The sequence below is a fragment of the Schistocerca americana genome, chromosome 11 (genome assembly GCF_021461395.2).
Source record: "Schistocerca americana isolate TAMUIC-IGC-003095 chromosome 11, iqSchAmer2.1, whole genome shotgun sequence".
In the NCBI taxonomy this organism is placed as follows: Eukaryota; Metazoa; Arthropoda; class Insecta; order Orthoptera; family Acrididae; genus Schistocerca; species Schistocerca americana.
In genome coordinates, this window is record NC_060129.1 from 48131129 (window position 1) to 48203217 (window position 72089).

At 42.7% G+C, this 72089-nt stretch overlaps 2 protein-coding genes and 1 non-coding gene across 12 annotated transcripts; 1 reads left to right on the forward strand and 2 right to left on the reverse strand.

The window, feature by feature from the left end:
- Positions 1–2411: 2411 nt before the first annotated feature.
- Positions 2412–2486, reverse strand: Trnas-cga. Its single transcript has one exon. It is a non-coding gene; the product is annotated as a tRNA-Ser (tRNA).
- A 19489-nt stretch (positions 2487–21975) lies between these two features.
- LOC124554130 (E3 SUMO-protein ligase ZBED1-like) lies at positions 21976–28849 on the reverse strand. Of its 10 annotated transcripts, none has more exons than XM_047128194.1 (9): positions 28336–28849; positions 26386–27395; positions 25607–26275; positions 25215–25285; positions 24661–24725; positions 24479–24547; positions 24294–24357; positions 24128–24198; positions 21976–23920 (listed from the first exon to the last, which is right to left on the reverse strand). In XM_047128194.1, the coding sequence occupies exons 1-3, from the start codon at positions 28520–28522 to the stop codon at positions 25622–25624; spliced, it is 1851 nt and encodes a 616-aa protein (XP_046984150.1). In that variant the 5' UTR covers positions 28523–28849; the 3' UTR covers positions 21976–23920; positions 24128–24198; positions 24294–24357; positions 24479–24547; positions 24661–24725; positions 25215–25285; positions 25607–25621. The 10 variants fall into 10 exon arrangements, with proteins under 10 accessions (XP_046984150.1, XP_046984148.1, XP_046984149.1 ...); XM_047128192.1 differs by having other exon boundaries at positions 21976–23923; XM_047128193.1 differs by having other exon boundaries at positions 21976–23979.
- Positions 28850–58224: 29375 nt separating this feature from the next.
- Positions 58225–69082, forward strand: LOC124553224 (speckle-type POZ protein-like). Its single transcript, XM_047127115.1, has 2 exons — positions 58225–58769; positions 68935–69082. The coding sequence occupies exons 1-2, from the start codon at positions 58225–58227 to the stop codon at positions 69080–69082; spliced, it is 693 nt and encodes a 230-aa protein (XP_046983071.1).
- Positions 69083–72089: the final 3007 nt, after the last annotated feature.

Sequence of the window (72089 nt, forward strand, 5' to 3'; positions counted from 1 at the left end):
CATAGTGCTCAGAGCCATTGTCCACTAAGGTTTTCATGACACCTCTTTTTGGCCTTCGATGATGGTTAGATTCCTTGTGGAGGTATAGATCCGTGTGAGTGTTGTTTCTATATACCTTGTGGCCCAGCGTCCCATCCACCCGTTTAATTACCGACCCATCCAGGACATTGAGTTGACCGTTGATCTCTTTCTCCATTGTAAACTGTATCTTCGGGTTAACACTGTTCTGATGCACCAAGAAGACATCCAACTCTTCTTCACCATGAGTCCACACTACCAATGTGTCATCAACATAGCGGTACCATTTAGCAGGCTTTTTCGGAATCTTTTTCTTCATTTGTTGCTAGTTTCTCCGCTGCACTGGTCGTAACGATAAATACATCAACACTACCACGTCATTCCATTCCATACTATTGAAACCATACTATACTCTCCGTTTTACAAGCTTTCTGAAACAGTGTTGGGCAAAATTCTGTGTGCAACAACCCTACACGATTTGAATTCCATCGTTTCATTTCGTTCATTTTACACATATCTCAGCATTCGGATGTGTCCACTGAAAACGACGACCACGACGAGACCCAGTTAGCTCCCCACATGTTCCATGAGAGGACGAATCCACTGTTGGAGGTAAATAACAAATCGTTTATGCTGGCGTTTCGCTTGGACAAAAACACTACAAAGCAGTTGCAACTAAGGTTCAGAGGCTATCTGATGAAACCAACCAAAAGAAACCAGCCATTGACTGCAATGCGCATGTTGCTCTTAACTTTAAGATTTCACGCCACAGGAACCTTTCAAATGGTAGTTGGTTACCTGTATAAATTAAACATAGCAACAGCTTGCAGAGCTGAAATGATAATTAAATCAAGACCCTAAGCTGTCGACACGCGTTGATATACATCAACGGGGCCAGCTGAAAATGTGTGCCCCGACCAGGACTCGAACCGTGATCTCCTACCTACATGGCCGCCGAGGGCTCAGAGGATACTGCGACTGCAGAGATTTATCCCTCGCACTCTCCCCGTGAGACCCACATTTCCAAATTAATGCCCACACACTACATTCGCAGTGTCTCTGCCAACTGCACTCATTACTCGCCGCAGACAATCTTACCGAGTCCCGTAAGAGTTCGGGTAATGCGTGTGCATCCAGCACAGACGAAGATGGTCAATGGCCGGTTAGCCTTAACTATATGAAGATGGTATCTGTTCTTTCGGACATGTCCGAAAGAACAGATACCATCGGTGACCATGCAACTCACGTAGAATGAAATGATAATTAAATGAAGACCCTAAGCTGTCGACAGGCAGAGTTGTCCACAAGGTATTAATCAAACTGATTATGGGTAAGAAATGGCGCTACGAACACCCAACATCGATTTGTTGTAGACACGTAGAACATATTCTGAGATCAAACTTGATGTGGTATCTAGAACAGAATGACCTTCTCAAAGCCAACAAGCATGTATTTCGAAAACATCGATGATGTGAAACCTTACTCACACTTTTCTCATATGACATATTGAAAGCTTTAGATCAAGGCAAGCTGGAAAATGCAGTATTTGTTGATTTCCGAAAAGCATTTGACTCAGTACCACACTTACACTTATTGTCAAAAGTATATTCGTATGGTGTAACAAGTGAAATTTGTGACGGGAAAGAGGACGTTTTGGTTGGGACGACACACCATGTTATCTTCGATGGAGAGTAATTGTCAGATATGGAAGTAACTTCAAGTGCGCCACAGGGAAGTTTGTTGGAACCCTTGGTGTTGATACTGTATATTAATGACCTTGCACACAGTGTTAATAGCAAAATCAGGCTTTGTGCTCATAATGCAGTTATCTATAATGAGGTACTATCTCAAAGAAGCTACACTGCTAATATTTCAACATGGTGCAAGGATTGGCAAATTGCTCTAAATGTTCAGAAATGTAAAATTTCAGACCACAAAATAAAGAACCGTACTGTCCTATTACTCTAATATAATGAGTCACTGTTGAAGTCGGCCTACTCATATAAAAACCTGGGCGTAACATTTCGTACAGATATGAAATCGAGTGATCAGATAGGTTCAGTCGTGGATAAGGCAGGTGGTAGACTTCGGTTTACTGGTAGAATACTGGGGAAGTGCAGTCAGTCTACAAAGGAGATCGCTTACGAATCACTTGTGTGACCAGTTCTAGAATACTGCTCAAGTGTGTGTGCGAACCGTACAGAGAAGGGCAGCATGAATGGTCACAGGTCTGTTTCATCCGTAGGAGAGTGTAACAGGGGTACTGAACGTTCTGAATTGCAAGGCTTTTGATGACTATCCTGAGAAAGTGTATCAACAAAGTTTCAAGAATGAGATTTTCACTCTGCAGCGGAGTGTGCGCTGATATGAAACTTCCTGGCAGATTAAAACTGTGTGCCCGACCGAGACTCGAACTCGGGACCTTTGCCTTTCGCGGGCAAGTGCTCTACCAACTGAGCTACCGAACCACGACTCACGCCCGGTACTCGCAGCTTTACTTCTGCCAGTACCTCGTCTCCTACCTTCCAAACTTTACAGAAGCTCTCCTGCGAACCTTGCAGAATTAGCACTCCTGAAAGAAAGGATATTGCGGAGACATGGCTTAGCCACAGCCTGGGGGATGTTTCCAGAATGAGATATTCACTCTGCAGTGGAGTGTGCGCTGATATGAAACTTCCTGGCAGATTAAAACTGTGTGCCCGACCGAGTCTCTAACTCGGGACCTTTGCCTTTTTTGCCCGCGAAAGGCAAAGATCCCGAGTTCGAGTCTCGGTCGGGCACACAGTTTTAATCTGCCAGGAAGTTTCAAAGTTTCAAGAACCGGCTTTAAATGATTACTCTAGGAATATACTACAACCCCCTACGTATAGTTCATATGGGGATCGTGTGGATAAGTTTAGAATAATTACAGCACGCCCACAGGCATCCAAACAATCATTCCTCCCGTGTTCCAAACGTGAATGGAGCGGGAAGAAATCCTAATAACTGGTAGAATGGGACGTAACCTCTGCCAAGCACCTCATGGTGGTTTGCAGAGTATATACGAGGGTTATTCCAAAAGTAAGGTCCGATTGATTGCCAAGTTGAAACCACAGTGAACATCAGAAATGTTTTACTTGTATCAATTAGCTACACCTTTCAGCTACTTCTCTACGTAGTCGCCGTTCTGACTTAGACTTTTGTCATAGCGTTGTAGCAACTTTTCAATAGCCTCATCATAGAAAGCAGCCGCCAGTGCTTTCCGCCAATTCTCCACGCTGGCCTACACCTCGTTGTCTGTGTCAAAATGTTGTCTTCAAAGACAGCGGTTCATGCGACTAGAGATGAAACTCAGGGGGAGACAATTGCGGACTGTATTGTGGGTAATCTAACATTTCCATTTGAAAACGATGCAAGAGCATCTTCATTGCCCCTGCAGAATGCGGCTGAGAATTGTCGTGAAGACGAAACAGCACGACAGTTATGTAATGTTGGCTGCATAGTTTCAGGCGAAATTTCTCACCAGGCCCTCGTACTTGGCGGCAGACACTATTTTCTAGACATCTTTACGCACTCACTTCGAGCTCAGAAATGAGAAGAGCGACGTGATGCTAACTGGGGTTATCCTAGAGACACTACCCAACACATCTGTGCAAAGCTTTATCGGATTTTCATAGTCGTTTCCATTTCGCGACCGATCGGACCTTACTTTTGGAATAACCCTCGTATGTAGATGTAGAAGGAGATTTTTGCCAAATACAGCATTTTCCTGGCGTTTCAGGTGCTCTTGACTGCACTCACATCCCCATCAATCGCTTGGTGGTGACAGTGGCCGCACGGTATCGCCGAGCGGTCTCAGGCGCCTTACCACGGTTCATGCGGCTCCCCCTCGTCGGAGGTTCGAATCCTCCCTCGAGCATGGGTGTGAGTGATGTCCTTAGCGTAAGTTAGTTTAAGTTAGGTTAAGTAGTGTGTAAGCCTAGGGACCGATGACCTCAGCAAAAAAAAAAATGGTTCAAATGGCTCTGAGCACTATGGGACTCAACTGCTGAGGTCATTAGTCCCCTAGAACTTAGAACTAGTTAAACCTAACTAACCTAAGGACATCACAAACATCCATGCCCGAAGCAGGATTCGAACCTGCGACCGTAGCGGTCTTGCGGTTTCAGACTGCAGCGCCTTTAACCGCACGGCCACTTCGGCCGGCTGACCTCAGCAGTTTGGTCCCATAGGACCTTACCAAAAATTTGCAAAAAAGCTTTGGCGACAGTGCTGAGATATTTAGAAATCGTCACGGGTGATTTCATGTGCAAGCGATCTCAGACCCTCAGCGGCGATGTTTAAATATCGTGGCTAGATGACCAGGATCTGCTCATGACAGCAAGATTTACGGAAACTCACATGTACATGTTCAGTTAGGAGCAAGAGAAATCACAGGAGGCATACTTCTGGGAGACAGTGACTGTCAGTGAAGGAGGTATTCGCTGATGCCTGTACTTCGCACAGAAACAGCGAATCCGTAATCGTGCCCACGTGAAGACCAGGTCAGTAGTTGAAAGAATGTTTGGAGTGGCGAAAAGGCGATTTCCCTGTTTAAGTTTAGGACTCAGGATGAAAGTAAATCGTGCAGTAGTTATAATAGTTGCAATATTTGTCTTCCACAGTATGGCTGCCAATGCCTCAGAGCGGCTACTGAAATGATGACAAGCAGAAGGGAGAAGGGTGTACCCAGAAATTCCAGCATCTGCAGAACGCGAAGACAGCAGAGGTAATTATGGCGTGAGAGCGGCGTTTATTAACAATATATTTATTTAAAAAGTTTTTGAATTAATTGAATAAATGTCAAAAGTCTCTGTTTGAAAGGGAGATTTTCTTTTCCTTTCTTTTACGTCTTCTTACTTCCCTTTCTCGTGGTTATTTAATTCCGCATCAGGAGAAGAACACCACGAATAATATTAAAAGCTACCTTTTACACAACAAATTGGTCTCAGAAAATTGATTACATTGTATTAAGATATATACAACACCCCACATATAATTTCAGGATGACAATCTGTCTATAAAGAAATTAGGACAGACTACATACCCCAAGGAAATGAAGGTAACAGCAGTCACAATGCAATGCGTGCGAAATTTATTGAAAAGGTATGTACCGGAAATTAGAAGACTGGAAGATATTTACAATGTGTCAGTTTAAAAGTCTGATAATCTTTTAATTTCTTTATTGATTTTGAGGGTTTCCATTCTTATTTCACGTTCTGCAAGAGAGCACTGTACTTTGATTTTATGTTCACGCTCGAGGCGTGCTAATCTTTGATTCCCAAACTGTCATATCTTATCGAGAATATTTTCTGTTCTTTCGTTCTTGCAACGAGAGTCTGACACCACGAGGGTGGTTTGAAAAGTTCTCGGAGTCACCACGAGAGGTCAGCGCTAGCGCAACGAGTTGTTCACGCGATATTCGTTGGGCTGTTGATGTCGTGTTGAATTTCTAAGTCTTAAGCGTCGAAGTATCAGGTATTTGGTAACGTTCAATATTACGGTTTAATTAATATTCCTTACGGTAAATATAGTTCTAGTTCGAACAGAACTGACAATTTGGTTGTGAAACCTACTAACGAGGCTGGCGCACATTGCCTTTTCTTTCTACCCACAGGCATTAAGCCTTATGCCCACCTTTAATTCTAGCTGGCCAATAATATTTGATGAGATCTTGACGCCAATTTAAGCTAAGTTTAGTATTTATGCAATATGGTTTAAATTATTCTTCCATAGGCAGATAACTTTGACCTTGTTGCTCTAAAGAGCAAATCTTTTTTAATGAAAACTATAGCGTTTTCCGCGTGGTCACGCTGTATACAATGTAACCTTTGAGATATCAAAGGTTAGGTAGCAGACTATATTTTGTAAATGCTTGACCTATGTCGGTCAATAGTATATAAGTAGTGGCGTTGCTCGCCCTGACAACACCCTACTTTAAATATTAGGTCCTTATTTCTCGGTAGTCTATGTCAGAATTTCACCACCCTCACAATAATCCTCATCCTAAATAGTTAATAGCCTTACAGGCATTATCCTAAGTAGGTAATATGTGACACACTAGTGTGTATATTTCGACAATTAGGGTAGCATAACCCATGTAAATGCATAGGGGTCTTCAACCCGCTACTAACTAATAATTAAACTTTTCCCTTAAGAGTTTTGTTCCACGTCACCCTTGTGACTACAAATAGTGAGAGGTCGTATATATTATATTTATAGTTGGTGTATGTTTTGTTAAGTTACTACAGGTTTCCTAAACACGACGTTGACTATCTGTGCATAAAGTTATAAATGATGCCCTAAGCTTTACACACCCAGTCAGTTATAAATGCGTAGCAATGTAGTGCCATAACATAACAACGTCAGTCAAATTTCGCGTTAACAAATTGACGTATTGCTCCCTGTATAATGGAAATTATTTCATTTCCACCTTGTCCCAACCCTGAGAAGTTCTCGCGTTATGGACATATAATCTTGTTCATCCCCCGCATAAGATCGTGCGGAACCATAGAACATAGCGGTGATCATATGTGGTTTTTAACGTAACAAGCTGAACTTAACGTCTAAGTAAATTTCTTATCAGTTAATAAGGAGTCGGGTTACAGTTAACGCTCATCGGGATTCTATATACTTAGTGCCTTGTTCTCTCACAAATTTACGGTTTAACATTATAGGTAAATTCCCAGTATGTAACATAAAAGACAGCCAATGGCAGGCCCCTCTGACTTTTCATGCGCGCATGCGCGTGGTCCGCCGTCTCAGTACATATCCACGTGCCGCAGTCAGTTCCGACGTAGCGTCCGCGGCTAACCGACTGCTCTCCACGAAGTGGGGCATAGGGCAGTTCCTCAGCTAAGTGACGTAGCATGACGTGGTACCACGGTACTGTAGTTTTTTACGTTTGACCGTGCCTTGTTGTGGCATGTGTTAGTTTATTTTATGCTTCTGAAGAAGGCTACATTGTTCTAGCTGAAACCTAGGTAAAGACCAGTAACATTTCGCAACTGAGGCGGATTTTTGACGTGCTATTTTATCACAGTTGCTGACAGGTCTGCAACGCGTTAAGAGTTCTTAAGACTGGACTGTCGCCTGTACACACGTGCCACGTCAGCGCTCTCAGAAGAGAGCTGTTGTTGTTCCGGCGCAATGATTTGCGAAGATGGAAAAAAATCGAGATTCGAGCAGTGATTAAAGAAAGGTGTGAAAGCAAAGGATTTTCGTGCCGATTTCCAGAATACACTGAGGCACTCTGCTGCTGCATATTCAACTGTTGCCAAGTGGACAACTGAATTTAAATTTGGTCGGGAGAGCTTAGATGATGACCCGTGCAGTGGACGGCCAAACTGTGTCACTGCTCCAGAAATCATTGCAAAAGGCGGAGGCGGAGGCGTGTTTGTTGCTGTCAGAAGTAGTTCAACTTGACACGAAATTGAAGTGGATACTTCCTGTGAGTTAGTATGGACAGAGGTCATTGTTGGAAACCGGAATAAAATAATAATAGGATCCTGTTACCGACCTCCCAGTTCCGATGATACAGTTCCTGAAAGGTTCGTACAAAACTTGAGTTTCATTTCAAACACGTACCCGACTCATGCGATAATAGTTGGTGGTGACTTTAATTTCCCCTCGATATGTTGGCGAAAATACATGTTTAATTCCGTAGATATGCATAAAATATCCGAAATTGTGCTAAACGCATTCTCTGGAAATTATTTCGAGCAGTTAGTTCATCAGCCCACACGAATAGTAAACGGTTGTGAAAACACACTTGACCTCTTAACAACAAATAATCCTGAGTTAATAATCAGCATCAAAACCGATATAGGGATTAGTGAAAGTTTTGTCGTAGGGAGATTGAATATTATATTCCCGTAATCCTAGAAAAATAAGAGAAAAATATACCTATTCAAAAAAGCAGATAAAAATTCACTTGACGCCTTCCTGAGAGACAATCTCCACTTATTTCAAATTAATAATATAAGTATAGACCAAATGTGGCTTAAATTCAAAGAAATAGTATCGGCAGCAAATGAGAGATTTATACCAAATAAACTAACAAACGACGGAGCTGATCCTCCTTGCTACACAAAAAGGGTTAGATCACTGTTGCAGAAACAACGAAACAAACATGCTAAATTTAAACAGACGCAAAATCCCCAAGATTGGCGATCCTTTACAGAAGCTCGAAAAGTAGCGCGGAGTTCAATGCGAGACGCCTATAACAGTTTCCACAACGACTCTTTGTCCCGAAACCTGGCAGAAAATCCAAAGAGATTCTGGTCATATGTGAACCATGTTAGCGGCAAGACATAATCAGTGCCTTCTCTGGGCGATATCAATGAAGATACTATCGAAGACAGTGCTGGCAAAGGAGATTTACTAAACACAGCCTTCCGAAATGCCTTCACAAAAGAAGATGAAGTAAATATTCCAGAATTCGAATCGAGAACAGTTGCCAACATGAGTAACGTAGAAGTACATATCCTCGGAGTAGTGAAGCAACTCATTTCACTCAATAAAAGCAAGTCTTCTGGTCCAGACTGTACACCAATTAGGTTCTTTTCGGAGTATGCTGATGCATTAGCTCCATACCTAAAAATCATATGCAACCATTCGCTCGACGAAAGATCCGTACGCAAAGACTGGAAAGTTGCACAGATTGAAAGATTCACGTTTACAGTCCTAGCCTAGGGACGCCAGATGAAAGTTGATGTCGTCAAGCCCTGAATGAAAATTGCGCAACGGATGACTGTGGATGGGAACTTGAGAGCGCTACCTAGAGAGTGTGCCCTTTCTGTACGATACTAGGCAAGGGGCTGGAGGGCTCACACGCTGATGTGTGGCTCCCTGCATTCTATATCTTTTATTTTAAATGAATTCCTTTAACTTGACTTCTTTGTGGTTTTTAAGGTATGTTAAAGATTGATGACAATTGATTACCTATTTAATTTAATCATTATCACTCGATTTTACAGCGATTGCAGCAAATGTTCCAGTTTACAGATATTACAATTTTACAACTTTTAGCTTGTATGTTAAAGATTGATGACAATTGATTACCTATTCATTTTAATCATTATCACTCGATTTTACAGTGATTGCAGCAAATGTTCCAGTTTACAGATATTACAATTTTACAACTTTTAGCTCGGGTATATTATATACTAACCTGCACGCAAATTTCTACGGGCAAAGTCTCCCAATATTTTACATAGGACATCCACTATGTGAGGAGGATAATGGGCTAACTGGGGACCAGAAACATTAACACAGGGAGGCAAATTCCCCAAATTAAACAAGAACATTCATTGCCTTACACAATCCGAAGCTGGAAATAAAAGAATTGGTGCAAATATTCAAATACCTCTCTTCCATGCTTGAACATTGAGACAGAGGGCACGTCTGCTCACTTACCCGTCTTCTTTAACACTCCACGAAAATGGCGGGCACATGGAGGTCTTCCTGGGCCCCGGTGGAGGGGATGGTCGAACCACTTCCCCATGACCAACCTCTCCACCTCAAATCTTGTGACACTGGAAAGTCTTTGAATTTTACCTGCCTGTGCTGTCTCTCTTATCCCCCAACCAGGAGTAAGATTGGCACTACTATACTACAGAACCACTTCCCAACTAAGATTTGGCCACGCTTTAGGGAAAGGTGTGAGGAGGATTAGGAAAGTTCATGTGCAGATTCAAATTCACGTACAAGAAATGCATAATACGCGACACATATAAATACGTATTATGAAGCCTGACACATTTCATTCCACCCGTCCACATGGGTCTGTTGCACCCCCAGCCGGCCGCGTCGTGCAATAAAATTGGCGGAGGAGCCGCCTCTGTTTGTATTTCTCGGTGCGAGCGAGCAGCGAAACCTGCTGCTTATAGAGCGGAAACTACTGTACCGTTTCAAGGTCACACCTATATTCAAGAAGGGTAGTAGGAGTAATCCACTAAATTACAGGCTCATATCGTTAACGTCGATATGCAGCAGGATTTTAGAACATATATTGTGTTCGAACATTATGAAATACCAAGAAGGAAACGGTCTATTGACACACAGTCAACGTAGGTTTAGAAAACATCGTTCCTGTGGTACCCAACTAGCTCTTTATTCACATGAAGTGCTGAGTGCTATTGACAAAGGATTTCTGATCGATTCCGTATTCCTGGATTTCCAGAAGGCTTTTGACACTGTACCACACAAGCGGCTCGTAGTAGAATTGCATGCTTATGGAATATCGTCTTAGTTATGTGATTGTATTTGCGATTTTCTGTCAGAGAGGTCACAGTTCGTACTAATTGACGGAAAGTCATAGAGTAAAACAGTAAGTGATTTCAGGCGTTCCCCAAGGTAGTGTTATAGGCCCGCCGCGCTGGATTAGCCGAGCGGTCTCGGGCGCTGCAGTCATGGACTGTGCGGCTGGTCCCGGCGGAAGTTCGAGTCCTCCCTCGGGCATGGCTGTGTGTGCTTGTCCTTAGGATAAGCTTGTGTAAGCTTAGGGACTGATGACCTTAGCAGTTAAGTCCCACAAGATTTCACACAAATTTGAACATTTTAGTTATAGGCCCTTTGCTGTTCCTTAATTATGTGAACGATTTGGGAGACAATCTGAGCAGCCGTCTTTGGTTGTTTGCAGATGACGCTGTCGTTTATCGACTAATAAAGTAATCAGAAGATCAAAACAAAATGCAAAACGTTTTAGAAAAAATATCTGAAAGGTGTGAAAAGTGGCAGTTGACCCTAAATAACGATAAGTGTGAGGTCATCCACATGAGAGATAAAAGGAACTCGTTAAACTTGGGTTGCACGGTAAATCAGTCTAATCCTAAAACCGTAAAGTCAACCAAATACCTAGCTATTGCAGTTACGTACAACTTAAATTGGAAAGAACACATAGAAAGTGTTCTGCGAAAGGCTAACGAAAGGCTGCGTTTTATTGGCAGAACACTTAGAAAATGTAACAGACCTACTAAGGAGACTGCCTACACTACGCTTGTCCATCCTCTTTTACAATACTGCTGCGCGGTATGAGATCCTTACCAGGTGGGACTGACGGAGTACATCGAAAAAGTTCAAAGAAAGGCAGCACGTTTTGAATTATCGCGAAATATGGGAGTGAGTGACACAGAAATGATACAGGATTTGGTCTGGAAATCATTAAAAGATGGGTGTTTTTCGTTCTTCTCACGAAATTCCAGTCATCAACTTTCTCCTCCGAATGCGAAAATATTTTGTTGACACTGACCTACATAGGGCGGAACGATCAGCACGATAAAATAAGGGAAATCAGAGCTCGTACGGAAAGATATAGGTGTTCATTCTTTCCGCACGCTATATGAGATTGGAATAATAGAGAATTGTGAAGGAGGTTCGATGAACCCTCTGCGAGGCACTTAAATGTGATTTGCAGAGTATCCATGTAGATGTAGATGTAGATGTAGAAAAGTGCACAAAATGGTCACGGAGGACTGGCTATTGAAAGTCCGTGAAATTGCTCACGCTTGCCAGATGTCATCTGAAAGGGTACATCACATTTTAACTGAAGAATTAGAAATGAAAAAATATCTGCAAGATGGGTGCGGCGGCTCTTGACGCTGAGTCGAAAACGCACGAGAATGGACATATTGGAACAATGTTTGGCCCGTTTTAGAAGAAACGAACAAGATTTTTAGCGCCGTTCTATGACCACAGACAAAACATCCGTCAGAGCAGTGGAAACATGCTGATTCTCTGCCACCAAAGAAAGCAAAGACAATTCCTTCGGCAGGAAAGGTTATGGCATCCGTGTTCTGGGATGCGAAGGAGATTCTGTTTGTAGATAACCTCCCTACTGGGGAAACAATTACTGTAGAATACTATGCTAACCTCCTGGTCAAACTGCAACAAAAGCTACGCCAAAAAAGGCCAGTTTTAGGAAGGAAGGAAATCATCTTCCATCAAGACAATGCACGCCCTCTCACATGTGCCGTCGCAATGGCAAAATCACACGAACTAATTCACCTGATATGCTTCCGTCAGACTTCCATCTCTTCCGAAAACTGAAAATTTGTCTCAGTGGACGAAGATTCACTTCAAACGAAGAACTGTTAGCCAGAGTTGACAACTATTGTGCAGGCCTGGAAGAAACTTATTTTCGAGATGTGATCAAGACAATGGAACATCGTAGGACCAAGTGCATTAATCTACAAGGAGACTACACTGAAAAATAAAAAAAAGTTTCAGTGATGAAAGTACTTTTTCCTATTCCGTTCCGAGAACTTTTTAAACCACCCTCCTATAACAGAAAACTGGCTTGCTCATCTACATTCAACTAGATGTTAGTTTCAGTGCAAAATGGGCAGCATTGTGCTGTTACGGTAAAGTTTGTACATTATTTTAGTACCACTGTTACCGGCTCAAGTCGCGGTGGTCTAGCGGTTCTAGGCGCTCAGTCCAGAACCGCGCGACTGCTACAGTCGCAGGTTCGAATCCTGCCTCGGGCAAGGATGTGTGTGATGTCCTTAGGTTAGTTAGGTTTAAGTAGTTCTAAGTTCTAAGGGACTGATGACCACAGATGTTAAGTCCCATAGTGCTTGGAGCCATTTGAACCATTTTGAACCGGCTCAAGTAAACATCCTCTCCTTCGTTTTCATTTTCATTGTCATCCACGAGAGCAATACTTTCACGTGAAGATACAGCTGTCTCCTCGTTTACTGTTGAAGCGAATGAACTGCAGCCTGTGATATCCGAATCTGTGTCAGAAAAAGAGCGTAACGAATAGCATCATAAAATATCTTCTACACAGCAAAATTGCTTCAGAAAAACTTACAGAGCAGTGCACAAAAAATTGTTGCTTCAGGAGTTCCACGTTCCATTACAGCCTGAGGAAATTACCGCCTCCTGTTTTACGCATTTCAGCCTTGAAGAGTTTCGCCGCCGTTTCTGCTCTAGTTTACGTATCATATACATAATTAGACCTCGTCATGCGAGAATGTTTTGTTGATCCCTTTCTTAACTTTTTCGTAACACAATTTCAGGCTCTTCCTGTCACGATCTGCCGCGATGTTACGAGAATTAAAGTCAACAGCAACTTCTTTCCATGCCTTTCTCTTTTTTGGCCGCAGTGACTTTAATCTGAGTTTTCTTCTTTTTCCACTTGTATCTTTGTACTGGTCTAACACAATTTCCGGCAGCAAATCATGCATGTACACTCCTGGAAATTGAAATAAGAACACCGTGAATTCATTGTCCCAGCAAGGGGAAACTTTATTGACACATTCCTGGGGTCAGATACATCACATGATCACACTGACAGAACCACAAGCACATAGACACAGGCAACAGAGCATGCACAATGTCGGCACTAGTACAGTGTATATCCACCTTTCGCAGCAATGCAGGCTGCTATTCTCCCATGGAGACGATCGTAGAGATGCTGGATGTAGTCCTGTGGAACGGCTTGCCATGCCATTTCCACCTGGCGCCTCAGTTGGACCAGCGTTCGTGCTGGACGTGCAGACCGCGTGAGACGACGCTTCATCCAGTCCCAAACATGCTCAATGGGGGACAGATCCGGAGATCTTGCTGGCCAGGGTAGTTGACTTACACCTTCTAGAGCACGTTGGGTGGCACGGGATACATGCGGACGTGCATTGTGCAGTTGGAACAGCAAGTTCCCTTGCCGGTCTAGGAATAGTAGAACGATGGGTTCGATGACGGTTTGGATGTACCGTGCACTATTCAGTGTCCCCTCGACGATCACCAGTGGTGTACGGCCAGTGTAGGAGATCGCTCCCCACACCATGATGCCGGGTGTTGGCCCTGTGTGCTACGGTCGTATGCAGTCCTGATTGTGGCGCTCACCTGCACGGCACCAAACACGCATACGACCATCATTGGCACCAAGGCAGAAGCGACTCTCATCGCTGAAGACGACACGTCTCCATTCGTCCCTCCATTCACGCCTGTCGCGACACCACTGGAGGCGGCCTGCACGATGTTGGGGCGTGAGCGGAAGACGGCCTAACGGTGTGCGGGACCGTAGCCCAGCTTCATGGAGACGGTTGCGAATGGTCCTCGCCGATACCCCAGGAGCAACAGTGTCCCTAATTTGCTGGGAAGTGGCGGTGCGGTCCCCTACGGCACTGCGTAGGATCCTACGGTCTTGGCGTGCATCCGTGCGTCGCTGCGGTCCGGTCCCAGGGCGACGGGCACGTGCACCTTCCGCCGACCACTGGCGACAACATCGATGTACTGTGGAGACCTCACGCCCCACGTGTTGAGCAATTCGGCGGTACGTCCACCCGGCCTCCCGCATACCCACTATACGCCCTCGCTCAAAGTCCGTCAACTGCACATACGGTTCACGTCCACGGTGTCGCGGCATGCTACCAGTGTTAAAGACTGCGATGGAGCTCCGTATGCCACGGCAAACTGGCTGACACTGACGGCGGCGGTGCACAAATACTGCGCAGCTAGCGCCATTCGACGGCCAACACCGCGGTTCCTGGTGTGTCCGCTGTGCCGTGCGTGTGATCATTGCTTGTACAGCCCTCTCGCAGTGTCCGGAGCAAGTATGGTGGGTCTGACACACCGGTGTCAATGTGTTCTTTTTTCCATTTCCAGGAGCGTATTTAGGAAAAGTTTGAGGATCTCTTCCTTTTCCTTTTGCTTGTCTCCACGGTTATAGCTCGACATCTTCTGTGTATCTAGGATGTACGATAAATACAGGGTGTTTCAAAAAGAATATACATATTACAAAGTATTATTTTGTCCAAACTATCTATTGCTGCGTCTCGGCTCGGCTATTGGAGAAACGAATACGTAATCTAGTTTTTATTAATAGCCACTAGATGTCAGATGTCTTCTGTTTTTCGTCGTAACCGACATATGTTTAAAATGGCTACTCTGCAGCAGAAATCATATTATGTTCTCGAGTTTGCGTGACGTGCAGTTCCGTGATTACAGTGCAAAGACGTTTCAGCTTGAGGTACCAAATTGATGTATCCGAATGGGCGGAACATTCGCAGATGTTGTCGACAGTTTCTAGATACAGGATTTGTATGTAGAGGAAACAGTCCTGGCCACCGTCATGTTCCCGAAGAAGAAGTTACACGAATTCCAACTAATTTCCAGTGTACTCCTTCAAAATCAACTCGTCGTGCCACTCGGGAGTTACAACTGCCAACAACAACAATTTGGCGTGTTTTGAAACGTCGGTTTGTTATGTCGCCGTACAAGTTACAGCCGTTGCAAGCTCTGCGTCCTGATGACAAACCCAAAAGTGTGACATTGTGTAAACGGATTCTTTATGCTGTTGACAATGATAACACTTTCGCACAACGTACCGTGTTCAATAATGAAACATTTTTGACGGTGTTAGTGGTCAGGTAAACAAGCACAATGTTCGAATTTGGGGCCTACAGAGCCCACATGCTGCCATTCAACATGTACGAGATTCGCCAAAAGTCAATGTGTCTTGTGCAATATCCCGAGCATCTGTTTACGGCCCATTCTATTCCATATGAACTTTCCAGCACGTCCTCATACAATGAAGACTTGCATAGGATATGCAAACTTTTAGGGTAAAAGCTTTCTCAGAGATCGAAGTTACGAATTTATAATCCAAATAAATAATATACCCCTGAGTCTTATGTCAGTGCTAGTGGCTTGCGATACTGGTGGGTTTAGTGTTGGGTTTAATAGATAACTGTTACTTATTTGACATGAGCACTTTAGTGCATATGTTCTATTATCTCTCTATCCAATGCGAGTGTACATAACTGTAACTTATTTTTGAACTGGAAAAGAATATGCATTATCCACAGTTAACGGTCAGCAGTATGTCGCTATGTTACAAAACTGCTTGCTTTCGAGGCTGCACGAAGACAACTTCATTTTCCAACGAGAGAGGGCACCCCGTCACTGGAGTCGTCAAGTTCGTGGATATCTGAATGAGACTCTACCGAACCGTTGGATTGGTCGTCAAAGAGCTGGCGAGTTAGCATGTGTCACCTGGTCTCCAAGGTCACCAGATTTGACACCCTCTGACTTCTTCCTGTGGGGTTTCGTTCAAGACAAAGTTTATGTATGAAGAGTCCCACAGAATCTGGAAGAGTTGAAGAACCGGATTCGTACTGCTATAACATCAGTGACAAACGACATACCCGAGTGTGGAAGGAATTTGAGTATCAATACAATATTGTTCATGTCGCTGATGGAGGGCATATTGAACATCTTTGATCTGAACTTCAAAGGTTCGTAAATATGTGTGTAAAGGTTCATATTCGTATGTCTTAAGGTTTACTAAATATATGCATTCGAAATACGTATATTACGAGGGCAGTTCAATAAGTAATGCAACACATTTTTTTTCTCGGCCAATTTTGGTTGAAAAAACCGTAAATTTCTGGTGGAATATTTTCAAACATTCCCGCTTCGTCTCGTATAGTTTCATTGACTTCCGACAGGTGGCAGCGCTGTACGGAGCTGTTAAAATGGCGTCTGTAACGGATGTGCGTTGCAAACAACGGGCAGTGATCGAGTTTCTTTTGGCGGAAAACCAGGGCATCTCAGATATTCATAGGCGCTTGCAGAATGTCTACGGTGATCTGGCAGAGGACAAATGCATGGTGAGTCGTTGGGCAAAGCGTGTGTCATCATCGCCGCAAGGTCAAGCAAGACTGTCTGATCTCCCGCGTGCGGGCCGGTCGTGCACAGCTGTGACTCCTGCAATGGCGGAGCGTGCTAACACACTCGTTCGAGATGATCGACGGATCACCATCAAACAACTCAGTGCTCAACTTGACATCTCTGTTGGTAGTGCTGTCACAATTATTCACCAGTTGGGATATTCAAAGGTTTGTTCCCGCTGGGTACCTCGTTGTCTAACTGAACACCATAAAGAGCAAAGGAGAACCATCTGTGCGGAATTGCTTGCTCGTCATGTGGCTGAGGGTGACAATTTCTTGTCAAAGATTGTTACAGGCGATGAAACATGGGTTCATCACTTCGAACCTGAAACAAAACAGCAATCAATGGAGTGGCGCCAAACCCACTCCCCTACCAAGAAAAAGTTTAAAGCCATACCCTCAGCCGGTAAAGTCATGGTTACATTCTGGGGCGCTGAAGGTATTATTCTGTTCGATGTCCTTCCCCATGGTCAAACGATCAACTCTGAAGTGTATTGTGCTACTCTTCAGAAATTGAAGAAACGACTTCAGCGTGTTCGTAGGCACAAAAATCAGAACGAACTTCTCCTTCTTCATGACAATGCAAGACCTCACACAAGTCTTCGCACCCGAGAGGAGCTCACAAAACTTCAGTGGACTGTTCTTCCTCATGCACCCTACAGCCCCGATCTCGCACCGTCGGATTTCCATATGTTTGGCCCAATGAAGGACGCAATCCGTGGGACGCACTACGCGGATGATGAAGAAGTTGTTGATGCAGTACGACGTTGGCTCCGACATCGACCAGTGGAATGGTACCGTGCACGCATACATGCCCTCATTTCAAGGTGGCTTAAGGCCGTAGCATTGAATGGAGATTACGTTGAAAAATAATGTTGTGTTGCTAAAAGATTGGGGAATAACTTGGTGTATTTCAATGCTGAATAAAACAACCCCTGTTTCAGAAAAAAAATGTGTTGCATTACTTATTGAACTGCCCTCGTATTTTTGAAACTCCCTGTATATGCGGTCGCAGCGCAATAATGAAATATTCAAACATGTGTGAAATCTTATGCGACTTAACTGCTAAGGTCATAAGTCCCTAAGCTTACACACTACTTAACCCAAATTATCCTAAGGACAAACACACACACCCATGTCCGAGGGAGGCCTCGAACCTCCGCCGGGACCAGCCGCACAATCCATGACTGTAGCGCCTCAGACCGCTTGGCTAATCCCGCGTGGCAGCGCAATAATCGTCTCGATAGGCGACTTGAGCCGTGTTGCAAAGCGTGTTACGTGCTAGCTTAGATGACACCTGAACCTGCTGCGGTAGATCCAGGTATAGCGTTTACACTGTACAGCAGAGTCCAGATGATGTTTCAGTTTCTCCATCTTTCGTCAGACTCGATCCCCAGCTGGCGCCGCTTACACAGTCCGGCCGAAGAGCAGCCGCGCCGCGCCGCGCCGCGCCGCAGCCCGTCCCTCTGCGGCGCAGTGCGGTCCCGGCCGTCGGCCTGCTGCAGTGGGGAGAGCTGGCAATGCCGCCCCGTGACGTCAGCGCCGGCTGCCGCTGCGGCTCTCTGCTGTGTGCGCCGCTGACCCGCCTCAGTCTTGACAGTAGAGGTGGGCCAAACGGTTATTCTGGAGTAACCGTTATCACTGTTCCAGTTATTCTTTGATAACCGTTATCGTTAACGGTTATTAATAACTGCCAAGTTATTTTTCGCTAGCGAATACCGATAACTCCGACAGTTAAATAACGAGTAACGACATAGTTGGAATCCATCAGTTTAGTTATCAGTATAACTGCGAGTAGTGTGAAATAGCAGGAATGTCGTATGAATCGTGTCATAACCTCAGCTTATTAACTCCGGGTACATTTTAGTTGATGTTAGAACGATTATTAGTGTTTCATATTATATGTATGTAGGTTATCGGCCGCTATAAGAAATATTATCCTCGCAGCTGCAACAGAAAGTACGCGGAACTTCGCCACAGCACTGTTTAAGTAAAATGTTAACAACGTGCGTTTTTAAGTTTGAAGAAATATGTAAACTGAATACTTTAGGTTAAATTCGGAGCTTAATTTCTTGTGTTGTTTACTTAATAGAATAAAGTGTACTGCCTTGTAATACAACACAAAAATATACGTAATGTGAAAGATTCGTTTACTCCTCTAAAAGATAGTCATGTGGTTGAAAGTGAGAGTACGCTAGTTGGAAAACTGCTCGATTTCTCCAGCTGCAGCATGTGTATAACATAGGATGAATGGGAGCGTCCGATTCCACCCGTCTGCTTTGACCTGTGACGTAAGGTTCTGTAATCCCATAACATATAAAGACATGCAGATCGAAAAGATTTACAGTGTTAAATTTCTGGGATTATAACTCGATAATAAATTCAGTTGGGAAGGGCTTACCACAGAATTGCTAAAGCTCCTAAGCAAATCTGTATTTGCAGTTAGAAGGGTGTCAGATGTAGGAGACACAAATGTAAAAAAGTTAACATACTTTTATTCTGTTATGTCATAAGGGATCATATTCTGGGGCAACTCATCAACGGAGCAAAAGTTTTTAGCATGTAAAAGCGTGTAGGCCTAATAAAAATCGTTTGTGGTATAAATAAAAGAACACCATGTTCTGTTCAAGGAACTTCATATTCTAACCACTGCTTTATAGTATATTTATTCTTTAATAAAATTTGTTGCAAGTATTTCCAACCAATAGCACAATACATAGTATCAATACTAGGAATAAGAACAGCTATCTACATAAAGATCTAAAATCACTTACCTTGGACCAGAAAGGGGTTCAATATTCAAGAACACACATTTTCAATAAACTGCCAGCAACCATTAAAAACTTGGTTTCAGATAAAGCACGGTTTACTGAGAGTTTGAAAGACTTTTTGATAGGCAACTCCTACTCTATAGATGAATATCTTAACAGGGACTGTTAGACCAGCTTAAGTAAAAATTCTGTTACCAGCATATTTCAGTTTTGACAGCACTTGGTCACAACAGTCAAGATCAGGTATTGTGTGTGTGTGTGTGTGTGTGATAAATTTATTAAATGTGCATAACTATGTTTTGTTCTGGCAGTGTATTAATACTGTACATATTAGCAACTCCAGTTTACTGCAATATTTTGACAATCTCGTGACAGATGATGGTGGTAAGTATTATACTCAAATGCTTTATGTTATACTTTGACATGTTGCACATCCATGAGAATCATCTCATTTTTGTGTCCCTGGGACAAAAACAGGTTAATCTAATCTACAGTGAGGGTTTTGATTTTGTGGTGGGAGAATGACTAATGCGTATGTCCAAGCCTTCAGTTTGTTGTGTATCTCTCATGTTTGGCATTATTGTATACAGAATTCCAGTTCTGAATGATTAACATCTCATAAGGCTTAATGTATCAGATGTCATTACAATACATTTTCACTCTTTTATACAATTCTTCTTTGGATATCCAGATTGTGAGAGTATGAATTAATGGTATTGCGTAGGTAATACAAATCTGCAGTAATTTTTCAGAAATCTGATCTTGACTGTTGCAGTAAAGTGCTGTCAAAACTGAAATAATACTTTTTACTTAAGTTACTCTACCAGACCCTGTTAAAATATTAATCTACAGGAAATACAAAATTTCCTTTCCTGGGGAATGCTTTACCTGTGGATTCCACGTTTTGCTTTTTTTTCTGTCTCACACGAGGCAATAACACGAATCCTTTCGAAACACTTCATCTGTCTCAATGCCAGCTGCCTGCTTTGATCTTTTTGCAGTTTAATATCATGACAGTTAACTGTCTGAATAGGTAAGACTAATTCATGAACAAGACAAGATGAGCACTCAAAATGAAGGGCTAAGTCTTGCATATAACAACCTCAACATAGCAATGAGTGCACCTAACAGAGTTTTTCAGTGTTGCTTAACATAATAGAAAATAAACTGACTTGAGCTCTTTGAAAACAAAAAAGCATATTTTATTCAAAAATGTTCATGTAGTATGCACAAGTGCTAATAGGCCCAAATGTAAGTAAATCTATACTTTTATTTAAATACACTGACAAAGTATCTGACGTGATTATTGTAAGCATATTGTATTCATGCCAAATATACCTCTGTGAAATGCTTCAATTGCAATACATATGTTTGAAGTGTACACTGGACAATGTTCCTGCATAAAAGTGATATGCTCCAAACTATGTGTAAAATGTTTCAAAGTCAATGGCCAAAAACTAATTAAATGAAAAAAAGCCTATTTGCAATGGATGTGTACAAATTGAGGAAACTCATTTTTCTCTCACTAATGCCACAAAGCTAAGTCTCACAAAATTACTTAAGTTTCTTTGTATTCAAGTTGACCTGATACAGCACTGGCACTTTTTCATCATGATGCTACCAAGCATTAGTGATGGGGTATACTTGGAGAAGATACTCAACTATGTTCCATTTTTAGATCACCGCCAATACTCAAGGCATTTCAGTAAGTTTAAAATCCCTAGAAAGTATTAACATGTTGCACACACACTACTACACTTCATTTCATAGCTTTCCATACTATGTATGAGACAGCAAGTGTTTGTGCTCACAGTAGTGCCACAGATTGACATTTCTTGAGAAGGTAGGAGATGTGATACATGTATCACTTGAGATAAGTTTCCTATCCTGCCCCAAAATTAAAATATATTCTTACAAGATTACTGCACAGCTGTTTAATTTCTGTATGTTCTATGTAAGACACCTATGTTCATGAGACAGTAATATCACCTCAACAAAGACATTACCATGCCACATGAGAGATTACCATATTTGTATATAAAATATATCCTAAAATGGTAGTAAGTGCTCGTCTTTGAGCTCATGGGTTTTCAACAAATTACTTAAAGAGTACAGGGAACAAAAGGAAGGAAGATAAGTTAAAACAAAAAATGGTAACCAACACAAATGTATGTACATGTGAGATCAATTTTATTCTGACTTTTCCACAATGATATGTAACACTTAAAACATTGCAGCATTATAAAGAGAATGAATAAATAAATATTTAACATGTCAGAGACTGAGCAGAAACTCAGATTGGAAATGGCAGGTAATCTGCCATGGCCTATTCAGTGGAACCAACAAAAGAATTTGCCTAAAGGAATTTAGGGAACCCACATAAAATGTAAATCTGGATGTTCAAACAGGCGAAGGGTCCCAATGCACCTGAATGCAAATTCGGTGCCAGAACCACAGTGCAATTTTTCAGTAATTTAACATGTGACCACAAATACAAATGTATGAACTTTTTTATTTCATCCAAGAATATCTCAACATAATACAACAAACATCAATAATTCAAAATTTGGGTATACACACAATGTTTAAAGGATCTCTTTAAGGTTGGGACAGGTGGTCAGCCGTGGCCTTGATGAAGGAACCATCCTGGCATTTGCCTTAGCGATCCAGGAAAACCCGAATCAGGATGGCCAGACAGAGCGAACCCCATCCTCCTGAATATGAGGTCAGTGCTGTTAATAGCTACACTGCCTCATTCAGTTGTTACCTATTGTACAATGTTCTGATTTACATGAAAATAGATCTTACCACTAGCAAAAATAATGATTAAATATATATCCAATTACACTTTAACATTTTTCTTTATCACTTTACACAAACAGACCACACAACACTTTGTTCACGGAACTTCAATAAACTGCCAGAGGCTGCTTCAGCAGTTGCTGCATATATGAGAAGTTATCTGAAACAGAAGAGCAGGAAACAAACAGCAGAAATATCCTTGTCTAAAGACACTTTAGAAACAACATAAAAACTTGCAGCAACTACTTAGCTGACTCACATTAGTAGTAAACATATTCACTTAAGGCATGTCTAGCAATTAATTTAATATGTTCTTCAAACTTCTATATGTATGCTGATAAAACTACACTAGAGTGTGACCACAGTGAAACTAACAATGTAAGGGATATCTTTTACACAAATTCTGGGATGTTAACATCTGAATAGCTGTTCTCTGCAAAACACTTTTTTATAGTTGGAGGTTCCAGCATGTGAAGCAAGATACTGAAACTTGCTAAAGACTTACTGAAATTTATCTTTTGATGCACTTTTAGATTTGAAGTTAACATTTAAATACCTCGCATAATGACTGACTTTTTCAGTAAACAAAATGTCCATGAAAGCCTCTAATAATAATTCCATGTCCCACAATGTAATTTCATTTTTTAAAGAGTGGAGCCCCTCCACACTGCCACTAGCAAAAGTTCTACAATCACCTCTGCATTGATTAGTTTTTTAATCAATACAGGTCCATCAGGAGATAGAAAATGGATGAAAAATGTAACAAGAATTGAGATTTTAAGGGCAGAGGGCAAAACATGTCATGGCAAGCACCAAGGGTAAAAAATCCTCCACAACTGTTGGACAGGTAGTAAGAGCAGTAGTGGATATCTTGCTGTCTGCAGCAGATCATGCAAGGGTAGGTCACATTAGTAAGTGGGTACCATGCAGTTTGATACTAGTGTTATAACCACCTGCACATCAGTACAAATGCATGTTGGAGCACATCAGGCTACAGTGGGAAAGGCCAGTTGCACCCTTTCTGTACTCCAACGTACTTACATGTAATGCCCGATTTAATAAAAATTATACTCTTCCATTTCTGGCACCCTTTCTAGAATACAAACTAGCAAAATTATGAGAATTTGTTGTGTTCCACCACAAAGATAGGAAAACTTCTGTGTTTTGCAAATGAAATTTAGTATTGAGCACAAGAGGTTTCACCAATTCACTTTTGGCATTTTCAGTGGTATTCCTTTCGATCCTATTCAAAGGAACCATTTCTTCCAGTAAATATTTCTCAGCAGGTAACCTATACTGCAAGTCTACAAAGGATGAAGTGTTGTTATCATTATAATAAAACAATTTCAGTTAACATCTGAGGAAAATAGCATATATTAACAATAATATATGGATTAGTGTTAACACACATGAAACTGATGTCAGTATTATTTTAAGAAACTTGAAATTCAGAATAATTAAATGTCAGAATGGGTGCTGCAGCTAACAATTTTTAAGTAAAGCAGAAAACAAAATGCTACTGTACTTACAAACTTTGAGGTGCCACATGCCTCGACACAGGCTACCAATAACCCACAAGTATTTTTGACATCTCACGCCTCACAGGTACTAAACTGGATTGCAATCTGATGATTGCTGCTATCAACATGAAAGATAATATAGTTGTATCCAGTGACCAAATTTCAAAGCCGATACTGAAATTAAGTTCTAAGTTACAAATTCGATTATTTACATATACATCACTGGTAATCCATTCACGTGTCATAACATTAAACTCAGTGCAAATGTACCTCCATTTTAAGTGAAAGGTCAAGTTTGCCATTCTGTGCAAAACACTATTACCTCATACTTCAAGTTTGCCTCTATAGGACTGTGTAACATTTACTGCTGCTGGAAGACTATCGGAGCCATAACTGGAACAAAGAGCTCCGAGTTACCACCTGCCAATATAAACAAACTTCAATTTTAAACTGAAGGTGAAATATGTCATATGTATTCAAACCACTACCACATTATTCTTCAAGCTTCTCGCATTATGGCTGTGTGATGTCTGCTGCTGCTGACTTCTGGAGCTGTAACAGGAACAAAGAGCTTTGAGTTACCATATGCCAGTTTACTCTTAAGGACTGTAACTGTACCTTCATTTTAAGTGAAAGGTGAAATTTGCCAAATGTGTATCCAAACCACTAGTACCTTATTCTTCAAGTTTCCTATTTTATAACTGTGACATCTGCTGCTGGTGGCGGTTTTCTGGAGCTATAACTGGAACAAAGTTCTATGTGTTACTGACTGCCAAACTACATTACACACTTCAAATGTACCTGCATTTTAAGTGGAAGTTGAATTTCCCACACATGTATCCAAACCACTAGTACCTTATTCTTCAAGTTTCCCATTTTATAACTGTGTGACATCTGCTGCTGGTGACTGACTTCTGGAGCTGTAACAGGAACAAAGAGCTTTGAGTTACTGACTGCCAAACTACATTACACACTTCAAATGTACCTGCATTTTAAGTGGAAGTTGAATTTCCCACACATTTATCCAAACCACTAGTATCTTATTCTTCAAGTTTCCCATTTTATAACTGTGTGACATCTGCTGCTGGTGACTGACTTCTGGAGCTGTAACAGGAACAAAGAGCTTTGAGTTACTGACTGCCAAACTACATTACACACTTCAAATGTACCTGCATTTTAAGTGGAAGTTGAATTTCCCACACATGTATCCAAACCACTAGTACCTTATTCTTCAAGTTTCCCATTTTATAACTGTGTGACATCTGCTGCTGGTGACTGACTTCTGGAGCTGTAACAGGAACAAAGAGCTTTGAGTTACCATTTGCCAGTTTGCTCTTAAGGACTGTAACTGTACCTTCATTTTAAGTGAAAGGTGAAATTTGCCAAATGTGTATCCAAACCACTAGTACCTTATTCTTCAAGTTTCCCATTTTATAACTGTGTGACATTTGCTGCTGGTGACTGACTTCTGGAGCTATAACTGGAACAAAGTGCTCTGACTTACTGACTGACAATATACATTACACTTCAACACAAAACCACTAGTACTCTTTTAATGTAGCATAACAAATATATGCTATGCCGTACAGTTATATCTCCATTTTAAGGGAGAGATTAAATATGCCAAAAATGTACCCAAACTAGAATTACCTTACTGTTATAATATCCCAAGTATTAAACTGAGACTCATCTGCTGGTGTTGGTGTGCCTCTTGAATCCACTACTGAAACAAACATCTAAGATAAGAAAACCATATTTTGGGACCAGTAATCTCTCATTAAATACAATAAATAACACGTACCCTGTAACAGGAAATTCAGGAGTTAGTACTGTTCATATTTAGAAATATAAGTTTTTCAACTTTGGACGCCTTCAGCCGTGTTCGCCTTTCATTTATAATGATACCAGTTTTAGAAAATATTCTTTCGCACGGCACAGAAGTGGCCACTATATTGAATTTTTCCCTCACCACTTTAGCAATATTTGGGAAAATATATTGATTTTCACGCCACCAGGCCAGTGGATCCTCACTTCTACTAATAACTGGGCTGTCCATGTACCTTTGTACTTCCACAATAGCAGCTGACTGAGGAGTGCCCTGGGGCTGTGTTGATTTTACAATTGCATCATAGACACCCCATACTGACAAAGGATCAGTGGTGGTTGAAGTTGACACAGTTTCATGGCTCTGGCTTGTGTTTGTCAGTCTTCTGTCACCCATCTTTTGTGCTACTAGTTCAATAAGCTCTTTCTTTGCATTATCTGCTGCAACTCGGCTTTCAAACACAAGAGATTTAAACCGTGGATCTAGTAGAGTGGCTACTCCTATAGATTTGCTCATCTCTACATTGTGGAAACGGTCCTTCAGGCCTTTTGTTAATTCTTCAATGATAGTCCTTGTCACACTGTTAAATGGCCGTTTCAAAAGTTCTGCACACACTGATAATAATCCCCTTGTCAGAACAATAACCTGAAAATTGGAATAAGTTCAATGTAACACAAACAGTACAGTATCTCAGAAGTGATTATGCCATAATACCACAGCTAGCATTTTAGCAAGAAAAAAGCTGCTTAACTTACTTGGCTGCCAGTAGGATATGACTCAGCACTAAGCTGTGTTGAAACCTGTGCAAATGGCTTCAACACAGAGCAGAGTTCTGAGCAGATGTTCCATTCCTCGTCGGTAAGTTGTTCAAAATCAACTGTGAATAGTACAAGTGAAGTCTTCACTGCATCTTTAATTTCAACTATTCGCTCCAACATATACAGAGTAGAGTTCCACCTTGTTGGCACCTCCTGCACCAGTTTTTTAACATGACCTGCCCCATTATTTTGTTGGTATGTCAGCAGTCTTTCTGTTGCCTTGCAGCTTCTCTTGAAGAATGCTACAATAGTTTTCACTTTCTGCTGAATTGACACAAAATGTTTTAGTGCATTCTGAACAATAAGATTTAGTGTATGTGCATAGCACCCAAAGTGTTTCCACCGTAAAATGGATACTGCATTTTTAATATTTGGTGCATTATCCGTCACAACCAGCAAAACTTTGTCTGTCAGCCTGAAGTTATCTGTCGTGCCTATTAGAGATGCCGACAGATTCGGAGCAGTATGTGCACCAGACAATTGGGAACATCCTAACAACACCGATTGCAAGGTGAAATCTTCAGACACAAAATGCCCTGTCACCGCCATGTAACCTTCATTTGCTGCCGATGTCCAGCAATCTGTGGTCAAACAAACTGTCTTCGCAGCTGACAGTTTGTCTACCACTTTCTCCTTTGCTGCTGTGTATGCTGCTTGCAGCATTACATCTGAAATATGCTTCCTGCTTGGTAACTCATAACCAGGATTAAGGGCCCGCACAAAACCCCGAAACCCCGAATCTTCAACGACTGAAAATGGTTGGAAGTCTTTAGTGAACAGCTGAAGAAGTTGCTCATCTATCTTCTTTTTCTGATTCACTCCGATCCTTTTGGAGAGGTACGATGTCATAGAACTTTGAACACCTTGCTGCATTGAGGGGGCTGGAGCAGCTCGCTCCTCTTCCACACTACTGGTGCCAAGGATCACCTCTACAGGAAGGGATTCACCTAGAGAAAAATAGGTTTCATATCAGCATAAGCACAATAGAAATGATGCCATATTTTTGGTGATATATATTACATTGTTTGCATACAGTATTCTACATGGTACTTGCAGCTTGAATATTTACTTCATGCAAGTTGACAATTGACTCAGTTTTAGTAATGACTATAGCTTCAAGTTTCTTCTTTAATCCTAGCAACACCAACACATTTTCATTTTCAATAATGTGTATTGGGGGGAAGGGAGGGTACTGTATTTCCACCCTAAAAAATATCTTAATTGTTGTTGACATATCATATTTTAAACAAATACTGATGTATAAGTAGGGCCCTGAACTTCAAAATATTCAATATGACTGTCACTGTGGAAAGTCACATGTACTATTAATGTGTCAAATTTTTGGGTTAAGTTTCACCACAAAATTTAAAACATTTATGGAATTCAGTTGAAGACTCCATTAAAAACAATTATCCTTTTCAAAATTTTAAAATATGAAACGGTATCTAATTCTCTCCCCCCCCCCCCCCCCCCACCACGGGCATCGTCAGGGTTACAAACAAATGATACACAGGAATGAGCACTGATACAATCCGCTATCCGATTAGTTACTAATAATTGCGAGACGACAGTTCATATATCACACAGTGGAATTTTATTAGCACTATCGTTATTACACCTGTAACAATAACTTCGAATTAAATAATTAAGTATTCCGGCACCATATGCAACATAATTTAATGTTTGAAAATGTCAAGGCAAACAGATGCGGTGGTATCGACAGCTTAAGTAGTCACGACAAATGAAAACTTGCGTGTAAAAATGCACAAAGCACCACACTGTATAGCATGCTCTTATCTTAAAAAAATTAATAAAATAAAAAAATAAATGATTATGCATGCACTGAAATTATCGTAATTGCAATAAATATATTTTTTCATTACTCACCCAAATCTAGCTCCGAAGGTCTTTGTGATGAGAAATCCACAATTAAATGTGATTTCTGGAGATGTTTCTTTAAATTCGTCGTCGTTGATTTGTACGATAATTTCTTACCGCACAAAGTACATTTCGCAAACTCTCGATCAAGAATTTCGAAATATGACCACATTTCGCTTGTCCTCGACCTCTTCATGTTGGCAACTATTGGTAGTAAGCAACAACACAAAGAAAAACAAGAACGCGGAACGAAAGTCAATACCCTCTAACGCAACCAAAGGCCGGAAAGAGAGTGACACCTGTTCCAGTGTTCCGGAACACCAAGAATTGCAGAGAAATGAGACAATAGATTCCCGTTATTTGCCATCCCCTCTCCGCGATGGCCCGTAGCAGTACGAAAATATTTGTTCGCTCCAGTTACTACCCTCTCTGGAAATATCACCGGGATCAACGACCTTTAACTGAAGTCACCGAGTCAGGAACGTCTAGACACACAGTTATTCCGTTACCAACTTCCAGGTTATCTGTGGTGGTAGCCCGATAACTGCCAGAGAACTAGAACTGCGAGCCAATAACGATAACGTCGATAACTGTCAGAGGAGAATACCGATCTCTGACAGTTATTTCCATAGTCGCTCGAATTCGTTAGTAACTCTCCTTGTACTACCCCTCCAAGCTAAATTAACACGTAAGGCGGTGGCTCAAGGTATCGACTGTACTTGTTAATGCCTGTACTGCAGCTCCTATCAGCCACGGCTAGGACATTAACTTTATTTAATTGTTTATACTAAAAGTAACGAAGGCCCACGAAATAGTACACAGTTCCTATCAACAGATGGCGCGCAGTCTCACAGTTATTCCCATGGTCTATAGAACGCCTTCCAAATGCGCAGTACGATCTTCGGTCAACAGATGGCGCGAGGCACTGTTGACACTAAACAGTTATTGAAATAACTGCCAGAATCAGAGGAACGGTTATCGCAGTAACCGTTACTTCTCAGTAACCGGTTATTTCTATCAGTTACGTTATTTTTTGCCCACCTCTACTTGACAGAGAAGGCAGGCGGGCGGCAGCCGGGGCGCAGTGGCGTCCGCTGGAACACCCGAGAGAGAGGTAAGGCGACCAGCTGCACTCTGCTGGAATGTCCAAGAGGCGCGCTGTTCGGAGCGCGTTTATCTGGTTATGTGATTCGCCAACTACTAGTGTCTGTGTGGCTGTTGTTCCATTAAGGCTAGTTTACGCTACGGCATTGCGCTGCGATTTCATAATACACGACAGAAGACACGGCGACACCGGTGTTCACATCTGTAGCTCGTGTTCTAGTGGCTAGCGTTGCTACCTCTGCATCACGGGGTCCTAGGTTCGATTACCGGCTGGGTTGGAAATTTTCTCCGCTCGGGGCCGGGTGTTCGTATCGTCCTCATCATTTCATGATCATTTATGAAAATGGCGAGATCGGACTGAGTAAAGATTGGCAATTTATATGGGCGCCGATAACCGCGCATTTTAGCGACCCACAAACCAAACATGATAACCAACCAGTGTTCACATAAGTTTCATAGTTTTGTGAGTGCCGTAGTCGTGTCGAAACTGAAAGTTTAGGCAGCTGCACGAGTTGTGGCGTAGTTAATTAATGCGTCTTTGCGTGAAATCACTGCATGAGAAAAGAAATAAGAAGCGTGTTTGGGTCTGTGAGTGAATAAAAAAAAAGGCGTCAGCTCTCCGTTGCTCAGCGATCTTGCAGAGGGAAACTGTAATGCAAAACCCTTAAAGCTATCATAGAATGCTACCAGAATAGGTTATGTTTCCCCTAAATAGTCAGTACTGCAGTGACGAAGGAAACATATTGTAGTGAGTGAAGCAATCTCGCCAGAAGTGAAATTACAAATCACATTGTATAGGGTCCAGAACTCTCGTGCTGCTAGAAGGTTCAGATGTAATAGGTGGTGACGTGTTTGTATTAACACAACATTTAACTAAGCCTTTCTCGGCACATGCTTCACTGGGTTTCCAAGAAAGCATGTAGCTCACTGTGTTGTGAGCAATGCATTAGGAATTCGGGTTCCCACTTTCGCGTACATGAAAAACCAATACCACTGCGACTAGAAACAGTTGACAAAATTGTCAGTGCTGGATACGGTGGTTCGTCAGAGAAAAGCAGCTCCTCAACAGTGTGCACCACCACAGCTAGCAGACAAGGAGCGTCTCGATAACTGAGTTAGGAACAAGGAGAGACATAAACGAAATGCTACAATAATCATGGCAACATTGCAAAGTTCCATTACATATCTGAATGAACACTGCTGTGCTTTTTAAATAAATAAATAATAACGATTTAAGTAACTTTTCCTCCTTTTAAGTCTCCGTTAAAAAAAAAAAAAAAAAAATCAGCCAGCTTGAACCAAGGGGGTTTAGTTTCGTAGAAGTGAACTGTTCCACAGCCAGATGTTTGCCATGACTGAATTTCTCTTAATTCTTTTGTGTATGCACTCCTAATCGAATGAACTCTGCTTTACAGCTCAGACGCTTTCAACCTATTCATGCTCAAATCGCATATGACGGTCTCACGCACAAAATGGCTGCTTGTTGTTTTAGTAAACACCATTTAATCCCACAAACACCTATGCCCAGCATAGGTATCCAATAAACGAACCATTTCCTCCCTTCCTCAGTACATCAATTTGACACCCTATCGCCACACCAAACTGCCACACTCTCGCCACTACATGCCAAGTTGGCAGAAGCCGAAAATATTTTGTTTCACCAACGATTTGCTCAAACGATTGCTGCGCATGCGCAGTGGGCGTAGTGAATTTGCATACAACCCGGTGTCGATGTGTAAATTAGGCTTTAACCAAGAGAATGTAGCACCACTTCGAGCAAAAGAAAGGGGACTTTACTGTGGTAGATTTACATCTGTAGCCTTTGATAATTTATTGATGGACATTTGTCACCCGTTATCGCATATTTAATCTCAGAAAAACGTGAGTGAGAACAACGTTGTGAACTGAAAACGGCGTCTGATTCAGGTGGCTAGTGTTCCGATGTGTCAGGTGTCTCGTCCTGCGAAATTGTAGTGCCAGCCGTGCCTCAGTGTGACCCCGTGCGCATAGGACGCTGGTTCGTTGTCAGGACACCACTGTTACTCGCAGACAATTAGTAATAGTAATGGAACATCACATAAGCTAAGTTTGTTATTTCAGCTGTAAAAGTGCATAGCTGAGCTGGATTTTGTAAGTATCTTATAATAATGAGTAATGGGCTGCATGTAATGTGTATGCACATTCTAGTTACATATTAGAATTGAACACACTTACCTTATTCTCTTGTTTCGATACTTGGTACCCGAAGATGATCAGATGGTGGACCTAAATCGATTAGTCCCAATAAAAACGGGAATACAACTGAGTATCTGACAATGCAAAGCTTAAAATTCGTTACATACTTTGTCTTCGAAAATTTTTAATCCAAATTCGTTGTCTTCGCTGGTTGTCAGCCAATCGCTACATATAACATTGCCTCTGGCGGCGAAACGACACTTTCTCTTTATTTCAATACTTTTAAAATTTTTTAGTATCTACGTTGTGAAGGAATGACCTGTGGCATTACTCAATATGTTGGTTAAGTTGAGAGGCGAAAATTACGTTGGGAGTTCGCGATTTCACAATACGTTTGTGTAATGTTTGTGCATTATGAAAGAGCCTTCTATGTACTGTGTTACTTAAGTGTTCAATTGATCATTTTCCATGATGTGTCGTGATGGTGGGGAACGAGTCATTGCACGCTTACATCACAAATTAATTTCTATAAGATTAAATTCTTAAGATTTCATAGTCTATTTACTTTTTAAAAAGATAAAATATACGGACACCAGTTGGTAATTCCTACCTACCTCCTTTTACGCATTACGGTAATAGAAATTCTTCTACGGAGTAGGACTTGTATGGACAAACTTTATCAGTTTGTTATCAAATTTTACTTCGCTATCTGACGTTTCTTGTGACTGCGTAAGGGATCAATTGTTTTTGTTACAGCACTGTGCACCAACCTTAATGTGGGGTAGTAATGTTGTTTTTGCTTTTGGTATTGTAATTATGTTGGTCATTGTTCCTTTTGAATTATAGTGGATCATTTACAACAAAGATGAGTTACCAAGACCATTATTCTGCAGGAAATCATTGAATGAAAATGTGCAAAACATATAAACTTATTGGTTCTTGTCCTGGCAAAAGCTGCAATGATTCTAAGTGAAGATGTGGCTGAACTAAGTTTTGGGAGTTCCAAAGTGTTTTTTCCCAATTTAAGTTCTCATCAGTACAGAATTTTGAAATTTCCTCCCTTTATATTTTCTCACCATGTTACTCATCCTTGCTGTACTACCTGTAGATGTGCGAAGCTGAATATCTTCTGTCGCTTGCAGAAAACCAGCTGTTAATAATTTTGAGGATTTCGTATACCATTTCTTTTGTTTCCGTATGTGGGCTTGGACTGATTACGATACTAGTGTCATCTGTAAAAAGAGCCAATTCTAGATGTTTTATCTTCGATGGTCGATCATTTACATGTATTAGTAATAGTAGTGGTATAAGACTGAACCCATAAGTGATTTCTTCCCAGTCAGAATTATGTCCCTGGACTATATTGCTTGAGTTACTAAGTACAGCTTTCTACATTCTTTTGCTCTGGTATATTATCCATTGGTTGCCTTTACCATCAGTCCCATAAGACTTAAATTTATCTAGGAGAATACTGTGATCCACGCAGTCAAATTCCATAGAAGGATCGCAGAAAATACCAATTGGCGCTGTTTTATTATTTAATCCTTGTAAAATCTAGTGAGTGAACGCGTAAATGGCTTTCTCAGTAAAGGAGCCCTGTTGAAACCCACACTGTGATTTGATTAGGATACTATTGTCACTAAGGTGGGATAATATCTTAGAATACATCATCTTCTCAAAAGGTTTGGAGAATTTCAGCCATGACGTCTGTCTTTTTATCCTCCGCCAACATAGGTTTTACAACTGCACATTTCAGTGGCTCGAAGAAATGGCCTGGAGTTGGTGATGCATTACATATTTCATATAAGACTGCGTTTATTAAATGGGAAAAAATTTTAGTATTCTGTTGGAAATACCATGACAATCAAGAGATTTTATTTTTGAGACAATGTGTAATTTTATTGATTTCAGAAGGCGAAGTTTGGATACATTCATATGACTGAATTTTTTCGAAGCTACGTTTTCGAGATACTGCTGTGATTTTGGTCTTTAACTGTCTGTCCCTACCCGTTTCTGTTATATATAAGATATTAAATGCATTTGCTACCTGTGACTCATCAGTTATAGCCCTTCCATTCAGTTAAATAGTGATGTCTTTTATGGCTTGTTATCATGTCTCTCACTTCACTAAATTCCATTTAGTCTTGGGTCTGGTGTCAGGAATACTAAATTCTAACATTATGTACATGCTCTTTGATTTTTTAATAACCTTACTTAGTCATTTTAAGTATCTTCAGAGTGTACAACTATTCAGGATTCCTACTTGTTCTTGCAAAAAGATAAATTTCCCTTTCCTTTCAAAAGATACTTTGATCGCTGTAGTGATCCTTGGTTTTTTACATGGATGTTTAGTATCCCTTCTGATTAGCTTGTGCAGAGAGCTGTTTTCAAATGATATGAATTTATCATGGAATACATAAAATTTTTTTATTAGCATTTGGTTCGCTATAAATTACATCCTGTGCCATCTCCTGTAAGCTATTCCTAAAGGAATTTGCCCTCTAGTCACTAATTACTCTAAGTGATTTCCACAGAGGAGTATCCATCCACGCTTGTCACGCCTGGCAACACAGATTACACGCTTAAAAATAGAATTATATCACTTACCACACTTTTCCCTACACGAATTTTTGTTGCTTATGAGCAGCAAGAACTAGGCCTACAGGTTAGCGCTTCAGCTGTGTGATATAACGTGAAACGTTATTACCGCTTGCAACAATAATTAAGCAGTCGCTGAACTGCAGTATTCGCTAAATTATCTTAATCAGAATAAAATGTGACTTCATTGTACGCAAACTGCACGTAAACAACCAACTAGTGCGAAAGATTCTATATCAAACAAATTAAGATTTACGCCACTTTTGGGAAATACGAACATAACAGTGAACGGACATGCTCAAATTAAATTGTTGTAAAGAGAATTAAGCTGGATTCTCGGATTTAATTGTGCCAAAACGTAAACAAGTACGCGGTTACACCCCGACCTTACGATCTTTTCGCCTTATCTGGACACAGTCACATGGCTCTGTGACGCAGAATGTTACGTTGTGTGATTTGCTGATGTAAGTAAACGGATGAGGCGGCATTCCAAGTTTATAAACCTTGCAGCGCTTACCAGGCTCTTGCTGTACTGAAATCTGCGTGATAGGAAAGCGTGACGTCTCGTAACGCAGCTCATGTTAGGTCCACCTGAATGGCGTCGGTTTACGTGTGGCGTGTTGTGCAGGCAAGTTGTTGCAGTCGTGATTCTGCGTTTGTCGTATATTTCGTTGCAAAACATCGAATGTTAGTGGACACGACGCTATCGGTTACGAAGTTGTGCCCTCGACGCTAAAATGTCGCGATGAAAGTGCAGCATAAATTTGTGTGTCCCCTTTACCGACGATAGAAACATCTTGAGCCCAAAACGCCACATTCATTTCCATTGTGAGAACTGTAAGAACTTACTTGGATCCTGTTATTAGTTTCCATTAGACGACTGAAATCTGTCGGAATTATAAAATTGATAGAGGTATTTGTTAAGTACATTTGAGCAGATTGTGCTTAGCCAAATACTAATCTTACGAGAAGTCAGCAGTACTAGTGATGTAAAGTCATGGTTCTTGAAACACGGGCAGCCTCTGACATCCCGTTTCCCGACACTGGCGTAAGGAAACGTAGAACACTGACTTATCTTGAAGGCATCCTTAACGTGGTGTATCAGTTAAACTGCACATTGTCGTAATATGTAAGTGCGAATGCAAAAGTATGAAATATGGCATAATAGCTTCGCAAGCACACGGACCAGCGTCCAGTGAGTCCAAGAAGTACTCAATCTAGCTGTATATTTTTAAAAAAGTAAGGTTATGGAATGTGAAAAGAAGCGAATACAAAATCTGAAGAGCCAATGCTGCGGAAAGAACAGTACCTCAATAAATGTAAATGCCGTGTGGCTAGGCCCTCCCGTCGGGTAGATCGGTCACCTGGGGCAAGTCTTTAGAGTTGACGCCACGTCGGCGACTTGCGTGTGGACGGGGATGAAATGATGATGATTAGGACAACACAACACCCAGTGCATGTGCGGAGAAAATCTCCGACCCAGCAGGGAATCGAACCCAGGAGGGAGGATGTGGATAGGAGGGATGTGGGGTCAGCACACCCCACTCCCGGTCGTGAGATGGCATTCTTGACCGAAGCCGCTACTATTCGGTCGTGTAGCTCCTCAGTTGGCATCACGAGGCTGAGTGCACCCCGAAAAATGGCAACAGCGCATGGCGGCCCGGATGGTCACCCGTCCGAGTGCCGACCACGCCGACAGCGCTTATCTTCGGTGATCTCACGGGAACCGGTGTATCGGATAAATTAGGCATGCTGATTTTAAAATTTTGATTTCCCTCGCGGTAAACCCGACACCTTCATCGATCAGTGAGCAAAGGTGTCCGGTCGCCGGCTGGTTTCTCAATGTTTTGGTATTTAGAAGCTATCTCTTACCATTTCATCCGTCGATGTAGGTCTGCCGATTACCTTAGCAGTGTTTATGCAGGTGTGAAACGTTCTCTTTGAGTCACGGTCTTGTCGCTTCCGTGGGGGTTGCGACACTTGCCCGGAGCGACACACTGGTTGGCTCTTCACAGCAACAGGCGCACTGGCTGACGTGTCCAGCGCCTCTACACGGACCTGGCCCGCGCTCACAAGAGCAGCGGCCAACCGCGTGTCGCTTCAGGGTGGCCCGTCATCACGTCGCGTGGTGAATTTTAGTTTTAGGTCCGTTGTATTACTGAGAACTGACAGTAAGATTCACCGTAATGAGAACTGACAATGAAATTCAATGTATCTTTTAACATTTTGAAGAGACAAAGAATGGGGGGAAGGAAGTAAGAAACATATTTCTTAAAAGTGTTGCAGCCTGATGACGACTGCTGTTTTAGAACGAAATTTAAATACACAAAAGTGTATTTCGTCAGTATAAGACATTATGGATACTAATGCTCCAAACTAGCCGCAATAAGGTATGTCTTTTAATACACTCCTGGAAATTGAAATAAGAACACCGTGAATTCATTGTCCCAGGAAGGGGAAACTTTATTGACACATTCCTGGGGTCAGATACATCACATGATCACACTGACAGAACCACAGGCACATAGCACAGGCAACAGAGCATGCACAATGTCGGCACTAGTACAGTGTATATCCACCTTTCGCAGCAATGCAGGCTGCTATTCTCCCATGGAGACGATCGTAGAGATGCTGGATGTAGTCCTGTGGAACGGCTTGCCATGCCATTTCCACCTGGCGCCTCAGTTGGACCAGCGTTCGTGCTGGACGTGCAGACCGCGTGAGACGACGCTTCATCCAGTCCCAAACATGCTCAATGGGGGACAGATCCGGAGATCTTGCTGGCCAGGGTAGTTGACTTACACCTTCTAGGGCACGTTGGGTGGCACGGGATACAGGCGGACGTGCATTGTCCTGTTGGAACAGCAAGTTCCCTTGCCGGTCTAGGAATGGTAGAACGATGGGTTCGATGACGGTTTGGATGTACCGTGCACTATTCAGTGTCCCCTCGACGATCACCAGTGGTGTACGGCCAGTGTAGGAGATCGCTCCCCACACCATGATGCCGGGTGTTGGCCCTGTGTGCCTAAGTCGTATGCAGTCATTGTGGCGCTCACCTGCACGGCGCCAAACACGCATACGACCATCATTGTCACCAAGGCAGAAGCGACTCTCATCGCTGAAGACGACACGTCTCCATTCGTCCCTCCATTCACGCCTGTCGCGACACCACTGGAGGCGGGCTGCACGATGTTGGGGCGTGAGCGGAAGACGGCCTAACGTTGTGCGGGACCGTAGCCCAGCTTCATGGAGACGGTTGCGAAGGGTCCTCGCCGATACCCCAGGAGCAACAGTGTCCCTAATTTGCTAGGAAGTGGTGGTGCGGTCCCCTACGGCACTGCGTAGGATCCTACGGTCTTGGCGTGCATCCGTGCGTCGCTGCGGTCCGGTCCCAGGTCGACGGGCACGTGCACCTTCCGCCGACCACTGGCGACAACATCGATGTACTGTGGAGACCTCACGCCCCACGTGTTGAGCAATTCGGCGGTACGTCCACCCGGCCTCCCGCATGCCCACTATACGCCTTCGCTCAAAGTCCGTCAACTGCACATACGGTTCACGTCCACGCTGTCGCGGCATGCTACCAGTGTTAAAGACTGCGATGGAGCTCCGTATGCCACGGCAAACTGGCTGACACTGACGGCGGCGGTGCACAAATGCTGCGCAGCTAGCGCCATTCGACGGCCAACACCGCGGTTCCTGGTGTGTCCGCTGTGCCGTGCGTGTGATCATTGCTTGTACAGCCCTCTCGCAGTGTCCGGAGCAAGTATGGTGGGTCTGACACACCGGTGTCAATGTGTTCTTTTTTCCATTTCCAGGAGTGTATTTTTCACGACTGGTCTGTTTCAGCTTATTGCAGCTATCAAGTGACCCGCGAAATAACATCAGTAAGAGTAACTGTGCATAAACTGTGGCTGATTCGCGTTTTCATTAGCACTGGTACTTATGTCTGGTTGGAAGTGACGACTATATTGCATATATAGTAGTCTTTGTCATGTCTCATAAAGTGTAATAGATCTTGTTCTTACGAAACGTAAAAATAAGTTTGTCAGATATTTTGACAATTCAGCTTTGACAGTTCTTTACTATGTGTTTACAAAGTAAATAACAGATTAACGGAGATTGTTACCTATCGGTGTACTTATTTTCCTTTGAAGTTTATCTATGGTCCATGTACATTTTGTTTTCTCGATAGTATTTCTGCTTAAAATCTGTGTTCAGTTAGAATTTCGTGTGGATACTTACGTGTAAGAATATAAATTTTCAGTTCTTAGAAAATGTTCATAGTATTTTGTGTAATATTTCTAACAGTTTCAATTAGCTCCACTTCGTGGTGTTGAGTTTTCAGGTGGAAACTGAAGCGTGATGGATCACTGTGACCGCATCTAGTGTGTTCTCTAAATCTGATATTAATTTCGTGCCGTTTGACCAATATAGAAATCGTTGGATTCGTCAGTTAATTTTGTATATTCCAGAAGTGGTATGTTCTGAGATTTTGGTTGCACTTGAACGAAATTTCGTTGTAACATTGTTGTCTGTATGCAAAGCCAGTTCTATGTTTGTGGATTTAAACAGTGCATTTATCTTTATGTGATATTCTTCCTAAGTAAATTGTAAGTATGTAGTTCTATTTTTTGCTGAGGTTTCTTTGGTAAGATTTATGTTATATATCGTGGTAGGTTTCGGTTGTGTTTGTTCGTTAGTGTATCTGGATCAAAATCATTTTTGTAGGGTATGTGACAGTGTTTTCAGTTCCTTTTATATAGCATGTTTTTCTAGAAGTAAATTATATTAACCGTGCAGTGGAAAAAGGCATGCTTTCCTGTTTCGGTATGCCAAGACTTAGAATTTATTACAAAATCTCTGGTGGTTGGCTTTCTGTATATGTCAAATGTGTGTCGGTTGTTGTCTTGGCTAATTTTTAATCAAGATAGTTGCCTAAATAGTCTATTTCCAATTCCACAGTAAATTTGGTATTGCGATGGAGGATGTTCATTTATGGATAATATTGTCTGTATTGTTTCCATCAATCAACATTAGTGTGTTATAAATATATCTATAATAGTAAACGATCTAATTAAGTACTGGCCACTGTTAGTGGAAAAAGTTTTCTTCTAATGTGTTGAGAAAAATGTTCACAATTGTGCCAGCTACACAATTTCCCATAGCTACTTCAATGCTTGCGTGTAGATGTTTCCATTTCATTCAGAACAATTTTTTTTCGCAAAGTCGTTTTAAGGAGATCTATGATTTCATGAGTTTCTGCAGTAGTTTTCCTCTGCTGTAATAGATTTTGCTTCATAATTTGTATTGTTTCCTGTACTGGTACCTTGGTATATAGATTTGCAAAGTAAAAAGGGATAAATTTCACATTAGGTGAAATCTGCATGTCTTTTATTGCTTTTGCAAAAGTACGTGAATATTTTGTGTGGTATATTTCTTTTTATATGCATGCAGTTCTGTTAGTAGTTCAGTTTTTTCTTATCAAATATATTGGGCTAATTATCAAATTGACAGTCGAGCAGGTATGAGTCGAATTTATGTATCTTCAGTTGAGCAAATAACGGTAGTGTGCATGGGTTCATTAAAATACGTGATTTCTTTTCGTGTTCCGTTAATATCGGATTACAATTTTTAGTACTTTTCTTTAGTAATGCTGTATATTTGTTGGTTTATTTGGTAGTTCTGTGATGTTGTTAGCTTCAAAAAATGTCAAAACCTTGAGGTCATTGAGGTTCATTATAACTGTAAAACTTTCTTTATAAGATTTTACTGCAGTTGCATTGTTTACTTGCAATAACACAAAAATTCCTTAAAACACATACTCGTAATAGCCATTACAAAGGTACCAATTGATATGGCAATGTGTCAATTAGGAAGAAAAATGAACTAACAAAAAATGGTTCTTAGCACTATGGGACTTAAGATCTGGGGTCATCAGACCCCTAGACTTAGAACTACTTAAACCTAACTAACCTAAGGACATCACACACATCCAGGCCCGTGGCAGGATTCGAACCTGCGGCCGTAGCAGCAGCGCGGTTCCAGACTGAAGCGAATGAACTAACAGTTAATATAGCAAAAATCGTGGAAAAGGAATTAACGTGAAAATACAAAAGCAAACAAACACATTACCCTAAACGACATAAATCAAAAACTACAAGCAAAAGATGCACTGCGTAACATCATCTGATCGTCCCATTCTGCGGCGAGCGAGCGCCCAGCCGCATCCTGAACAGGCCTTCTGTAGTCGACGACATGTGTTACTGGAAATTAGCTGCAGCAAGTGTGGAAAGGCTGCGAAACTCCGACCAGTCGCTTTTTTGTGATTATGTCGTCCTTACCAGTCTCATGCTGGTTTGCTCATCTTGTAACAGAGGGAGGAGGTATGGATTTAATTCCACGTCATTTGCTGAAGTTTGCACTGTAAATTTTTATTCGGTGTCCGCCCATGCAGATTTTGATTCAAAAGACCGTGTCAAGGCAAGTGCTGCGATTATTGTGTAGAAAAGGCTTGATCTTTGAGATGGTCTTGTCAGTCTTCATTAGAGAATATTTTACAAATTTCAAGAGACATGTAGTCGACTGTGTGTAGTTTCGAGGGAACGCCTGGAGGCGGTAGTCTTTGTTTACAGTATTTACAAGATAGCAAACAATTAAACTACCTTCCAACATTTAAAATTTTTTTCAATGGTTCTGACGTTTTCTTCGTCATTGCTAATTCTGTGCGTAGCCCACCCAAGTCAGATTTGGTTTACGTTTACACAAGTCTGGAGTTTCTTTGGCCTTTGTAACCGTGTCGCCATTCTTTATAGCTGACGCCCTTCTTTCTTCTTTTCCCATCAAAATTTAGATGGCCGTGGTATTCTGCATGTTCTCGAAGATTTTTCACTCTTGAGTAAAAATCAGGATGAGCTTCAGATGTTAATGTATTTATTCCTCTTTTCCATCCTTTCGAGACGCTGTTAGTGCGATGGCGCCTTCCTCTGCAGCTCTCCATCTCCCTTGTCAAATGTTCATCATCGAGTCACTGGTCCACAGAATAATTGTAACACTCCTGAAGCTTTCAGTTTTCCGGCATTCTGTCGTAAATACACAACCAACCATCATTCAACATTTTCAGAGGATTTCCTAGGTAGTTAAATATTGAAGCCACTGATGGTATTACAGTGAGTCGCCTGGTAATCTAACTCCTTCCTTATCGGAGACAGAGGAATAAATTTCATTACTGCTACGTTAATAAGGACGCCATCAGAATCCAAAGCCAGCAAACGGTCCACAGTTCGCCCTCTTCTATGAAGTACTGTTCGGCATTTCTTCATCGTTCAGCAGTGACGTGTCACAAAGCTTGTAGTACGTGTGAAAGCTTAAATGTCGTGTCAGTTCTCGCGGTAAATCCATTACCTCTGCTCCAGATCAGTTCTGTTGGGTTCAGATTGCAGCGTTTAGGTGACAGCTGCAAAACTGCAGCATTGCTGTAGTGAGCTCGACGCCGTGAAAACTGTTGTTCGCCATTTGTCTACCAGGTTCACCACTCTGGCTCGCGAGACATCACATCTGTCCTACAAAACAATGGGCACATTCAGAGTACTTGCCTTTTCATATTTCTCGAAAAATTTTAATTGTCTAATGTATTCTTAACTTCAACAATATTTAAGAACCTTTTTGAAATATCGACAACTAAGAATGTGTGTTTCCAAAGGAAACTAGAATTTTTCATACGATATGTAATTGGAAACTAGATGTGCACTTTCTTGAAAAAGTTTTTACGTATGAATTAATTACCACACATTTGATGAATTTCATGTTAAAGTGATTTAGGTTTTCAAACCGAACAACAACAAAAAAACACTCTAAATTACGATTTTCGATTCGCCGCCCGCAAGTACACGTAACCATCAGTCTATCGATTATATCACGCATATAAATGAGACACCTTCTTATTTTTATTAAATAGTGTTTCTCGAGAAACGTCAGAGCTGGTTTTCCTCTGTAAGCTCGTGAAAAACATTAAGAACAACTTGTTTCTCGACACTGACGGTGTTGCGTGCATGTTTCACTAAGCAGGAAACAGTCATCCATTTACACGATACGTATCAACAGCGCTACAATCAGACCGCAAGTGGCATTTATGGAAGTGAGAGAACACGGTTTTTGAAATAAAATTACGTAGTTAAAGTGTGATTAAGAAAAACTTAGATGGCTGTTAGTACATAAGAATATCTTAGTTTCATTGACAGTGAGGTGGTAATAAGATACGTAATTCGTACGTTGGACCCACTTCAAAGAACGGGACAGCGCCAGTGTGAGAGAGCTGCGACTGCTAACTGATCGTCCAGTCTGTGTTTGTTTACACCGGGTTTACTCTAATGGTGAACAAAGTATACCTGGCAGAAAATAGAAAGTAATTGTGGTCGTATGTAAAGTATGCTAGCGGCAACACACAATCTGTGACTTCTCTGGCCCATATCAATGTAAATGCTACAAAAGATAGTGCTGCCAAATCAGTCACTAAACACAGCCTTCCAAAATTCCTTACCCAAAGAAGACGAAGTAAATATACCATAATTCGAACTAAGAACAGCTGCCAACGTGAGCAACGTAGAAGTAAATATACTCGGAGTTGTGAAACAACTTAAATCACTTAACAAAAACAAGTCTTCTGGTTCAGACTGTATACCAATTAGGTTCCTTTCACAGTGTGCTGATGCATTAGCTCCATACCTAATTATATACAACCCTTCACTAGACGAAAGATCCGTACCCAAAGACCGGGAAGTAGCACAGGTAACACCAATATTCAAGAAAGGCAGTAGGAGTAATCCACTAAATTGCAGGCCCATATTGTTAACGTCGATATGCAGCAGGATTTTTGAACATATATTGTGTTCCAACATCATGAATTACCTCGAAGAAAACGGTCTATTGACACACAGTCAACATGTGTTTAGAAAACATCGTTCCTGTGAAACACACTTTATTCACATGAAGTGTTGAGTCCTGTTGACAAGGGATTTCTAATTGATTCCGTATTTCGGGATTTACGGAAGGCTTTGGACATTGTACCACACAAGTGGCTTGTAGTGAAATTGCGTGTTTATGGAATATCGTCTCAGTTATGTGACTGGATTCGTGATTTCCTGTCAGAGGGGTCACAGTTCGTAATAATTGAATGAAAGTCATAGAATAAAACTGAAGTGATTTCTGGCTTTCCCCAAGGTAGTGTTATAGGTCCTTATGTATATAAACGATTTTGGAGACAATCTGAGTAATCTTGTTAGGTTGTTAGCAGATGATGCTGTCGTTTATCGACTAATACATCCGTCAGAAGATCAAAACAAATTGCAAAACGATTTAGAAAAGATATCTGTATGGTGCGGAAATTGACCCTAATTAACGAAAAGTCTGAAGTCATCGACAAAAGTGCTAAAAGGAATCTGTCAAATTTCGGTTACACGATATGTCAGTCAAATCTAAACTAAATACCCATGAATTACAGTTACGAACAACTTAAATTGGAAGCAACAGATACAAATAAGTTGGGAAAGGCCAACCAAAGACAGCGTTTTATTGGCAGGACACTAAGAACATGTAATAGATCTACCAAAGAGACTGCCTACAATACGATTGTCGGTGCCTTTTCAGAATATTGCTGCGCCGTGTGGGATTATTACCAGATAGAAATAACGGAAAGTTAAAGAACGACAGCGCGTTTTGTATTAGCGCGAAAAAGGGGAGTGAGTGTCACTAAAATGATACATGATTTGAGGTGGACATCATTAAAATAAAGTTTTTCGTTGAGGCGGAATATTGTCGCGAAATTTCAATCACCAACTTTCTCCTCCGAATGCGAAAATAATTTATTGACGCCGACCTACATAGGGAGAAACGATCATCACAATAAAATAAGGGAAATCAGAGTTGGCACGGTAAGACGTAGGTGTTCGTTTTTCCGCACGCTGTACGAAATTGGAATAATAAATAATTGTTGTGAAGATGGCCCGACGAACTCTCTGCCAGGCACTTAAATGTGATCTGCAGAGTATCCATGTAGGTGTATCAGGGCGTGTGCCAGTGGTGGACACAGAAAAACCTCAAGGAGCGACCCTAAAGATATCTTGAGCTACCTTTACTTTTACCGCAATAAAAATGTCACATGCGAAGTTTGTTTTATTTAAACTGAGTATACACATATACAAGACAGTGCCATCTTACGATATAAAATAAAGGTGCTATTGTGGTTCTCTTTCTTAAATGATGAATTATGTGCGCCTATTATTCCTGGAAAATTGGTTAATTACCTTGTCCGTACTTACAACGCTACGTATCGAAGGTTCTGTGTACAACAAAAGAGTAGAATACTCCCGACTGTTCTGGACAAATGCCAGACAGAATAACGAATCACTATCACTAGAATGGCCGCGACTTTTTTTGTTGGTGTGTATTAGCTATCTATGTGCCAGAGAGAAACATATAAAATACGATGACGCGGGTGCGCGTGCTGCATAGGAAAGTACAAGTAATCGATAACTCGATTCAGAGTCGACTGTCGAAAGAAACGAACGAATAGCGTACGAGCTGACTGGCGCGGGTGGCAATACTGTCAGGCAGTGGGGAGGGGGGGGGGGGGGGGGGGCGCATAGCGAGCGCCCCGTATATATATCCGCTGTCCAACATGAAAGCCAAAATGAAGATTTTCAAAATCCTCACTGAACCAGCCATCACCTACAGTTCCGAAATCTGATCAATGGCTGCAGACACCAATATCGCAAAAGTACAGAGACTCCAAAACAAATACTTCAGAATTGCTGCTGATGCTAGCCGGTATGAAACAATCAGAAACATCTATACAACTCACAGTATACAAAAAATTCCAGAAATCATCCAAAAGAAGTCCATTAAATTCTTCCACCATTCCTCAGACTCCAACCACCTACTCATCAGGAATCTGGGACAAAATCCACCTGACCCCAGAACCAAATTCCCCATCATGACAAGTACCAGGAACTACACTCCTGGAAATGGAAAAAAGAACACATTGACACCGGTGTGTCAGACCCACCATACTTGCTCCGGACACTGCGAGAGGGCTGTACAAGCAATGATCACACGCACGGCACAGCGGACACACCAGGAACCGCGGTGTTGGCCGTCGAATGGCGCTAGCTGCGCAGCATTTGTGCACCGCCGCCGTCAGTGTCAGCCAGTTTGCCGTGGCATACGGAGCTCCATCGCAGTCTTTAACACTGGTAGCATGCCGCGACAGCGTGGACGTGAACCGTATGTGCAGTTGACGGACTTTGAGCGAGGGCGTATAGTGGGCATGCGGGAGGCCGGGTGGACGTACCGCCGAATTGCTCAACACGTGGGGCGTGAGGTCTCCACAGTACATCGATGTTGTCGCCAGTGGTCGGCGGAAGGTGCACGTGCCCGTCGACCTGGGACCGGACCGCAGCGACGCACGGATGCACGCCAAGACCGTAGGATCCTACGCAGTGCCGTAGGGGACCGCACCACCACTTCCCAGCAAATTAGGGACACTGTTGCTCCTGGGGTATCGGCGAGGACCATTCGCAACCGTCTCCATGAAGCTGGGCTACGGTCCCGCACACCGTTAGGCCGTCTTCCGCTCACGCCCCAACATCGTGCAGCCCGCCTCCAGTGGTGTCGCGATAGGCGTGAATGGAGGGACGAATGGAGACGTGTCGTCTTCAGCGATGAGAGTCGCTTCTGCCTTGGTGCCAATGATGGTCGTATGCGTGTTTGGTGCCGTGCAGGTGAGCGCCACAATCAGGACTGCATACGACCGAGGCACACAGGGCCATAACCCGGCATCATGGTGTGGGGAGCGATCTCCTACACTGGCCGTACACCACTGGTGATCGTCGAGGGGACACTGAATAGTGCACGGTACATCCAAACCGTCATCGAACCCATCGTTCTACCATTCCTAGACCGGCAAGGGAACTTGCTGTTCCAACAGGACAATGCACGTCCGCATGTATCCCGTGCCACCCAACGTGCTCTAGAAGGTGTAAGTCAACTACCCTGGCCAGCAAGATCTCCGGATCTGTCCCCCATTGAGCATGTTTGGGACTGGATGAATCGTCGTCTCACGCGGTCTGCACGTCCAGCACGAACGCTGGTCCAACTGATGCGCCAGGTGGAAATGGCATGGTAAGCCGTTCCACAGGACTACATCCAGCATCTCGACGATCGTCTCCATGGGAGAATAGCAGCCTGCATTGCTGCGAAAGGTGGATATACACTGTACTTGTGCCGACATTGTGCATGCTCTGTTGCCTGTGTCTATGTGCCTGTGGTTCTGTCAGTGTGATCATGTGATGTATCTGACCCCAGAAATGTGTCAATAAAGTTTCCCCTTCCTGGGACAATGAATTCACGGTGTTCTTATTTCAATTTCCAGGAGTGTATAACGTACGCATTTAATCAAATCATACAAGCTAAAGACACCGAAATACACACACTCAGACACTAAACACAAACACACAATCACGACGTTTTCATCCCATCATTTCGCTACCATCATCATCAGAGAAAAGGCAGGGATCACACCAGATCCGATCCCTTGAACACAGGGGTTCATTACCCGTCAGACCAGCTCGTCGTCTCTCCCACTTCTGTTGGCGTAACTTCCGCGTTACGTCGTTTGTGATACGGGGACGTGCTTTCCCATGAAGCGGCAACGCCCTCCTCCCCCTCCCCCTCCTTGTCTAAGAGTGGTCGTTTTCAACAGACATGCCGCCCCATACACATTCCTCATTCTCCAGTGGATGTGTGCTGTTGTTTGGCCTCCGGCAGCCAAGAACAGAATAACTTCACGTTGGTCCCGTTTCGAGTCGTTTGGCAACATCGACATAGTCCACGTTTTCGCATTTACCGAACGCACGCCGGAGAGACAGGAATGGCACACTGATGATACCTTGCCTACGTATTGGTGCTTATTTACTGCACACGTGCATCGGAGTCGCGCTCCGTTGCATACACGTAGCAGCAACGTGAATGGTAGCTTTTTGGTCACCCACTGTTTACGTGGAACTGCTGGAAATCGAGGTAGTGCACAGTGAGTCTTCGGCGCTTGTTCACCATGATTAGTATTGGATGTTTAACTAGACCCTAAATTGAATTTGTGTTACCTGCTTTTTCCGACACAAGTATAAAACCTTCTCTACTGGGACTGCAGTGTACAAAAGGTAAAAATGGAGTTTTCCTACAACTGCACTAAATAGCTGCCAGTTGTTTTGACTCCTGTTCGGTACATTGATTCACAACGGGCTCGTTTCGGCAGAATTGCCTTTTTCAAGTGTTCCTCTTTAGATAAATGTTGTACTATACCCACGTCTTTGTACTTCTTATCTAGCATTACAGTAGATCGTGCTTACATCTATGTAGGATGTTATTGTTATGCTATATGAGGGTCTATGTATTATCTATCTAATATTACATCCCTAATGTACATTACAGCGAGTTTTCTGTGTGGTAACATGTCGTTATTACGAACCACATATTTTCTTTCGTTATTGGACTTTAAATAATTTTACATGTTGTTTATTGACAGTAGTGATGGTTAACGTTTACAGAGTACATTACATCGCGTAAATTCAGAGGTTGTGTATCAGTTTCAGAAATTCTGAATTTGCGTTATTCATAGATATAAAAATAAAGGGAGTTGTCATGGCGTTCAAAACGTCAAGACGTCAGCATCGAGCGGGGTAGCGCAGTGGTTACAACACTAGACTCGCCGTCGGGAGGACGCTGGTTCAAACTCACGTCCTGCCATCCCGATTTAGGTTTTCCGTGATTTCACTAAATCGCTTAAGGCAAATGCCGATACGGTTCCTTCGGAAGGGCACGACCATTTTCCCCTCTTCATCGTTTCCTCACCTCAGCTTCTGTTCCGTCTCTAATGGTCGCATTGTCGACGTGACGTTACACAATCATGTCCTCTTCCTCCGACGTCCGCCATCTTAATTGCCAGAAAAAAACTGCGAAAGTTGTCTGATGAAAAATGCCAGATGGCGTCGTTTATGGATGTACTACTCATTCTGATCACGTGAAGAAATGTGTAGAACGGATTGCCCAGAAGAAAGCAAACGGATATTGAGCGAATAAAACGATAGCTGTCTGCTGTAATATGCTTTGTTGGTTCAAATTTTACGAAACGGAAGAGTCTTCTAGTAGTCCGCATACATTGCTTTAGTAATCAGATTTTTTTTTTAGATTTCAAACGACCGTAACTTTTTGCTCTCATAAAAGTTTCCTGCTTTCCACTTACGTAGTTCATTTCAAGTTGCTATTCCTGCTTGTTCAGAGACTTTCAATCTGAGTTGTGTAATTTTCGTTATCTGTAAATAAATCTTAGAACAGTCGCTCTAAATTTCTCACACTCAACATGACAGTTCTGGCGTACACAAAACTTACACTGTGGTTTGTCACAAAAATCCGTCTGTTTCTTTCGTACGACACAGGGTTTTGAGGATTTTTCTCTGAATATTTAGGCATAACTCTTGAATATTAAGTTCTTCAGGGAAATATCAGGTGAGTTGTGCGTAACATAGGAGGCCATTTGATTGAATTCGTCCGTTAATCTATACCTTTCCATCAGTGGAACATTCTATTTTTTTTTTTTTAAATGGACTTGTAGTCCGGGGTGATATGTTACAATACAGCATCACCGGTCTATTGCGGTCTAACTGTGTTGGTGAGCCAGTAAATTTCCACTGTGCAGTGACTGCGTCACTGCAATTCACTTTGGAGGTGTGGCGGTGGGACTTGTAGTCCCGTACCATCCTCTGACGGTGATAGTACTACATGAGTCAGGCAGAATTTATTGCCTAACATGGGCAGGTGAAGGTGTGCCGGTGGGACTTGTTGTCCCGTACCGTGGCGTTCTAAAAGGATATCAGTCGTAAATAGAGTCGTGACCGTAATGTGACTCGAGGTCCACAATCATTTTGAAGAACCAGAAATACACCTCAGCACTTGGTTTCCCTGCATTCCGCACAGGACCAGAACGTTCTTCATCCTCCTGCGTTTCTGTCGATTTCATTTCATTTCACTTCACTTGTCTGTGCTTTGTTACTAAACAACGTAACAATTCGAACTCGGTTCTCACTGTGTGAGTGACGGTCTAGTATTGTTACGCCAGTAGCAAGGAGCTGCAGCACACAATACGAACCACAGAGGGCAGAGGTCGTTCTTCTCCGGTATCGAATCGACCAACATCGTTCTTCTCAAGTACATCTAAACTTCGACGCGGATTTTCAGTTGACTTGATAGATTTCACGAAAAACTTTGACATATTGCAGTACTTCCACTCCTTTCTGAGACGACATCACGAATACAATTTAAGATTTTGATGGACCTCGATCGTTATACCCGTGCGTCCTTCGTATATACGTAGCATCCCTTATCATGCATACTTACGTTCATGACTGTGTCTGTATGTTGTACGAAATTCGATCTCCTGTATGATTAGGATTGCTCTATCTAGTTGGGACTCGTCGGGACACTCTTCATATAGGGCACTAGAAATGAAGCAAGAAATTCATGTATTATAATTATTTTTATTTAGAACACATTTACAAGTAATTTGTTGTTGAGAAATAATTGGTGCACCACATATTTCTGAAGATTTCACCTCTTTCAGCAAATCTTTTTTCCCTTTACGTATTTATAAAACTCCATGCAAGTCAGCTTGTAGTTAAACTGGCACTGTAAGATTGATTCCACAGTCCCTGTCAGCAATCGACTTCTTTCGTCAGTGCACTGGGTCAATGTCAGCCAAAATGCTCTTTCCACAGTGGCATTGTGTGCGGGAATAGAACAAAAATACTCGCAAGATTCAAGTAGTCGGCATTTGTGTTCAGGATTTTGGGTTTCCTTATGAAAGTAAATCCACCTTTCTTCCACGGAGTGTTTACACTTGATTCCCCTGAGTTTCGCAAAGCTCTTCAGACCCCTCTCTCATATGTTATTACCGAAAACAATTGTCGCCTGAAATATTCGTTGGCCGTGCGGTTCTAGGCGCTACAGTCTGGAACCGAGCGACCGCTGCGGTCGCAGGTTCGAATCCTGCCTCGGGCATGGATGTTTGTGATGTCCTTAGGTTAGTTAGGTTTAATTAGTTCTAAGAAGTTCTCAGAAGTTAAGTCGCATAGTGCTCAGAGCCATTGAACCATTGAAATATTCGCATAATTTTTATTCAGGTACATAGCAGCGTTTTCAATCGTCAAGCAATCTGTGGTTTCAGATGGCGTCATCCAATCAAATACCTGATCTTTATGAAGATAACTACCCCATTTCTGTCACTAATCAAATGTTATGGTACAGAAAGCCATTGAGTCTAGTTCAAATTCTGAAATCAAATTATTTCTTGGTTAGAGTTCTCATTCTTTAATTTCTTCAAATATATGCTTGTTTGCATGCCGGTAAAATTGGCTGTGTTCCTTTCATTTAGATACCTTTAAGTGTAATTTAATATATTTCTTACTTCAATTATCGAGACATTACTCTTCTCGTTTTTTACATATTTTTCAAACAGAACCAAGTTTGACTGTAGTAACGTGAAATAAATTTCGCGCATGGGATTACGGAAAAAATTCAATTATTTTAAGTGGCCTCTTTGGCGTCAAAAAATTGTCCAAAGGTTAAGAATTCTCTCAACTGCGGGCATTAACAAGAGCCATCTTGCTCTTCAATGAGATAGAAGAGTTTGATGATATACATCAACGATAAGCAGAGCTTTCTCAACTTGTCCTCCCAGAGGGTTTTGAAACACAATTACGTATTTTCACGGCGGTTGTTTCAATGTCTAGAGTTAAGACTGCAGCGGCGCTTGATACTAGTACTGTGGAGAATACGGGCAGGCAATCCAGTTCCCTCTACATTGTCTCTTAGTCGCTCCTTAATTTGGTGAAACACATTCCGCTGAGCGCGTCGAAAAAGGTCTCCGAAGTTATTGGTATTGCCTCCACTAAAGCGATTAATTTATCTGATGGAATTTGCAGTTGTCTTAAAGGGTCTAAAGAAAACTTTGCAATTGTCTCCGAAGTTTCGTTATTATGTGACTCAAACTTGAGCAGCTTCTTTTGAATTCCGTCACTTTCAGCTAAGTAGTGGTCAACTAAAGGAAACACCTTTCCGGCCTCCTGGTTCGATGCGTCGGTGCCAGTGTTCTAAAATGAAACTGTCTGCAAATGTTTTGTGCGGTCAGACACGGAGTGTGGTGCGATAATATTTTTAACAATCGCTATAGCTTTGGTTCTGGCTGTAGACTGCTTTGTTGCGACTTTCTAGTCGGGATACATTGAGGCATTCACTTTTACGTCACAGTCAAGGACTGACGATGCGTGACAACTTCGTAAGCTGCTGTTGGTTTTGCAGCAGCAACGAGTAATTCATCCTGGGGATCTTCTTTCATCATTAATGTAGCCATGTGCTTTGATGTTGATGCTACGGCGAATCTACTGGTAAGATTCATCGTAGAAATGTGATGCCTCACGCCTGGCTTACCTCCGTGAGTTACTGAGATGAAACAGCAATAAAGCTCTTAGCTCTGCCTGATCTGCACGTCCTTTCTTGACAAAAGACCGCTTTCTTGTGTAATCATTCGAAAAGTGACACACCTTTTTCCAGACATTTTTTAGCTGTGATAAGCTAATTAGGCGGTAAAAAGTCGACAACATTTTCGTCACCGTACACGTGACTATACATTACCAACTTGCACACGTTGTTCGTATTACGTTTAGGAAGAACCGTCTTATCAGATTGCAAATGGAAACTGGCCGATTCTGCCGTTTGGCACTGCTTGTATAGTTCCAGCCACGTACTGCTGGAGACTTCTGGTATTTTCTCGAATGACAGTGCTGCATCCAGAAGGTGCTTGCATCGGAAACAGAGGATACGCAACATGCAACGCCATCTGTGAGGTGATCTTATCAACATAAACTTGTTGACATAGAGAGGAACTGAGGCTGCATTTATGTGTTGCGCTAACAGATGGCGTTGGGTCAGTACGTCAGCCAAGCTCGTTAAGAGTATTTTTCTAAATCGGGACATAAATTTCCTCTTATCAGGGGTGTCGGAGGAGGAGGAGGTCCATACCAGCGACGGTCCTGATGTTTCGGGACGGATGGCAGCCGTACCTGCAGACCACCGCGCTCTGTCAAGTGGATGGAAGCTCCGACGGTGCCGCCTGTTTTCGTTCGGTCAGAAGTACCGGTCGCGATTCGCCTCGCGCCGCAGTTTTTGTCCTCCGTACTGTTAACGAATTCGAATTCTGGTTTTTGATCCTTAACTGACACGAATTCATTAAAGATACCCATAAGGCCGTAGCTATGCGCAGAACGAATATGCCATTTCCCTTTTTCGACAAGTTTTCAACCACAGTCACAAACAAACATCTTCAGACATCATTCTTCTGAAACAGGATATACTGTACTACAAATACATTACTGTATTATGAATCTCTTTGAGTATCTATATACTCGGAATGGAGCGTATTGACATATTCTATATGGAGTACTACGAAAAACTGTTGCACTTAGAGTGTTAATTGAGTGAGATTTAGAAATGCATCATGCTCATTAAGCGAATTTACGATGAAACTTAATCTTACAATAATCAGTTATTTTTATTCTACCACTAATTAAACTACACATTAACTACTGACATATATATACAGGCCAAACTTTCAGGAAACATTCCTCACACACAAAGACAGAAAATATGTTATGTGGACATGTGTCCGGAAACGTTTACTTTCCGTGTTAGAGCTCATTTTATTACTTCTCTTCAAATCACATTAATCATGGGATGGAACCACACAGCAACACAACGTACTAGCTTGACTTCAAACACTTTGTTACAGGAAATGTTCAAAATGTCCTCCGTTAGCGAGGATACGTGCATCCACCCTCCGTCGCATGGAAACCCTGATGCGCTGATGCAGCCCTGGAGAATGGCGTATTGTATCACAGCCGTCCACAATACGAGCACGAAGAGTCTCTACATTTGGTACCGGGATTGCGTAGACAAGAGCTTTCAAATGCCCTCATAAATGAAAGTCAAGAGAGCGTGGAGGCCATGGAATTGGTCCGCCTCTACCAATCCATCGGTCACCGAATCTGTTATTGAGAAGCGTACGAACACTTCGACTGAAATGTGCAGGAGCTCCATCGTGCATGAACCACATGTTGTGTCGTACTTGTAAAGGCACATGTTCTAGCAGCTCAGGTAGAGTATCCCGTATGAAGTCATGATAACGTGCTCCATTGAGCGTAGGTGGACGAAACTAAAATGAGGTCTAACATGGAAACTAAGCGTTTCCGGACACATGTCCACATAACATCTTTTCTTTATTTGTGTGTGAGAAATGTTTCCTGAAAGTTTGGCCGTACCTTTTTGTAACACCCTGTATAGTGTAACTGAACACTTTAATTGTAATTAATTATGACACTTCCTGAAACTTTACTGTACTTAAGTAACTTAATTCAGTACACATAATGAAATTAAGCATTTTAATTATGATTAATAAAATTTATGTAACTGTAACTTCCCATTTACAATTGCCCACAGCTCGTGTTTTAGTGGTTAGTATTGGATTCTCTCTATCACGAGGTCCCAGGTTCGATTACCGGCCAGATCGGCGGATTAGTTTCCGCCCAGAGACTGGGTGTTCGTATTCTCCTCACCATTTCATCATCATTCAGAAAAGTGGGGAGACTGCAATGTGAAAAAGATGGATGTTGAGCGCCCTAAAAACCAAACCACGACCAACACCACCACTTAAAATTGTCTATGGTTGTGAATCAATTTACTAGTGGAAATCATCAGCAGGACTTGAAATGCTCTTCACTTTATTTAGATCTGTAAATATTTTTGTCTGTTTCATTTAGCAGAATTTTCCTTCACAGGTGAATAAAGCGGAAGGGAAGGACATGAGCAAACTTATGGAACTAGTCAAATTATGTGAGTGGAAGAATTAAATTCCAGCAACCATCTTCATAAAAATCGCTACATTGCGAATCAACCGTTTGCGGAGCTGATGCAAAAAATTGGGTTCTGAGTAAGGAAATGCATTGAGTTTATCGTTAAGGCAATTTAAATTAAATTACTCAGTGCTAAACTCACTGTATCTTCACCTAGAAACTGCAGTCGCAAAACACAATAGTCCATTATATTTTACTTTTCGGGTGGCACATGTTGAACACAACATGGTGCTGTACAACTGCACCTTTGTACTCCTCGGAAGACGTCACTACCATACATTTAACACTGTCGGAAGTAGTTGTAGCAATATGAAAAGCGCAGCACGTGCATCGGCTATCAATGCGGCAATGAAATGACCTGGATGCTTCCCTTAGGTGAGCGGAAATTGTGTGTCGGGCCCCTTCTCCTCCACCACCTCTCTGCCAGGCCCACTCACGTACGCCTGCAAGGTCTATACCTCGACTGCAGCTTCGTCTAGAAATGGCTCTGAGCACTCTGGGACTTAACTTCTATAGTCATCAGTCCCTTAGAACTTAGAGCTACTTAAACCTAACATGAGGACATCACACACATCCATGCCCGTGGCAGGATTCGAACCTGCGACTGTAGCGGTCGCGCGGTTCCAGACTGTAGCGCCTAGAACCGCTCGGCCACTCCGGCCGGCGCTTCGTCTAGACCTCTCACTAGTCCCATAGGACTGGGTTCAGCCCACAGCTGTCTGTCACCTATTTCTCTTGACGTGTCCCCAGTTCAGTGGTAGTATAGACGGATGGCTCGAAGGTTGGTCATGTTGGGTTCGCTTGTGCTCAAGCAGGACATACTGAACAGCGCTCCTTGCAAGATGGCTGCAGTGTTTCTACTGCAGAGCTGGTAGCCTTCTCTCGCGGTCTTGAGCATACCCATTACTGCGCCGGGAGTCCTTGAGGCCTGATACAAGTATTGCTCGGCTCTCCAGAGTACAGTTCAGAAGCAACTCCTTGAGCGTCTTTACAGGCTCGTCCAGTGCTACACACGCCATCCTTCGGTAACGGTCATCCAAGAGTCTGTTTACATCCTCAGTCAGCGTGGACGATCAGTCTTTGCATGGACCCCAGGTCACGTCGGAATCCTGCCAAATGAACTTGCTGAAAGTCTAGCCAGATAGACTATTGGTAAAGTCTGGGGATCGGCATACTGGAATCTGGTCTTCAGTTCAGTATTATGCCGCAAAGTTTTTGGACTCTGGTATACAGAATGCTGCTCCCCGACTTTGCTGAATAAGCTACGAATGGTAAAGAAGACGACGAATGTGTGGCAGTCCTCCATGCGAGCTTTTCACAAGGACTACATCGTCCTTTGCTGGCTCCTCATCGGACATACTTCGCTGGCTCACGGTCACGTGCGTTGCGAGGACCCACCAAAGTGTCGCTGTGGTTCACACTTGAGTGTCTGACATCTTACTGGACTGTCCAGATTTAGCCGCCCTGAGACGGACCTTTAACCTTCGTGGCGCACTGCCTACAGTGTTAGGTGACAGTGCCTCAACAGACGACCTACCTTCAAGTTTTGTTCGAGAGGGGTATTGTAACACTCAGTATAGGGGTTGGCATGTGGCCTCCTCTTCCAGGCCTTCACCCTACCTGCATTTCAACGCGCCCCCTCTGGTGCTGTCTATTCCACTTGGTATTCATCTTTTCAGTATTTGTGTTTCTCTTGCCTTTTGCTCTTAGGCTGGGGATTTTAGTGTGTGGCAGTGGCTGGCTCATCCATTTTTATTACTGCTATCAGTTAGCCAAGGACATCTGCTATATTGTTTTTAACACTTTTAACAGCTTTTCTTCCGTTAATGTTTACAATTTTTGCTTGATGTTTCGTTTCCGACTTCTGTGTGATTACTCACATTTTGTTGCCTCTCAGATTTCAAGCAACAATAGCTGTTCACTGCGTAATGGCAACTGCTGTGGCACTGTCAGCTCAAAAAGACTGACGACAGTGGTAAGTGTCACGAAAACTTCTTAACTGTACCGAGGAGAGCCGAGCAATACTTGTATCAGGCCACAAGGGAACTTAGAGACTGTAGCCAGGTGTTGCTCTTAGGACTTAGCAGAACAGCCAATGTTGCCCTTTGGCTGAAATGTTTGGAGATCTACGGCATTGGCCCCTTACTTAGCTTTCATTTGTCGCGAGTCTCGTGTCCAGCACAAAATTCCAAGCGACTGGAAAAACCTGGATTAAAAAAACGAACCTGCAAAATTACAGATCGATGTCCTCAACATTCGTCTGCTGTAGAATCCTTGAACATCTTATCAGTTCAAAGATAATAAATCTTCTTTATATGGAAGAGCCTCTGTCAGCAATTCAGCACAGATTCAGAAAGCATTGCATGCGTGAATCTCGCCTTGTCCTTTGACATGATTATACTGTGAACTGTGGTTGAAGGGCAAAAGGTAGTCCATACTGCTAGATTTCCGGAAAGCATTTGTAACAGTCCCATTGCAGCCTGTTAATGAAGATACGAGCACACAGAAAAGGTTCCCGGATATGTCAATCGCTCGAAGACTTCTTGAGTAATAGAATCTAGTAAGCTGTTCATCAAAAACAAGGGTATCGGCAGGTGTGCCCCAGGGGAATGTGAGAGGATGCCTGTTACCAAAAATGGTTCAAATGGCTCTGAGCACTATGGGACTTAACTTTTGAGGCCATCAGTCCCCTAGAACTTAGAACTACTGAAACGTAACTAACGTATGGACAGCACACACATCCATGCCCGAGGCAGGATTCGAACCTGCGACCGCAGCGGTCGCGCGGTTCCAGACTAGCTCCTAGAACCGCTCGGCCACCTCGGCCGGCCTGCCTGTTATGCTCCACATACATAAATGAGCTGGCAGACAGGGTGGGCAGGAATCTGCAGCTGTTTGCTGATCATGCTGCGGTACAGCAAGATGGTGTTTTTGAGTGACTTAGCAATGTACAAGGTGATTTAGACGAAGTTTCTTGTTTGTATAATGAATGCTAGCTACCTTTAAACGTAGAAATATGTAAGCTATTGGAGATGAGTAGGAAAACCTATCTAGTAATACTCGACTACGGCATCAGAAGTGTTCTACTTGACAGTCACGTCGATTAAACATCCAGGAGTAACACTGCAAAGTGATATGAAATAGAACGAGCACGTAAGTACTGTAGAAGGGAAGGCTAGTACTCGACTTCGGTTTACTGGGAGAATTTTAGGAATGTGTAAGTAACATGTAAAGTAGATGACTATAGAAAAATAATGCGACCCATTCTTGGGTACTGCTTGAATGTTGATCCTCACCAGGTCGGATTGAAGGAAGGCATGAAACAAAATGAGGCAGGCTACCGACGTTTGGTACCAATAGGTTCGAAGAAAACGCTATGGAGCTGCTGCGGAAACTCAAATGGCAGTCCCTGCTGGGAAGGTGATGTTTCAAGGTACACCGTTGAGAATATGTAGAGAATTGCCGTTGGCAGCTGACAGAACGATTCTGCCGCTACCAATGTACATTTCGCGTAAGGACCTTAAGATAAGATACTACGAATTACGGCTAGTAGGGAGGCAATAGACACTTGTTTCACTGTCACTCTATTCGCGAGAGGAACAGGAAAGGGAATTACTAGAGTGGAGTGATTATGAGGCTAAGTCGTTCAGTGAAGCGCCGCTATAACTTCTCCAGGCCTTTTTAGTATTGCGCCTGATATTTAAAACCTTCATAATTCTGTGACAGGGGGCTGCGGCTAGAAATTAAAGAAATAATGTCTCCACCCCTTTCTGTGGACTTCTTGTGGGGAAAGACAGGTGTTTGCTATTGTGTTGCTGAAGACATGTAGCTATCACCTGAGCCATCTGTTTGACTAGGGAAGGGTATCGTGCAGTTGTGATTGACGTGAAATGGGCGATATTAACTCTCTGTTGCTGAGCACAGATCACCTACGCCTAAGACATGAATTTATGGTGCTTTGTAAGGGCAAATGGCCTTTTAGTTATGTCTTGTTTCAGAAACGTTCACAATGGCAGCCGCCAAGGAGGTGCAAGAGGCTGCTGCTAGGGATGTGGGGGAAGGGGCCACGGTGACGCTGGTGGCCGGCGACACGCGGCTGGTGGCGCACAGGGCCGTCCTGGCAGGCAGGAGCCCCGTGTTCGCCGCCATGCTCTGCCAGGACACGCCGGAGGCCAGCAGCAGTGTGGTCGCAGTCCCCGACGTGGAGGGCCCGGTGCTGCACCAGCTGCTGGCCTACATGTACTCCCTCCGTGCTCCCGAGGAGCCCCGCATGGCCCCACAGCTCCTGGCAGCTGCCGACAGGTACGGCGTGTGGGGGCTGAAGGTCCAGTGTGAGGAGCAGCTGGCCAGTCAGCTGTCAGCAGAGAACGTGGCGCGCACGGCGGTGCTGGCAGTGAGGCACTCCTGTCCCAGCCTCGCAGAGGTCGCTGTAGCCTTCATAAAAGCCAACTCGCTGGTGTTTGCCACAGCGGGTTGGGCCGATGCAGTCCTCAACCACCCTGATGAGGTGGTCAAAGTGAGTCAGTTGCTCGGTGGGCCACTAACAGAAACCAGGTAAGTGCGAGGCAAGATCATCACCTGCACTTCCCATTCTTAAGTGTGAAACTCTGTCCCCATATCTGTGTGTGTGTGTGTGTGTGTGTGTGTGTGTGTGTGTGTCAGTTCAAGGCTATAATGTTTGCCACTGAGTTTGTATAGATGTCTCTGTCTTGTAAAATGCAGCTTCATTGATTCCTACAGCAGCCATTTGCTGGTACCTCAGAATACATTTGTTGCTTGCCAGATTCAAAGAGAATTGTTCAGGCTTTCGTCGCCACTTGTTGACAAACTGCCTACTGGCTTCTATCTCGGGTTCTTTGGCCGATGTTCGTCTGATGATTTTACTGAAGTTTCGCCAGCACGAGTGGCTGACATTGTCAAAGCTTCACCCTCCACTGCCAGTGGTGAACTGGAGCCCACCTCGCTGCCGCAGACGGGATGACTGGACGATCAATCATTACCAGGATGAAAGAACATAAGAGACATTGCAAGTTGGGCCAGCTTGAGAAATCAGCCGCTTATTCAGAGAAGCTGTAGAAGTAGAAAAAGCACGTGAATGGCTTCAACAAGAAAGCGGAAAGCCTTCAGGTAAACGAATCCTGGATTCGTGTAATGTAGCGAATGACCGTCGCAGGTAGCAAGAGTGCAACTGCACCGGAAATGACCGCGGAAAAGCCCTCGGACATTGGTACAACAGGTACATATGGTCTGCGGCTGTGAGCTCAGCTCCAGTTCACCACCGGCAATGGAGGGTGAAGCTTTGACAATGCCAGCCACTCATTCTGCTGTAACATCAGTAAAATCATCAGACGAACATCGGCCAAAGAACCAGAGACAGAAGCCAATAGGCAGTTTTGTCACATTCAGACATATCTCTAAATTTAACAGTGTTTACCAGCAGATGTCATGCAATAGCCCAAGTTTTGCATAGCTTCAAAAATTTTGACCTTTAAACGGTCCCTCCTTATTTGTTGTCACTGTTAAATTGCATGTGTACAAAACGTTGCCCTATAGCTTTCTGCATCAGGTATCTCACCAAAGGTACAAACCCTTTGTATACAGCACCAGTCTTTTGCTGTGGGCACAAAGATGTGTTGCTCAGCACATAAGCCGAAGCAGTGAGGTGTCTAGTTTGGGGCCAAGACGAGCTGTGCCTCAGGCCTCACTCTGTGCACTGTGCAGGTCACTAAAATCCTGTTAGCATAAAGTAGAATTTAAAGTGGTTTAGTGTGTCTTCTGCAATTGCTACTTGCAGTAAAATACCTAGCAATAGTGTCACGCTGCGTAAACACAAGAAAAGATGAGGACTAAGTGTGTCACTCATAACCAACACCTGGTACAAAGTAGCCTACTGCAGCACAGATCATGTTGAGCAACAATATATTTACAGTTTTCGATTGATGATGTAGCCAATATAGACCTGAGGAAATCAGTTCGTGTAAAGTAGGTAGTCAGAGCAATAGCTATTCCCAACTTGGTGTTTACAATCTGAAAATAATTTTCTCAGCACAATCCTTTATTGTCTTCAGACAGTACAAGAAAACTTTTAAACTACATTTAAGGCACAGCAGATGAAACAGTTTCTCATTAATGGCTTGTATAGAAGATTCGCAGTAAAAGTGAAGTGAGCGTCTGTGCACCCATGTGAGGTTGATCATTATGCATGCAACCTGTGACCAGCTCAAAGGATGAGAACCCAGGCCTAACGGCAGCTCTTGGTGCTCCCATACAGTGTGGAGTCTCCCCATTTTGTTTCTCTCTGTTCAGCCATCATGCAGAGCACATCCAACGCTCACTCCCACAGAAGGGGTTTAGTGGTCAACATGCTTTGCTTGCATCCTTGATGAAAAGGCGTCATATTTGTCTGCCTGTCTTTCAAGTTTTCTGTATCTTCACTAAACTCTCCAGTAACTACCACAGGATTTCCTTCAGTTAGGGTTCTGCTGATGGCCTTCTCTACCCTACCCATTGCTGCTGCTGTACCTTCTCCGATAACCAGAGCATTGAAGAGTCACTGATATTTAACTTCCATTTGTTCCACACCACCTAGTTATGTATTCCCCTGAATTTCTGATAGCTAGTAAAATTTTTGGCTAGACTTAAATATTTATGCAATACTTTGTGCTGTTTACTTACTAGAAATTTTCTCTTTTGGTTAAATTGGCTGCACTTCCTAGATCATTGATAATTAACTTCTAGCCTCTATTGTTAATTATTCAGCCTGATTCTCTCTTGTCTGGTTAGCATGACATGAAAATTCATGTTTGAAACACGAAATATATTGAAACTGCTCTACATTTTCTTTAAAGAAGCTGTTTTCGAAACACATCACCCATGAATATACTATCTAATCGCATTAATGTGACAACCGGTCAAAGGCCTGAATAAGCTCCTTTGGCAGCACAACGTATGTGGGAAGAGAGTCAATGAGTTTCTGGAAGGTACAGACAGGCCAGCTGCACTAGGCTTCTCAGTTTAGAATCCATGGCATGAACAGCACACTCGAGGTAGTCCCAAAGATCCTCGATTGGAGTGGTGAGGGGGAAAGGGGGGAGTTGTAGGAAGCCTGGGAAATATGATGACTGAATCTAGATTTAACGTGACCAGCGAATTGAAATGGAAAGAAGGATGGCCTGTTAGAGGAATATGATGATATCAACAGGATGAGGAAGTTGAGGAAAAGGTCAACGCTGAATAGCAACCCAGGAGAAATTTTGAAGAGTTCAGTGATTAATTTGTGTCATAATTAGCAAAACAATAGCAACAATAATTTAGTTTTGGAAGCCATTGTCACTCCCAGATAATCAAGTGACAGGAAGAGAGTATACAAGAATAGTGAATAGGTATCTCTGTGTGTAAAAAGAGAGAAACATCTAATAATCATTGGTTTGCTGTAATAGGGGAAGGTAAAAAGACATAGTTAAGAGACAATATAAGATTATTGGAATGAATGAGAGAAGAGAAAGTTTCCTAGAATTCTGAATTAAATATCTACTGGTAACAATAAACACGATATTAAAGAGTCAAATCAGAAGAAGTGGAAAAGGCCTCTTCTGCCTCAGCTCCTCATGATATGGAGCACCTTCGTCGCGCCGCTGCAGTTTTGCATAACAGCCTGTCCCAGCATTGACACACATACAGAGCAGTAACTCTACTCGTTATAGATTACTTTTCTGGCTGTTCCAAGAAATTTATTGCTGATAGCACCACCTACGTTTATATGAGATGTGGGGATGGGGGGAGGTACTGAGTTTCTTCACATGAGAGTAACAATACTGCTCCCTGTAGTACTATGGCTGTTATTCCCTGATGTCTTCACATACTATTACCCTGTCCCTTCTTCTTGTCACAGTTTCCCACATATGAATATCCTCACCTGTTTTGTGGAGAACTTCCACAGTTCCTTTATCAGTTCACATCTTTCTATAGCCTCCCATTCTGAATTTCTTGCTTTTCTCACAGCCCACGACTCATTTTCATTCACTACTCAGCTCCAGATGTACATTCTCAGATACTTCTTCTACAGATTAAGGTCTGTGTTTGGTATTTGTAGTGTTGTTTTCTGAGGAATGTCGTATCACCCTGCTGGAGCAACTTTCATTGTCCCTCATGTCTATGTTTGTTGCTAGTGTGGTCCTTAATTTTCATAACTTTGTTATCAATGATATTTCTACTACTACCCAATACATTCATATTTCTTTTGATTGTAAATCCAAATGCTGTATTCATTAGACTGTTCATTCCATTTAACCGCTCTGGTAATTCTTTCTCACTTTAGCTAATGCTAGCAATACCATCAGCGAATCCTTTCATTCTGAATTTTGATTCTATTCCTGAATCTCTTAAGTTGCAGCAGTGATACCTCGATTTTCGTTTTAAACGATCAGGGTAAACCATTTCTAGCATATTTTGAATTAGTTCCTCCTTCTTCCATTCCAATTTTGCCCTGTCGATTATTGTATATAACTATATATTATCTGTATTTCCCCTATTTATTAAACTATTTTTCAGAATATTCTAAGAGTTGCGCCATTTTACACTGCCAAAGCTTCCTAAGGATAGACTAATCCAATAAACATTCCTTTATTTTCGGTAAATATTGCTTCCATTACCAAGTGCAAGTGCCTCTCTGAGGCCTTTATCTTTCCTAAATCCAAACTTATCAGACTATATAATAGATCTTAAATTTTCCTTACCATTCTACTGTGTTGTTCTGGTCATAAATTTGGATGCGTGAGTTGTCAAGCTGATTGTGTGGAAGTCTTCACTTATTGGCCTTTGCCTGCTTCTATAGTATCTGCATGACATTTTTTTCTGAAGGTCTGCTTGTATGTCCCTTGTCATAGGTCGTGCAACCAACTTGAACAGTCATATGGGTGTCACTTTCACCAAACGTTATAGAAATTCCAAAGTAATATTATCCAACCAGATTGTCTAGTTTGTGTGCAAGTATTCCAAAGCTTTTCTTAAGATCTAATATTGAGTCCCCTATATTTTGTTATTTGATGACCATTCTTTTTTGTGTCATGTCATCTGATAGTTCCTTTCATTCATAGAGGTCTTCACTATACTGTTTCTATCATTGCTCTGCTCTGCTTTTAACAACAGAATTCCTTTCTAACTCTTGATCTTGAATGCTCACACTTTTCTAGCAACCATTTTGCTTTGTCTTTCCAGAACTTCCTTTTTCATTGGTTCCTTAGTGACCTGTAATGCTGTGGGGAACAGTTCCAGAAATGACATACTATTTTAATGTTTTGTTTTATTCAAAAAATTTAATCATTTTTTATTATGTAAACACTTCAAAATCCAGGACATACACAAAAATGATTAGAAATCATTAAACATGAAACTACAATATTAAGAAAAAATTAAGACAAGAAACTATGCCCATGTGTCATTTTATACTTACAATAGGGACAAAATGATAGTGCACAATTTTCAGAAAAAGTAAACACCCTAAGCCAAGACCTCTTGAGGGTTTAATACATATCCATGCATATATTTCTAAGGTCAGAAAAGATTTCTCACAAAATTCATAACTGTAGCTGGGATATCAGCATACTGTGAGCCCATACCTTACATCTAGTATATTTAATGCACGATTCCCCTGGTCTTGAATGGGAGAAGATAGTGCAGTACATACAAACACAGTCATGAAAGGCAAAGGTCCCAAGTTTGAGTCTCGGTCGGGCATACAGTTTTAATCTGCCAGGAAGTTCCATATCAGCGCACACTCCGCTGCAGGGTGAAAATCTCATTCTGGAAACACAGTCATCTTCTTCTGCGCTGAGATCTGAGTTACAGGCTTCCACCCTGCTTAACTACACTCCTGGAAATGGAAAAAAGAACACATTGACACCGGTGTGTCAGACCCACCATACTTGCTCCGGACACTGCAAGAGGGCTGTACAAGCAATGATCACACGCACAGCACAGCGGACACACCAGGAACCGCGGTGTTGGCCGTCGAATGGCGCTAGCTGCGCAGCATTTGTGCACCGCCGCCGTCAGTGTCAGCCAGTTTGCCGTGGCATACGGAGCTCCATCGCAGTCTTTAACACTGGTAGCATGCCGCGACAGCGTGGACGTGAACCGTATGTGCAGCTGACGGACTTTGAGCGAGGGCGTATAGTGGGCATGCGGGAGGCCGGGTGGACGTACCGCCGAATTGCTCAACACGTGGGGCGTGAGGTCTCCACAGTACATCGATGTTGTCGCCAATGGTCGGCGGAAGGCGCACGTGCCCGTCGACCTGGGACCGGACCGCAGCGACGCACGGATGCACGCCAAGACCGTAGGATCCTACGCAGTGCCGTAGGGGAGCGCACCGCCACTTCCCAGCAAATTACGGACACTGTTGCTCCTGGGGTATCAGCGAGGACCATTGCAACCGTCTCCATGAAGCTGGGCTACGGTCCCGCACACCGTTAGGCCGTCTTCCGCTCACGCCCCAACATCGTGCAGCCCGCCTCCAGTGGTGTCGCGACAGGCGTGAATGGAGGGACGAATGGAGACGTGTCGTCTTCAGCGATGAGAGTCGCTTCTGCCTTAGTGCCAATGATGGTCGTATGCGTGTTTGGCGCCGTGCAGGTGAGCGCCACAATCAGGACTGCATACGACCGAGGCACACAGGGCCAACACCCGGCATCATGGTGTGGGGAGCGATCTCCTACACTGGCCGTACACCACTGGTGATCGTCGAGGGGACACTGAATAGTGCACAGTACATCCAAACCGTCATCGAACCCATCGTTCTACCATTCCTAGACCGGCAAGGGAACTTGCTGTTCCAACAGGACAGTGCACGTCCGCATGTATCCCGTGCCACCCAACGTGCTCTAGAAGGTGTAAGTCAACTACCCTGGCCAGCAAGATCTCCGGATCTGTCCCCATTAAGCATATTTGGGACTGGATGAAGCGTCGTCTCACGCGGTCTGCACGTCCAGCACGAACGCTGGTCCAACTGAGGCGCCAGGTGGAAATGGCATGGCAAGCCGTTCCACAGGACTACATCCAGCATCTCTACGATCGTCTCCATGGGAGAATAGCAGCCTGCATTGCTGCGAAAGGTGGATATACACTGTACTAGTGCCGACATTGTGCATGCTCTGTTGCCTGTGTCTATGTGCCTGTGGTTCTGTCAGTGTGATCATGTGATGTATCTGACCCCAGGAATGTGTCAATAAAGTTTCCCCTTCCTGGGACAATGAATTCACGGTGTTCTTATTTCAATTTCCAGGAGTGTATATTCTTTTGCAAGCTTGTCAAAATATCTGTCAATCCTCAGTTAATTTTCACTGGTGCACTTTCTCTTCTAGAAGCTTGTTGTTGGTACAGCTGCTCAGAAGGCCAGAAGAAACCAGAGTTATTTTACGTGTCTTTAATGAGCATTTTACTGCAGCACGAACTGGAAATACTTAATCAAATGGTGCCTTGAGTCATCTAGAGCTATCTTTTACAAGTCTGAAAGCTGTTTGTGGAAGTATTCCTCTTCAGATGGTGAAATATTTTGTTAAACATGGAACATGCAGGAAAATTGGGATATTCGTTGTCGCGCCTAGTTGGATGTGAATTTTGGTCACCATGTACAGGCAAAGATTGTTTTCGTCTAAGCTGCTGGCCGAGCCCATTGCATACAGGGAGCATGCAGCACTGTGTGTCCCATGAACCAGAGAGGCAGCCGCCGTTTATGCCTTCTTCTCACTCTCCTTTGGCAACAGGATGGCTTGGATGTTGGGCAGGACAAAAGCCTCTGTGGTGATGTCAGAAGGCAGCTTGTTGCGCGTCTTATTGTTGCAGTTGCAGGTCCAAGTGATTCAGAGTGACGTATGTCTTATTGTTGCAGGATACGATTCCATCCAGTTCAAGCACTCAGCTGCTAGGTACTCAATGATGGCGGCGAGGTAGAATGGTGCCCGGGCACCCACAGGCCCTGCATAGTTAGCCTTGTGCAAAAGAGGGTGGATTCTGCTGACTAGGAATCGAAGCCCAGCCCTGCTTGAGTGGAACTTTCACTTTCCCTTGACTTAGCCTCCCTTTTTGCATGTGGACATTTCAGCTAGCTAAGTGATACAGGTGAACGAGAGGGCAGCAACAGTGTGACCTGGAGTGAGTCAAGCAACCTTAGGAAATCCACTCTTAGTATTAACCACACATGCTTCTATACCTTATGCAGTGGCAAAGAGCTAACGCATTTGGCACTGGGTGACGTTGGGTGTGTTTCTAGGTGGTTAGAAGCTTTCATTATAATGGGTCTTCATGGGCCCAAAAATGCACACGTGTATTGGCTGAAGTTGGCAATTACAGTGGGATAGTAGGCAAAATAGAGAAGCTCCATTTTCATTGGCACATTTCAGTACCTGAACACGTTTGAGATTCCTGCTATCATCACCAGTGATAAACACTTTATTCTCTTTGCTTACCTTAATGAAACTAGAAAAATTTCTCCAGCCATTCACCCACTTTCTGGCCCTATTTCTAGAGTTCTTATAGGTACTCCATCAGTTAATTGCTCTTTCGGTTTTTTCTGGGGTAGAGTAAAGCTGGAGGTATTAAGTTAGCTGCAGAATTCATGCACGCTAATGTTGTAATGTGCAACCCCCTTTCAACAATTGTAAGTACCCCCACTTGCTTCTCCAGTCATTGCAAAAAATTTTTGACTCATGTCCACACATGAAAGTACAGATAAATTCATGCTGGCGAAATTCCTTCTTTATTGAGGACATTCATATACCATGTAGAATCTGTTAACCTGAACTCTATTTAATACCATTGCATGAGCCAAAGTAGCAGCTTCCAGCTCCCTTAAAAATAAATCAGGATTGTGTGTCATAAATCCTTTCAGTCAGTCCTGCCAGCAATTTTCTTCTCCTTATTAAATTTGTGAGAGATACAATTTTGTTCTGCGGCTTAGTAAGCTAGTTCCTTTGGTACACTATATCCTGCATAAACCCCTTGTCAAATGTAGACGAAACCTCTGACCCTCCGTTTGTGGCATGCCTTCTGAAAGTCACCTGTGAAACACCAAATTGTCTGGCTGCTCTCAATCAGCCAATTTCATTCTTGTTTACTATATTGATGGCCCTTTCCATGGCTTATTTGTCCCATGACAGGCATGTAGTCTTTCGGACAAACATTTTAACAAACTGCAAAAATTTGGTAGGAATTGGGATCAAGCTCTTTTATGGTATTAGTAATGCTATTGCAATGTATTTATAAATATTTTAAATGGTTTTATTTCGTCAGTTGATCAGGCAAAAATGAGTCGTTTTGCCCTTACTCATGATATATCATTTTGTGGTATACATGTAGACGTAGATGAAGTGACTTAGTTGCTCTTTACCATAGCCTCGGATTCCAAACAACAGGGTCTATTCATACACAGTCCCATGATGCTTTAACTTGATTTTGCTATCTCTGTGCACTCTGTGTTCTAAAATGAAGTAGCAACATTGCTACTATGTAGTAAATGTCACTGTTGGTCCCTGTAAACCAGTGAACACAACAGAGGTAGGCAGTGGAGCACAAACACCACCACCACCACCATCACCACAACCATTGGTGGACCTAGTAAAGCACTATGGGGGTCAACACGATTTGCAGGCTGTTAAATATTGTAGACTTGTTCATGATTCACATTGTCTACCTCATTATTCAATACGACAGGTTATGGAATGTTACATAAATTTTCAAACAGCTTATTCATCGAGAGTACATGATGTATTTAAGAGTTCATTAATTTTTCATTCCATTTCATGGATTTATTTTAATTTGGAACAGTCATACTACCATTTTAGTGTGCATCTGATATTTTAACAGAATGGATCTGGGCATATGGAAGATGAATATTATGTTGATAAGTTGTAATAAATCTCTTGGCATAATAAGAAAAGTACATATCATTTATTTGCTTTGTTCGTCCAGAAGTTGCCACATTTTAGTTACCAGCACATGCCACACGCATTTTACAGTATGTATTCTTTTCTAGGATGACTGTAGTGAACTTGTCAAATACAAGTGACACTTTGTGTGTGTGTGTCTGTGTTTCCCTGTTTTTTCAAATATGTTCATGTAGAAGACTGGACACTGTTACAGGCTTCAGTTGCACACACACACATACACACACACACACACACACACACACACACAATGGAGAAGTAGTAGATTACATGCCATTGTTACATGTAAAATGTTTCGATGAATTTCTTTTATGAGAAACAGAAGCTGGCTAGATTTGCTGATAAGGTCACCAAATTTACCAATAAGAGGTTTCAAGGATTTTGCTTTAATGTCAGGAAAGTCTTTAACATGTAAATGTAAATTGTTTTGTGTGTAATCTTTGATAGTTTCACAGAGAACTAGTATAAGCTGCCTGAAGCATCTATTTTAGCGGATATAATGACTGCTTAGAAACAGCACATCGAGTTGAAAGAAAGTGAGTTACAGGAATCAGTGTGTCGGAATTTGACAGATGAAAATGTTGAGAGGTTGCATAAAGAAACTTTTAATGGATGGTGGTTGAAGACAGAACCACTATACCTTAATATACGAGTTTCGTATCATAGAAGGGGAATATAGTAGGGTCGTTGTAGGACATGTGTATACATTTTCGGTTGTATGTTTTCTTTATTAAGTGTGTGTTTTCAGGAAGGTGTGAGAATTTTTATGTTTTGTGCAGGAGCCTTCCTGGAAAGGAGAGTAGCCAAGGACTGATCCAGGCAGCTAAGGAGGGGGCGGTGGAGGAGCTGAGGGTGCTTCTCGCGACAGGGGCGAAAGTGGGGTCGAGGGACGAGGACATGTGGACTGCTCTGCACTGGGCAGCTTAGAGGGGACACCTGGAAGCAGTAACATGTCTGGTGGAAGGTGGAGCAGAGGTTGATGTCAGGGACAGCAGGGAGAACACGCCATTGCACTGGGCTGCATACCGTGGTCATGTGGCTGTGACACGGCGATTGCTGGACTCCTCTGCTGACCCTGATGCCAGGGATAAGTATGGGTGGACGCCACTGCACTGTGCAGCAAGATGCGGCCACACAAATGTGGCGGCCGTGCTGCTCGATGCAGGGGCTGACACTCAGGCCAGAGACGCACACGGGCACGAACCATGGGTCATCGCCAGGCAGAACGGCAAGCAGCAGCTCTTGGAGATGCTATCGTGAAGCATTCAGTGCAACAAACATCTCTGCAATGATGCTGAAATGACTCTCTAGATCTGTTTGTGATATTGTTCTAAATACAGAATGCGAATGTGAATTCTACAGTCCATCATTTGCACTCACCTTTAAGTAGGACTCACGTACAGTGGTGTCATTATCATAAACTTTGTATTATGTGGTGTGCGAGGCAATTGGGGTTAAGCAGCCGTTCATGCAAGGTGCCTGCCACATTCAGACTTGACACACAAATGATTAAACAAGAAATTCTATACTTTGATAAAATGCAACACAATCATACAACTGTTAGAATGATAATTGTTCATGGTCCTATGTCATAATGCAGCTGTAGTTCCATTGTCAACAGAATAAAAATAAGGTAAATTCTTATAAAAGAAAAGGCCACAGTCAACTTTCCAGATTAAAATATAAGAATATGCTTCTCTGGTATAACATGGTATCTACTTCTGCATCTGCTGCAATAATGGAATAGCTCGTTCATTTTATTATAATGTCATACTGGTAGCATTATTCACATTAGCTTATGTGCTGGTCATCTGGAATTGTAAAAGCAGTTCACGTTTAACTACAGAGAAGCAAAGCACAATCAGAAATCTCATGACCTTCATGTGGCCGTAACGCTGCTGACATGAAACATGATATGATCTGACAGATATTGTTGAACTTCACCCCCACGTATGGGATGCCATGGCAAATCTCACTACTTTCAATATTTCCCTTCTTTCAACCTTCTGTGCATTCCTCCATCCAGCTATCGTCAGATGAGCGCTTGTAGCAACTCTGGACAGACAGGCGCCATTGCTGACAGCACTCTCACTGCCCCAGTTGGCAGTCTTTGTAACTACAAATTGCAGGAATTCTACAGCCGATACCACAATGTGACGTACTTATGTAGACTATTGGGTCACGAAAAGGAACACTTAACATTAGATAAATATGCCACCCCAATACAAAATAAACGAAGAAAATTGGGCTTGTTACATTTTATGAAATAGCCATACTGATAGAAAAAACTTGGAAATTTGCGATAATGAGAAGCAGTATGGTCGGTAGTCTCGTTTCCCAAGGGGGGACTTACAGACGACTACCAGAGAGCAGCACAGCAAGTTGTGATATCATGAAACATAATACACACATCGAAAAATATTTTGCATCACCCCGGTTCCCAGAACTCCTGAACATAGACGTTGATTGTGGATATTGTATCACAGACACAGTCCCTTTGACGGTTCAGAGATGTCACTAAACACGCCCAAAGATGTAAAGCAACCATGGCTCGTGTTGTCTGCAGTTCAACCATGCCTAGACGGTCAATACTGCGGTTCGATCACGTCTGCATTGTTACTTTGTGCCAGGAAGGGCTCCCAACAAGGAAAGTGCCCAGGCATCGGCGAGTGAAACAAAGCAGTGTTGTTCGAACATGGAGGATATACGGAGAGACAGGAACTGTCGATGACATGCCTCGCTCAGTCCTCTCAAGGGCTGCCACTGCAGTGGATGACCGCTACCTACGGATTATGGCTCGGAGGACCCCTGACAGCAACGCCACCATGTTGAATAACGCTTTTTGTGCAGCCACAGGACGTCGTGTTATGACTCAAACTGTGTTCAATGGGCTGTATGATGCGCAACGTCATTCCCGACATCAATGGCGAGGTCAGCGTACGCCACTGGTGGTCATGGAAGGCGCCGTGATGGCTATAAGATACGTGAATGCCGTCCTCCAACCGATAGTGCAACCATATCAGCAGCACATTGGCGAGGCGTTCGTCTTCATGCACGACAATTCGAGCCCCCATTGTGCTCATCTTGTGAATGACTTCGCCGGCCGCTGTGGCCGAGCTTTTCTAGGCGCTTCAGTCTGGAAGCGCGCTGCGGCTATGGTCATAGGTTCGAATCATGCCACAGGCATAAATGTGTGTAATGTCCTTAGGTTAGTTAGGTGTAAGTAGTTCTAAGTCTAGGGGACTGATGACCTCAGATGTTAAGTCCCATAGTGCTTAGAGCCATTTGAACCATTTGTGAATTATTTCCTTCAGGATAACGGCATCACTTCACGAGAGTGGCCAGCATGTTCTCCAGACATGAGCCCTATTGAACATGCCTGGGATAGATTTAAAAGTGCTTTTTATAGAGGACGTGACCCACCAACGACTCTGAGGGATCTGGGACGAATCGCCATTGAGGTATGAGACAATCTGTACCAACAGTGCCTTGGTGAACTTCTGGATGGTATGCCAAGATGAATACAGGCGTGCATCAATATAAGAGGAAGTGCTACTGGGTATTAGAAGTACCAGTGTGTAGAGCAATCTGGACCACCACCTCTGAAGGTCTCGCTGTATGGTCGAACGATATGGAATGTGTGATTTGCATGAAGAATAAAAAGGGCAGAAATGATGATTATGTTGATCTCTATTCCAGTTTTCTGTACAGGTTCTGGAACTCTCGGAACTGAGGTAATGCAAATTTTTTTGAAGTGTCTGTAAACATGCCAGAACGTAGGAAATTTGTGGGATTTACAGGGAGTTCGTTGTAGACCCCTTAATTTTTAAGTACAGCGAAGATCCTGCTTGATTACGTTCAAACTACTGGAACAGTGCCCAGTGGTATAGTAAGGAATTAATAATGGCTCATAGAAAACCAAAGAAAATTCTAT

What these genes read in the sequence shown, in the direction of transcription:
- LOC124554130 (XM_047128196.1), bottom strand. Translation starts at nt 28,522, where the DNA reads ATGAAGAGGTCGAGGACAAGCGAAATGTGGTCATATTTCGAAATTCTT. An exon ending in ACCTTCGGAGCTAGATTTGG is followed by an intron (nt 27,396 to 28,335) that starts GTGAGTAATGAA and finishes ATTTTTCTCTAG; the next exon opens with GTGAATCCCTTCCTGTAGAG. An exon ending in CATATCCTACTGGCAGCCAA is followed by an intron (nt 26,276 to 26,385) that starts GTAAGTTAAGCA and finishes TCCAATTTTCAG; the next exon opens with GTTATTGTTCTGACAAGGGG.
- LOC124553224 (XM_047127115.1), top strand. Translation starts at nt 58,225, where the DNA reads ATGGCAGCCGCCAAGGAGGTGCAAGAGGCTGCTGCTAGGGATGTGGGG. An exon ending in GGGCCACTAACAGAAACCAG is followed by an intron (nt 58,770 to 68,934) that starts GTAAGTGCGAGG and finishes TGTTTTGTGCAG; the next exon opens with GAGCCTTCCTGGAAAGGAGA.